The 62,027-nt window shown below is 39.5% G+C and overlaps 1 protein-coding gene across 8 annotated transcripts; it reads left to right on the top strand.

Moving 5' to 3' along the window:
* Positions 1 to 4,131: 4,131 nt before the first annotated feature.
* On the top strand, positions 4,132 to 45,245 carry ANKS6 (ankyrin repeat and sterile alpha motif domain containing 6). 8 transcript variants are annotated; one of them, XR_010367431.1, is made up of 18 exons: positions 4,144 to 4,742; positions 8,188 to 8,687; positions 10,957 to 11,001; positions 12,677 to 12,881; positions 16,326 to 16,432; positions 17,862 to 18,010; positions 23,656 to 23,866; positions 24,454 to 24,503; positions 25,519 to 25,722; positions 27,583 to 27,748; positions 28,388 to 28,557; positions 32,122 to 32,311; positions 33,678 to 33,794; positions 35,628 to 35,695; positions 36,965 to 37,081; positions 37,949 to 38,045; positions 39,523 to 39,895; positions 43,426 to 45,245. XR_010367431.1 is itself a non-coding variant. In XM_064430897.1 (17 exons), the coding sequence occupies exons 1-17, from the start codon at positions 4,381 to 4,383 to the stop codon at positions 39,534 to 39,536; spliced, it is 2,772 nt and encodes a 923-aa protein (XP_064286967.1). In that variant the 5' UTR covers positions 4,144 to 4,380; the 3' UTR covers positions 39,537 to 45,245. The 8 variants fall into 8 exon arrangements, 6 of the variants coding, with proteins under 6 accessions (XP_064286967.1, XP_064286980.1, XP_064286964.1 ...); XM_064430897.1 differs by having other exon boundaries at positions 39,523 to 45,245; XM_064430910.1 differs by having other exon boundaries at positions 39,455 to 45,245.
* The last annotated feature ends 16,782 nt before the right edge of the window (positions 45,246 to 62,027 follow it).

Genomic DNA, 62,027 nt, shown 5'->3' with positions numbered 1-62,027 from the left:
CCTTTATTAGCACAAATATTTTAAAAATATTATTATTCAGCCTATTCACTACCAGCGCCAAGGATTTTTTTTTTAATATATAAATGTGTTTGGATTGAAAGCCTCTTTATTTGAGACAGCTGCACAGCGCATGCAAAACACAAAATGAGCCGCACCCTGCTTCCCCAGTGCCAAAGGGTCCTGAGTGCTTCAGCAGGGTGGGCTTTGGGTCAAGAGGGAAGCTGGGTGTGTAGTGCAGAGGCAGAGAGATCGAGGAGTTGAGATGAGAGGAAGAACCCTAAAAATAAAACAGAATAAAAACACAAACTGGATGACTGACATAGAAACTGTCACCTATTTCAGGGATTTTCTATCAAGCTGATGAATGCTGTGAAATTCTTCTCGTGACAGGTCAATAAGATGAGGCAGCATTCAGTGGATTACGGGCAAGACCTCAGCTGCACCTGTCTGCAGATCTCTGTAGAACATGTACGTGCACATGTACATGTGTATGTGTACACATATATAATATGCACACACATACAAGGTCACATACAAGCCAGGACAGACAGAAAACAGAACATGCATGTCAAAGGCACCAATCAATATATTTGCTTGCTGTAGGTATGTATTGCTTGCATTTAATTTTTCTCTTAAGCCAAATAGCAAGCATGAACTGCAGGCAGTGGAAGAGATAACGTACATAAAGGAAACCCAGGCCAGGAAGCTTAGCTGTCAGAAAGTGTTGGAACAGAGCTGCAGTTGTGCTCACAAAGTATGGTATGATGTGACACGTTAATGAAGATATGCTGGAGACCTGACTGATTTTTCACAGCATTTTAATTAATCCCTGTCTGCATGAAACTCTGTGAAAAATTTGCAAATACTTTTTGAATGTTTGTCAAAACTATGGCATATTCTGAAACAAATAAATAAGTAAATTCCTCATAAATGTATAGCAGCTTGTCATAGTAGACAAAGAGAAGACCATGATTAAAATTCTGAACCAATAAGTCAAGCAGATATTACATTGTGAAATTAATCTATGTCACCCTACACTGTAGCTAATTACTACCATTTGGGTTTTAGTAATTTTTTCAAGGTTGTTTCTGTTTCTATGCCTGAAAGGGCCACAGTTAACATACATAAGTCCAGTGATATTGGGGAAGCATTTCCTTTTCTGTGATGATATTTCTAATACATGTGTCTTCTTTTTCATTAAGGCAGAGATAAGTGTCTTCACACAAAAAGACACACTAAATGTTTCAGTTTTCTTTTTCTCAGAAGTATGACTTTCTTGTGATTCATATCAGTAAGATTTTACAGTTAAAAATAAGTATTTTACCTCTTAAATTGACATGAATAAACGCTATCATACTTGGGGATTTGAGATGCCACCATCCTCAGCCTTTGAAAATGCATGAGTCAGCTTTTGCTAGTTTTATGGATTTCTTTGGAACAGATTGCTTGACTACTTGCATTTTTATATTTCTGAGAGGCTTTTGATTATGATGGCAATTTTACAGTTTCCCATATCACATGATCCTGAATTACGTATGAGGTAAAGATTTGCTCATGTGTCATGGTATGTATTCAAGTATATTACATCCTATTACTACTGTACGAGCAATGGAATTTTTTGTCACATTACCTGGCCTATTTGTAGTTCTACATCATTGCACATTTGCCATATTATACTATATTATATAGTATACTATACTATATTATACATATTATATTATGCACTTTACTAGTTCCACAGGTACATTACATGCTCTAATGGTTTCCTAGGCTTTGTTTGGCAAATGCTTAGTTCTGAGTCTGGAAGAACAATGACCCTAAGTAACTTATCTCTTTTATTTCACATTATATGATGAGTAGCATCAATAAAGCTTGTATCTCCTTGCTGGTGTTTTGAGATCATCAGCAGTGGAGACTTAGGAAAGCTTCACAGATGTTGATTCCTGACATGTGTACTCCTGCCTTATCTGTTCTGCACTTTTTGGTGGGCCTAGTCTGTTCCTTGCACCTTTCTCATCTTTATTTGACAGTAATTTCTTCATTCATTAGGGTTTTTTCTGTAATTTAAAATTTTTTTAATCTTGAAGCAATATAACATTGACCTATAGAAATTAGCACAGAACTGATGTAAATGAATTTCTTGTCAAAAGCAATGCATTTTTCACTGACTGAACAAAGATGCAGTTTGGACAAATCTTCTGAACAACTAACACCCAGTCTGCACTTGAGAGTCTTGGTTTTCTTTTGTCCATCTTATTTTACAACCTAAGTTTTCTCCACTATCTTATCCTAATGAATTTTGTGAAAGGCTTAGGTTGTTCTTTAATTGGTGAAGAAATCAAGTCCTGTACTTTCCAAAGAGCTTGGTACTGCATCATCCAGGAGAATATTCCATAGCAATTTATTAATTTCAGAAGAAATTTGATTATTTTTCCTTGCCTTGATCACTCAGGGATTTCTATCAGTGATAGAAATCCCTGAGTGATCATACCAGTATAAATGCCTAGAATGCCAACTGAAGATGATAATGATTATCAGATGACAGCAGCAGAATTCAGGACAAATAATTTTCCCTCTCATTTTTTAAACCTCATCAAATATTTCCTACGTCTTATAAACTTCTTAAAATCTTTTGTTGATAGGTTTCTAATTCCATTCATGATATCTTTGTTTGGAGTTTCAAACCAGAAATTGATAGCATAACCGTCAGCTACATAACATAAATTTGTAGGATCAACATGTTGAGTAGCTTATCTCAAAGATAAACTGGAGCGATCCTGTCACTAATTTGACTATATCCGAGCATGCACTTTGATATGGTATGTACGACCCAATTTTCTTCAATCATGAATAATGACTCTTGGCATTCCCTTCTTCCAGGCTCTGAAATCTTACAAAGAGTGAATTGCACCATCCAGCTTTATTGACAATAGCAAGCTTCTTACACTGTTATAATGTAAGGATGGCTGTAGGCTGTTTTGGCTGGACCAAAATTCTCCCTAGCTATCCATTTTTACTCTGCTGATGGCCACTGTAAGCTTCTTTATGCTTAAGAAAATTATTTTTAACATAAATGTAGGCGACACATACTTAAATATTCTACATGAGTTAACACATGCTATCTATAATGAGAAAAGTATCCCTGGATACATGCCCTGTCTAGGAAATTGTTGTGTTATTTGTTGTTTGTATTATTTGTTGTATAAGTGTCCATAACTACAGCCAAGACTCTTGTTTGCTGTAGACTTTCTCCAAGTGTAATTTGTTTGGCCCTTTGCCACGATGATCTGGTAATCTGGATTTGCCAGTGTATCAGAGCCAAAAAGCTGTATAACTTGGAAGATAAGGATACCACTGACTAAAACCAGGGGATTGCTACATTTTAGTGGCATTTGGTAGTTTTATTATACTCCTTTCAAGTTTTCCTTGTCTTCTCATCCCCAAACCCTCCACCCTGTAACAAGTGCTTTGTCCTGCCATTGAAGTTACTGATTTTCATAGAAAATTACCTATCTGAATTTACAGATAGGGACGCAACATGATATCCTTGAGTGACGAAGTTCAGGACTTTTGTTTTCTTTTTTGCCTTGCTTTAGATATTGTAAAATCAGTTTAACCTAGCAAAGGTTTCAGATTTCCTGGGGGGCTGATACTGAAGAGAAGACACACAAGAAATTCACATTTTATGCACAAACATTTTAAACTGAGAGTAACCAGCACTGCCAGGAGATAGGAAATGGGTGTTTGTAGGGGAAAAGACCGAACTTCGAATCCTGTATTTCACTGAAGAGAGAGACCGCTTTGGAGATAAGGAGACACCAAGTAGGACGGTGCAAGTGAAGGCTGAAGTATCAGGTACACGGAGCGGGGCTGACAGAGGTACCGAGCCCGGCTGTAGGAAGTCGCGTTGTGAAGCAAGAAAAAGGGCTTGGTGTGTCAGGTGAGAAGGAATAAGCCCCACAGCGAATGCCTGCCGCCGTGACCCCGGGCACAAAGACACCTAACTCGATTGTGTGGCAGCCGGTAACGGCGCGGAACGGCCGCAGCCCAGAGCGCAGAAATCCCCTGGCGAAGGGGACAGGAGCCGTGAGGACACAGGGGCTGGCTGGACGAGGCGGGAGGACACCACTGGGGCTGCCGGCGGGGCAGGAGAGGCGCCGAGACCCCCGGCCCAGGCTGGGATAACCCTCGCCGGCTCCGAGGAGCGCGGCCCAGCCCGGCTCCCCCTTCTCGCCGTGCGAGAGCGGCCGGGGCGCTGCGGCCGCCCTGGGCCGGCCTCCTCCTGCCGGCCGAGTCCCCTCCTCCCCGCTGCCTTCCCGGCGGCGGCGGGGGCGGTGGCGAGCGGGCGGCCGAGCCGCTCGGGGCCCGGCAGCGCTGCCCATGGGGGAGTGCGGGGTGCCCCCCCAGGTCCAGCTCTTCCTCCGCGCCTGCGAGCAGGGCGACTGCGAGACCGCCCGACGCCTCTTGGGGCTGCCCGGCAGCAGCGGCGGCCCCGCCGACACGGCGGCCCCCTCCTCGTCGTCGTGCGGCCCCGAGGAGACGGCGGCGGAGCCCCGCGGCGAAGCGGCGTCCCCGCCGAGCCCCGCCGTGCCCGTGGACTGCACGGACGAGGCCGGCAACACAGGGCTGCAGTTCGCCGCGGCGGGGGGCCACGAGCAGCTGGTGCGGTTCCTGCTGCGGAAGGGCGCCTCGGTGCAGAGCAGGAACCACTACGGATGGAGCCCCCTCATGCAAGCGGCCAGGTACGGGGGAGAGGGATGGAGGGATGAGGACCGAGGTGCCGAGGTGGGGGTCTCCGACCGCCATCGGAGCATCGGCCTAGTCGGCGGCAGCCCGGGGCGGGGAAGGGAGGGAGGGCCGCCGGGGCTCTGCCTTCCCCGCCCCCGGGCTGCCGCGGGCGCTCGGCTCCCTCGCTCTCAGGACCGCGGTCCCCGCGCCGAGGGAGGGCGCCGGGGAGCTCCGGCGGGTCAGCGTGGGAGAGAGAGAGAGAGAGAGAGAGAGGGCGGGCGCCATGTTGAAGGCCGCAGTGGGTTGTCCCTGCTGGAGCCCGGAGTTGTCCCGGGGGATCGGGGTGGTCACTTGCTCCCGTCCCTGGGCGGGGGTAAGGAGGGGCTGTCCAGTGTAGAACTGGCCGGTGTTATCTTGGTGCATTAGAAACTTTTCATGTTAAGAATGTGGTGTTTGACGCAATGCATGCTGTTCCTTGGTTAAGCCAGTGCAAAACTGGAGCTACACGAAACGCTGCTCTGCTGTGTGACCATAGGTATATGCACACGTAGCCTTACTTAATTTTGCATGGGTTGTTTGTTTTTTTTTTGTCTGTATGTGTCTTTCTTGCTTGTTGAAAGCTACGTCTGATGCAAAATGTACTGAAGCGAGCTGAAACAATTTCCCTTGGCTTGCCCATGTTTGCCTTGCTGGAGGACAGGGAAAATCATTGCTGAGGGTTTTTAATGACAAATCGGTTGTTTTCTGCATCGGTGATGCTGTCCTCTGCCTAGCCCACTGCTGGGCCGTGGGAGGTTCCTGTGTTGCTAATGCTGGTGCTGGTGCTTGTCTTTATTCCTACAAGCACACCTTGGGCTCACAGGCCTGTTTTGCAGGGTTGGAGGGCATTGCTGTGCTATAATAGCTGAATGCTTAATCAAGAGAATAAATGGGTTTTGTTATTCTGGTGGTGTTATGCTTTGTTTTGTTTTTCTGGTGTTTTTTGGGGGGAGTTTTCGTTTGCTTGGTAGTTTTTTTTTGTTGGTTGGTTGTTTTGGTTTTTTTTTTAAATTTCATAACTTTGAAATACTTGGAAAAAAATAATCTGTTTCCAAGTTAACATTTCTCTTTTCAATTAATGGCCATAGAAAGTTCCCAAAGAATGAGTCACACAACTGGTTTCTCGGTAAGAACAAGGAAGACAAGGTTCAACAATTTGGTTATTTTATGAAGGTTTAAAAAAAAGGAAAAAAGTTGCAGAAACAGATTTTTTTCCCCTTAATGAAAACCATATGCTCATTCCCTAAAAACAATGAAGTTAGATGACTAAAACCCTCTCACTGATTTCAAGAAATTACTGGCTGGCATTTGAAAAGTACTGCATATATTGTTGAAAAGTGTAAAGTAGAGGAGCATTTTTCTCTTTTCTTTTTAATGGATAACCAGAAAGGAAGCCCAGTGTTTGTCCAAAGGTAGGCTTCAGACTTGGGTAGCTGTTTAATTTTCTGGCTGTGATTAGCTCTGTTGCAGTTGGACAGGAGGTAGCATATATGCATAAAATTAACTATGTGCAGGGGTTGCAGGCTCCACTGAGGAGATGCAGTGAAGGGTACAGGGTAGACCTAGGGAGTGTACAAGCTCCAGAGGCTTCCTCCTGCAACTGTATACTTTCTGGAAGGAAACAAAGGACTTTGGGGCTCGTGGTTGCTTTAAGTGGTTAGTGGCATTCTCTGGGGTTTCCTAGACTAAGGTTTGCTTTGTTGTAATGTACAAAAGTTGCCTTCAGAGTCAGAGTTGGGTTGTGCTAAGCACAACGTGCATGAGCATGCAGCAGTGCATGATGCCTGCAACAAGAGCATGACACACACATCTTGTCAAAGTACTATATTTATTAAAATATGGGGTTTCCATTTTCTCACTGATAACTGGCTGTTTGGATGTGTGGCTTGCCTGATTGCCTTTTGCTTACTGACAAACTAGCAGAGCTTCTGGTAGTCAAGTGATATCAAAAGTAGGTTGCAGGTAAAACTGGTGTCAAGAGTTCAGTACTCTGACCAAGTTCTTGTAGATATCCCACACAAGGAGGGTTTGGTGCCATATTTCTTTATTGGAAGCTACTTAATATTACACAGGGTTTTAATTTAGCCTTGTAATACAGAAGTCTCTTGAAATCATAGCAGAAGCCTGACATAGCAACTGCAACAGACAGTCGAATCACAAGACACCATGGCACACCCATTAGCAGTCCCTGTATGCTCATCATCACAGTGCTGGGTGTTGGAAGGAATGGGTTAAAAACATCAGGACTATTGAGGAGGATTGTAAATCACTCAAGTGACCTTGCAGCCAGGAATAAATCTTGATAAGTCTTGCATGAACTGCAGGCCATTGGTCCTTTAGCATGAACTGGTAATGGTACCTGCTTCTCCCCTTCTGTATCTCTGCCTGTGTGTTGCTTTGGGGATCCCCAGGTTCACGAGGTAACAAATAAATTTACTCTATGCGTTCTAACTGAGTGAGTTTGTGGTTGTTCAGTCTGCCTCCTTTTGTCAACTTATGCACTGGGTATCTCCAATTTTCAGGAAGGAATACCTGGCTGGGAGCCAACTCAAGCACCTTACTTTTTTAAAATTTATTTTCATTCCATTTTGGTGCTTGGTGTTGGACTGAACCGTGTTGATGCTTCCCCCATGCTGGTCTCTCTGACTGAGAAGCAGAATAATTTCCATTGATTGTTTTAGGGAAGGCCATTCACATGGCCAGTTGTCCCACTCTTCTGGCAAGCCATTTCTCTTAAAGATCCTTTCTGGTCCCCTTGGTGTTCAGGGAAGTTCAGCTAGCTTTTACAGCAGTGATGGCCACTCACCGTGTTCTTCTCTGAGCTTCATGGACACATCTGTATTCACTAAGTCTTCTTCCATTGTGGGAGTTCATTGATGGCTCACAACTGGAAAACAAGGGATAATGCAAATATAAAAGACTGACTCTCCAGTTGATAAAATGGTCTTTTTCTTCCTTAGTTAGCACTGGCTGCAGTTTTTACTCCAGTTGTTCAATAGTAATGACGGTACTTAATAAAGATCTCTAGAAACAAACTGGCTTTGATCTGTTAATGTGATACATCTGTGGAAAAAGAGGATGAAAGGGACACTCTGGTTTATGGAAGTTATGAGTTGGTGCCGTGCAGCAGAAAAGGAAGCTGGCACTTTGCTGCTTTGAGCAGACCATCCTCTTCAATGGATGCCTGCTTTATGAACGTGGTCACTGGTGCATGTGGAATGGTTTGGTTTACAGTCCTCAGCTGATGACTGGTGTCCTCCAGCAAGGTGCCCATTGTCACATTCAGAGATGTTTATATGATCCCTCACAGAGTACGTATTAGTCAATTGGCAAATTTGGTAATGAAGTTTTCTAGGTTCAGAGCATGTTGTTTTTTGCAATCCAAGGTGTTAATTCTCCCTTGTGTCTCTTTCTTCCAAGGTTTGGACATCTAAGCGTGGCCCACATCTTGCTGGAAAATGGTGCTGATCTCAATGCACAGAACAAGTTAGGAGCCAATGTTCTCACAATGGCCTCCAGAGGTGGTCATGTGAGCATGGTGAAATTTTTGCTGGAATCTGGAGCTTTTGTGGACAATTATGACCATTTTAGCACAAATGTACTTAACAGCAGCAGAGATGACCTTCCTGATATCACTCCACTGATGGCAGCTGCTCAGCATGGACATGAGGCAGTGGTACGTCTGTTGCTAGACTGGGGAGCTGATTGCAACTACAGTCTAAAGACAGTGGGCTGGAGTCCTTTAATGCTGGCAGCCATTAGTGGAAAGGTGAGCTTGGCACAGCAGCTCATGGAGAAAGGTGCCAATCCTGATCACTTGAATGTACTACATAAAACACCTTTTGAAATCTCTGTTGGCTTCAAACACAAAGACATGAAGGACTATTTGGAATCTCTCACAACAATTAGGCCTCAGGCAGGTATGGAATGTTATTTTTTTGTTTCACTTTAGAAATTGAGGAGCTTATTTTGTATGGGCATGATGTTCTTTGTAATTTGCAGCTGGATTTTGAAAATGTTGGAGTAGGCACACCTACTTCAGCTGAGGTATGAGTGCCCAACTTCAGCAAATTTTTTCCGTGTTAGCAGGATGATAAGATTCCTGTCTCTATTTGGCTGTTTTGGGGACACTTTTCAAGATATTTATGCAAGCCAGCACTGGGAGGTGCTTAACAAAAGGGTTTGAAAGAGCTGGATTTTCCAGCTTTATACTGTTTGCTATAAAACAGAAGGGAATGGCTAGCTCTAGAAAGATCATTTTCCACTGCCATATGGACCTGTCCAAAACTGTTGTCTGCATTTGGTGTCATTCCTGCAGGTCAAGCTTCCCTTGTACTTGAAGAAGTAAGAACAAAAATCAGACATCTGTTTCTGCTGTAGAGAAGGTGTGAACTCAGATTTTGACTTACAGGTTAAGTTGGAACTCTAGAGCTTTCATACAGCCATGCTGCCACGCAGGACTGATTCATTGTAGATGTTTGCTCATGACCTCGAGGAACAGACATCAGTTGCTTACAGTGCACAGAATCAGAGATCCATGGAATTCACTAGTGTCTATGTGTTTGCATGTATAGGATGCAGAGTTCAGGCAGAGTTGGCCTCAACTTGAAGTATTGAAGGATTCTGTTTAAGTGAGAAGACTGGGCTTGCTTTAAAGCGGATAAATGTTTGTCACCTCTGCTGAGGGGAAATTTCCATCATCAGGAGGGTAGTAACCCATTCGGGCAGAGAGGGAAGTAAAAACATTATTCTTGCACGCAAATTTCTGCATTGGTTTTTGACCATACTTCAAGTCTCCTGCTAGTGCTGAAGTCTTGAATATCCTGTGAAGAGAAGAAAGATCATTTCTGTGGTATGGAAGACGGGGAAAAGGAACTTTTCTTCTGATCCATTGCCATAGATAGGGTGAATTGCCTCCTAGGAGAAAGCAGCTCTCTTCCCACAGCTGTTCTCAGTAGCAAATTCACTGCCTGGAATGGCTTGAGTGTTACCTGCCTTCTGTCCCTGTCCTTACTTAGACTTACCCAGATCGCAGTCTTTCCTTCTGGCATCTTCTCATGGTCTCCTGCTCCCTGAAGCTGCCTCTCCTCCAGGGTTTGCACATGACAAATGGAGCCTGGTACTTTCCTAAACTAATCTTTTGAAATCTGTTTTACAGTAGTTAGCTCATACACACAGTTCCTTCTATAAGAGCAGTTTCTGAATCAGGAGAAAATGTAGAACCCATCACTCTCTTTCCTGGTCTTAAAATAAGAGTTTATTGGAGTATTTTGGGCTTTACAACAATAGCTTTTGTTCAGCATGTTAAGCTGACTTCCTTTGGAGTAAAGCTGTAAACGTAAACCTTTTCTGTATGTCATAAAAATGACAGAATTGGGCTGACGAAATCGCTTAGTGTCTCCTTGTTTTCCATAAAATTTTGTTACCCCATTGATTCTGTATGAATAATTTGTCCGTAATAATTGGAAGATAGAGGACAGTATTTTCTGGCATGAGTGGAAGGTGAAAGATTTGTCACTATTTTTTCCTCATCTTATATAGTGTCAGAATTTTCAAAGCACTGTTAAGCCATGTAAAAAGAATTATTCAGTCAAAATATTACAATTTGTAATAATTGCAGTTCTTGTTATGGGGATGATTATCTGGGAGCTGAAGAATATTAATTCACAAGTAACAAGCTGCGTAGTGAAATTGACACGATTATTTTTGTGACCTTTACAAACTAACCTGAAAATACTCAAGAGGAAATAAAACTGGAGCAGCTTGTAAAACTCCTTTTGAGTCACTTTTCAAAATAATCCCATACAATTAGAGTGTTCACTGTTGTATAGGGGATTTCACCAGACCACAGAACCATACTGTAATTCTTTAGTGGATATTTTAGACTTCCAGGCAGGAAAAAAAGAGTTTCCAAATACAATTTCCTGATGGAGAATGGAAATTGAAAAGCCTGTTCTCGTGCCTTATTATAGTTTCTAGCTTTAGCTCTGCTCAGAGAACTAAACAGGTGATTCATTCTTCCCAAAGGTAATACAGAAGTTGTCAATACTTTCTTTGTTCTTATTAAATGTATGCCTAAACATATGTATTACAGTACTTAAAATTTTTAATAGTTTTTGTATAAAAATTTTACTAGAGATTTTGGCTTTTTTTTTTGATTGCTAATAGAAATGTTTATATTTCTTTCAGATGCAGAAAAGAGGCAACCTGATGTCTTCCATGCTTTGAAACTGGGTAAGTACTGCCATGATTCTTTCACCCTGTCTAGTTTTTCTAACTTCAGAGCATGTCTGTTTGCTCGCATGGGAAACATGATTTTTCTGTTCCTGCTCTTCACGTGTGAGCTATCAAAACATCTTCCTGGAAAAGCCTCAAGTCTCTTGAATTTTTAGAATGATTTTGTGCCCTTCTTCTACCCCTGTGTTTTTTGAGATTTACAGATGTTAGTGCTGGGTCAGAAGAAGTATCATAGGAGGGGTCAAATGAATACTGGTCAGCACATTGGGTTTTGGCTTTTTTATTTGGCTATGGATGGCAGCACTGTTGAAAAACCAACTCATTAGGTAAAGGAGTGTCCAGGGTTCAAAGTAAATTCTGGTGTCTCTGTAGGTTCCATGGTTTCTGTTTAACAAAGTCTGTGGTCTGGGTCTATGTTAAAAAAGCCAACTGTGGTCTTTTACTGAATTGGAACATATAAAAAGTAGTTATGTGCTTTTCTATCATTCCTCTTCCAAGAAATTAGCTGAGTGGCATTGGTGGGTGTGAGTTTCAGTGAATGCGTTCAAGTGGCTGCAGGGTTTTTCTGGGATTCTGAATGACTTTCCAAGGAAAATGTTCATGCCTGTGATTGAGTTGAAAGCAGCCTATGCTATGAAGCAGTTTACCATCTGAAGGGTTTTTTAAAGGTGAAAATTTTTCCATTTGCGTGGCAGTTTGCTTGTTCTTGCCCCTGTTCCTGTGGTGGTACACACAGTCACAGAGATTTTTTTTTTTTGCTTTTTCTTCTTCCCTGCTTTTGCTTGCCATAGGACATCAAAAAAATACAGGACATAGGTGAGCTTAAGCTCTCTGTTTAAGGCAATCTTGACTACCTCATACAGTTTTTAAAAGCGGTCCTACTTCAAGATTTAGAAAAAAACCTACAACCTTGTTCAAATATGTTCAGTAACGTATTTCATGCTGCTTTTTGCAATCTAGACAAGAACTCAAGTGACTACCAGCTCCTTTATGTGGAAACCTGAAAATTAGATTAATTTTTAAAGAACTGTAAAAATGACTAATGACAACAAATTACTTTACTCTTGAGCAAGGAGTAGGGAAGTTTTGTATTGGAGGCGTAGTTTGAATACTGGAGGCAGAAAAAAAATCATTCTAAGAAAGTTGAGTGCTGGAATAAACTCCTTTGAGGTTATGGAATTCTATCAGTAAGCATTTTTAGAATCAGTAAACTATCTTTGTAAGAGGAACTTACTGGTCAGTGTGAGACAGGGCATTATCCTTCCTGTTTTAGGGAAGGAATGACCTCCACTACCTTTAAGAGTGCCTTTGTACCCACCTACTTTGATTCAAAAATCGTTGATTCTGTGATTGCATCCTGTGGAAATGGAACAGGAATCTTTGAAGGAGAAATCATGGTGCCTGAGCATCATCAATTTTCCTTGCAGGACATCATCTTAGGGCAATTTAATAGAAATATTGCCTATCTGTGTCTTCACATGCAGGATGCACTGCAGTTTATACAGCCTTCCTTAGTCGTTCATTTCAGAAGATAATTCTTGTAATGGGATTGCACCATAAGTGTACAGGTAGAGAAAATGAGGAAAATACAGTGCCTCATGCAATTTTATGTCAGCTGGAAAGGTGTACTAATTAACTAACATTTAGTTTATATTTTATCACTGTTTTGCAGGAAACTTTCAGCTGGTTAAAGAGATCATTGACGAAGATCTGAGTCAGGTTAATATTACCAATGTTGACGGTGCCTCTCCTTTAATGATTGCGGCTGTAACTGGACAGCTGCCCCTCGTTCAGCTCCTTGTTGAGAAAAAGGCTGATATTGATAAGCAGGATAATGTTCATGGCTGGACAGCATTAATGCAGGCCACGTACCATGGGTAAGATGTATACTCTCTTTGTGTCTAGCAGTAAAGAAGTTTAATTTATCTTACATCCCAATAGAAAAAATCCTTTTTGATAATGACTCTAGAAGCAGAGAGGTCTTAAAAGAAATTAAGGGACCTGTGACCTCAGTTTCTCATGACTCTTGCACTACCCTCAGCTTTTTGGAGCAGATCTGAATCATGTTTTGATCACCACAGTATGACAAAGACATGAAACTGTTAGAGAATGTCCAAAGGAGGGCCTTGAGGGGAAGCTCTATGAGGAGTGGCTGAGGTCACTTGGCGTGTTCAGCCTGGAGGAGAGGAGTCTGAGAGGAGAACTCATTGCAGTCTACAACTTCCTCATGAGGGGAAGAGGAGGGGCAGGCACTGACATCTCCTCTGATCAGTGACAGGACCCGAGGGAATGGCCAGAAGTGTCAAGGCAAGGTTTAGGTTGAATATTAGAAAAAGGTTCTTCGTTGAGAGAATGGTTGGGCACTGGAAAGAGCTCCCTAGGGAAGTGGTCACAGCACCAGGCCTGACAGAGTTCAAGAAGTGTTGGAACAATGCACTCAGAGACAGGGTGTGACTCTTGGGGGTGGCGCTGTGCAGGGATTCAACAGTCCCTTCTAACTCAGGTTATTCTGTGATTCTGTGATGTTTGGATTTTAGAATGAGTCAAACATTTGGGAACCTGAAGCAAGCTCAGTTAAGTACTGGGAACATAGTCCTCCAGGCGGTCCTCAGGAGCCTTGGTGCAGACTTCAGCTTCCACCCTTTGATATTTTTCAGTATTATGAAAGATTCTATCACCCCTCCTGCCAGGGCTGTCAGTGTACAGGAAGCTGTGAAACTTCAAGGCAATCAGCCTTCCATGTAGCACATTTTCCAGCTGTAAAACCATTTCTACGTTCTCCTGTTCAGCCTTTAGTTTTTATCAAGTTTTTGGAAATGCAACTAAAATAATTGTCATTTTCTATAAAGCTCCTTTGTAAATCTAAGTGGCTGCTTAGGAGTCAGACCTCAGAAATTGCCCTGGCTGGTACTTCACATGTGGTATCTATCATACACTTAACATTGTTTGAATACAGGATATTCAGTTCAGGGAGTTGAGCTTTTCTTGCTTGTAGATAAGGCCCTCAGCAAGGTGAAGGTTCTCTTCAGTGGTAGCGCATTAATTGTATAAATTAATGCGCTACCACTGATTTTGTTTTTAGTCAGCAGATCTCCTTGGACTATATAAGTGCAACAAAGAGGAAAATAGGAGGTCAAGTTGTCATTGCCTTGTGAAACTTTTCTGAAGTATTCTTGGGACCTTTATTGATTGTAGTGACAGAAGTGCACTAAGAACAGATTTTCTGGTGCAGCTGTTTAACTTAGCATCAGTCACACAGTACACAGCTGGAACAGGAGCAGCCAGCACAAAGTGATGGATAGGCCTGCTGGCATGTCCCCTTGCTGGTACTCGGGTGCTTGTTTGTGGAAGCACATAGACAAGTGAATCCTGCACATGTTCAAATTCTGACTGTTCAGTTTATTAGAGGACGGGACTATGAAAAGTCTTCTCCATAGTGTGTCAGTCAGTCTTCATAGTGTGAAACTTTGGAAGTTAATTTTGCTAATATGCTTAACATTTGAGGCAGTGGAATTTTGGGAGTGTTTGGTATTGTTCATGCTTAAGTAAAGTTGTCTAAAGGACATTGACTCAGTGAAAAGACCAGAAGGACATCCCAGTCCTGGAAACAAGGGTGTGGCTTCTTAGGAATTTAAAGTTATCCATGAAAAATAAAATATGTCCCTAGTCACCCAAGATAATCCCAGCATCACAGCCATCTATGAAACCCTCTCAGTGTTGTATGGTGTCATAGGTAAGTAATGACAGCAAGAGTGAATCCGGGGACATCTGGATCAATAGAAGAGCAGCATGAATGCTGCAGAAGTACAGTGGCTGTGCTAAGTTTTACTATGATGAGCAATCATAGTACAAGTGGAGGTTGTACACTTGAAATATACAAGAGCCTTGTGTGTAAAGCCACATTCACAGTGCCCCAGTGTGGGTGGAATACCTCATGTGCATAAATAAATACTTATCCTTGTAATTCTATACTTAGCATCTGAGCCTTTTTCTTAGCATGGAGAGTTGCAAATTTTCATAACATCTGGAAATCTTTGGGCTCCACAGAACCTCAGCTAACTCTTCCTCAGGACCACCAATAGTGTGAAGGGTCTTGGGCTTGAAGGAGGGAGCAGGCAAGGTCTCTCTGAGCCAGAGGCACTAAAAAGTTGTGTCTCTGTGTGCTCGCAAGTTGCAGGAGTGTAAAGCAGGATGGAGGGATGATAATTTTAAAAAAGAGTAAGAAAGTAATAGGAAATACGCAGAGGAGCTGTGGTGAGGATAAGCAGAATTTTTGTTAGAAGAGAGGAGTAACAATCATCCTCCATTTCAGGTTGATTTTGTGTGGAGTGAGTTCATGAGTGGAAATGTCACCTGAATAAGAAATGATGCTGTGAAGTGGAGATGTTGAGATCCATTTTTCAGCTTCATTGTTAGAATTTGCAGTTACCTGTTGGTGCTTGAGAATGTTTTTTCTCTGTGTTGCTGATGCATATCAGAGTTTGATTTTATACAAGGTCAGTCACTGTTAAGGAGTTTTGATATTAAGTGTATTTTCCCTAGCTTTGTTGTCTGTTCAGTTGTTTCATAGGCTGAATTGAAATATTGTTTTTAACTCACAAGGCTAGTCCTGCTTATTTACTCAGGTGTATCAGAGGGGAGAGGGGCTAACTGGAACAGGATGGTGAGTGTCTTTTATGCAGCTAGCTTTGAGGAGCTTTTGTGGATGGTGTTTGTGTCGGTTGACATTTAATGCTGATTATTTTTGCATTTTAAACACCTCAGGGAAGTGATAATGTGCCTTCTCAATTAAAAAATTTGTAGCTGTAATTAGGTGAAGTACTGTTTGAAGTTTATAAGTTATCTTCAGTCAATTTGGCTTTTCTGTGTGCAATTTCTTAATGTGCAAGTTGTGAAAATGAGGTTGCATTGAAGTATTAGAGATGGCAAATGATGACTACTGAAATGTCCTTTGTCGTTCCATCTGCTTTTCTGCCCTAGGCATTAATAGCTTTCATTGGAAGGTTGTTTAGCAACATATTGCAGTCACTTCCAAAGGATCAGGTTAGGAAGCTGACTATTCAAAGGGGGCTTTTAAGGCAAACTTTGTGCATATTGATTAATGTAAGTCGTACTGATTAAATGTAACTGACAGAGGACTTGTGGGAGCCCTTGAAGAGCTTGTGAACAAATTTTACAGTAGAATGTGTAAAACTGATCTCTGATTCAGGAACATTTGTTCAGGAACAATGTTATAAATGGTTGCAAATGGAGTATTGGGAGCTTCTTTCTTCATTTACTTGTTCTTTAATATGATCAATGCCTTTTTTTTTCCCTTAAAGAAACAAAAATGTTGTAAAGTATTTGTTAAATCAAGGAGCTGATGTTAACCTTCGTGCGAGAAATGGATACACAGCTTTTGACCTGATAATGCTGCTGAATGATCCAGGTATGCTATTTCAAAATGCTGTGGAGAAATGTACAATATAAACAAATATACTTTCCTTCCAATCTAGAAAATACATTGCCGTTGCTAGGAAGTATCTTCTCATGTCTAGGCTGGAGTGGACCAAAAAAGGACCCTGTCTGAAAGTGGTGAGGTTTGAGTTAATTTTTTGGATGAATGTATAAGTTTACAGGGATAACAGATTTTGTGTATTCCTCTTGCCTTTGGTTCTGAAGATGCTTGAAAACTGTGCTTGTGTGTCACCAGAGCCAGCTGAGTGGCATTTGATTGTGGGGGCACTGGTATTCTGTAGTGTCATTAGCACAGAGCTATGAGCTGGAGCTAGAAATTGCCCCTTGACAAAGAGCAGCAAAGGGACAGGACAAAGAGAGCCCAATAGGAACAGAACTAGGGAACTCCTGGCTGAACCTCCAGCTAGTTCTCTAAAGGCTGAGAATAAATCACACCTCAGGGTTCAAGTTGCTTGTGTGGGAGTGCTGTAGGACAAGACAGCATGCTTTGGGGAGGCTTGAATGAAACACATTTAGTTTTTGTTACAATTTGTGTTATATCTACAATTTGTTATTGTCAACCTTCCTTGGTACCTGAATTGATTTATCTGAAGCCAAACGCATTACTGCTAATGAAGTCTCTGAATTTACTTACACCACGTTATGGTGGTCTTGGTTACTAGCAGATTGTTTTCTATGTCAAAAGTAGATCATTAATAGTACAACATTTTAGACAATAAATACAGAGAATTATTTTAGAACTAACTTCTGTGACAGAATAGTTTGCTACTTCTTTCTCTCTCGTTCAGTTCTCTCTGCCTTTCTGAAAGTCCTACCTGACTTCTGTACAAAAAGCAGATTTACAGAATTTTTTTTTTGCTTTTCTGTCGTGCTTGTTCTTTTTTCATCCTCTTACTTTATTTCTTACTTCTTTTTTGTCCATCTTTTTTTCTTACCATTTCTTTTCAGTCCCTTCATTGTCCAGGCTGAACATCTTCTTTCTCTTTGGATTTACTTTCGAACTTCTTTTCTGCAACTTACACTTGAAGAAAGAATATTCATTTTTCTCTACTCTCTTCTGTGCCAGGTGAGAAAAGGGAACATGTCAATATTGTTCTTAACTTGTAAAAAGTGTGAGGGAGGGCAGTTCACTTGGTCACATATGACTGTTTCCAGCTGAGTAGTATGCTTATTTATAGTGATAAATAGCTTTAGAGAGATGATAAGACTGCAGCCCAAATTGTGGGGAGAAGACATGGGAAATAGATCAAGAAAGAAAAGTTTGGGGGTTTATCTGCTTTGTGTTTGAGAGGTAGATCAATTGCTACTTGTATGTGATTTACAGGGAAAATGTCAGTGGATCAGTTTTAATTTGGGAAAGCAAAACAGGCCAAATATTATCTTAATTTGTTTCCTTTTAGATACAGAGCTTGTAAGGCTACTGGCATCAGCATGCATGCAAGTAGATAAAGACAAGAATAAACTGAACAACAGATCATCTCTACCTTGTTCCAGAAGTAGGCAATCCTTAAATGTCCCAATGTTGCCAGATGACAAAGGAGGCCTAAAGGTAAATATATTCATTCTTGATAAAAACTCATTAATTCCTGTAATGTATAAACAGAAAAAACAATTGCTAAGAAGGGTTTTGGATCTAATATGTAACTGGGTTTGTTGGGGAGTTGTGTGTGTTTCTAAATTCCTTGTTGACAGTGTGTTCTGGTTTTGTGGAGCGTAGCACACATTCAACTTCCATTTCATCAGGTAGCAAGGCAATGGGAAGAGTTTGCATTCAAGCATTTTAGTGCCTAGAAATAGATCTCATGATTAAGTGGAGGGTATCATGTTCATAAGTTTGGAACTCAACTTCCATTATGATCTTGCTTTTAAATCTAGACAGAGGGTAGACTCCTTCATAACCATAAATGGGAACAGGCTATTGACATTGAAAATTAAAAAGATCATAGCAGAGATTTTAATATGAAGAGTTGTCGAGGAATGTGCACTTCAGGCTTACATGCCATCTGGCATGCTGTATCCTTTACTCAAAAATGGTGGTGTTCCAATAGGAAACAACATGGAGTTGGAATAAGTGTATCCCAGGTAAACAAAGGTACTTCAACTTTCATTGACTGCAAAAGAGAAGGAAGAAGAGTTACTTTTGTTGTCCTTGCCATTGTTGTTGCCTGTTTCTGGGCATCAGTTTATTTAGTGAATAATCTTTCATTATGGTATATGTGTGGTGTACCTCAGAATTTCCTGGAGTCTGTGATGTCGTCCCTTAAGTATAAATATTACCAGGATCTTGAAAAAAGTCATGTTAATTTCCAGACTATTTTTGACATGAATTTTAAAGACCATTTAAAGTTCTGCTTCAGCTCAAATCTGTTTTGCAGTTTTAACTATGAAGGAACAAGTGGTTGTTTTCATATGATTATGCTATCATTCAATATGACACAACTTCATTATCAAGTTAGACTCAGCTATTTCACTTAGATGGGAAATTGTCAGAATAGCTTTTGGCTTTATGGAATACCGATCAGCAATGGATTGGATTGGAACCCTTGCAGTGTTATGACACAAAGGCTTGAATTAGGGTCATAAAAGATTGTGAGGTGACAAAAACCCCAACTATTTGCCAGTGATAAGGATATAGGCACAATTATTGACACGAATGTAATATTCTGGAATATTTAAATATTTGGCCTCAAAACTACAGAATATTACAGTGCTTCCGAGTCATAATCAAACTTTTTTTCAGCAGAAATTGTATTCTGTATAGTTCTATAAAAAATATAACCCGTAAGCCTATGTAATCCATTCTCCCATCACTTCCTAATGGTTTACTAATCAGACTGTCTGACCATGAGTATCTTACATATCTTACTCTTCTTACAAATACTCAAAAAGAGTAAAAATTATATTTTCAGATTTTCTGGCTGGAGGGCAATGTCATAACAGTCATGTCTCTTTGGGCCAGTATGTGAAGAGAGGGCTGCGGTGAGGGATTTGTAGCAGCAGTATTTCCATGTGGACAGCTGCTCAGTGATGAGCTGGAACTGTAAACAAAAGATACTTATGGCAACAGCCAGTACAGCATTTTTTGTCTAGATCAGTGCAAATGACTGAGTGTGGGGTCTGCAGGATGATGGAAATGTGAGAATGAGAGGGAATTCGTGAGGCTCACTTGCCTTAGCATCAGGAGACAGAATAAACATGCCAAGAACATCTTTGACAGATGTTCAGTTCGCTCTTCTTTCACTGTGGTGAACAACATTCCCGTATCTCATGGTTTCTCCATCAGCACCCAATTCCACTGCTTGATGCCTTTTTGGGTCAGAATTTTTTTCATCCTGAATTTTTTCTTTTGTTGCCCATTAAATTGATTGAGTCTCTTCCAGTGGTCACTTCATTTTTATAAGAACTGTATAAATACTTAGAGAACTATAATATTCAGTCTTTTTTTTCTAGTCTAAACAAAAATTGATTAATGCAAATTTCCTTGTTTGTATGTTTTGATTCCTAAACTTTAGACTATTTCTAGTTTGTGTGTTATCTGTCAAGATGAGGATTCTAAAATGAGTGATGAGATTCTGACCAAGGTCACATTATCCCTTAGTGGCCTACAAAAACTACATCACAGATGTGTTTCCTGTTACCAGTGAAACTCACTTTTTTTTGGCAGCAGTAACACTGTGCGTCTATACTTAGTTTCTGCTATGTTGTAACTGATTTTTTTTTCTTTAGTACACCTGCTTTGTTCCTTGCTTTTTTTCCCTTCATTAATACACTTGATTTCGTCTTGCATGCCAGCTTGACCTTTACTGAAAAATGTCAATTTGGCAGTATTTAAATTTAGAGTATTAAAGGTGCTTACAAAACTGTCTAGATGGATGTCTTCCATGGACTGCAGAAAAATACTTTGTGTTTCATTGTTGCAGTTTTTAGTAAACAGTCCCAAACCTATTTCACAAATTATGTTCTCCCAATTTGAGAGCAAATAATTCTCAATTTGTCTCATTTTTTGGCTGTGGTCTTTTCCCTTTATTAATTTTACTTGAACCATATTTTTCTCAAGTGTTTGATGAATGCTACATGAAATAGCAATAAAAGCTTTAATAAAGTCAAGCTGCATTCCAGCTTTTCCTCCCTCTGCTCACTTGACTGGTTACTCTGTCAAAAAGAGATTCATTTGATAGAGTTTATTTCAACAAACCTATGCTGGCTGTGACTTAGGAGCTGTGATGACATGTGAAGTTTTTTCAGTTATGCCTTTTCATGGTAAGCATTTTAATCAGTCAGTTTTTCCTTTTCAGTAATTGTATGTTTGCCTTTTGCCTGATTTCTCTAACTTCTTCCATACTTTTTAGTGAAGATAATCAATATTTATTCAGAGGTCATGTTGCCTATAATTAGCCTGGGGTAATTTTAATCAATATTGTCTGGTTCTGATTTGTGTAAGCTCATTTAAGTACTCTGTTAAGCAAATGCACATATATTCCCGCCTTCCTCCTGTTAATGGTACTCATATTAAAACACCTGTTTACAGGTAAGCTGCTTATAAAGTTTAAAGAAAATAAATGCTTTTCAGTCTCACCTCTTCTTGATCACTTTTGTCTTTAACTAGTAGACTTTTTATTTTGTGATGTGTTTCTTTTATTTATAATTAGTGCGCAGTATCGGCCCCTGTGCCTTTACCTGCTGATAACATAGTGGATATTCATGATCTCATTCTTCATGTGCAAGGGCTGTTAACTGCTTTCTTACTCTTCTTTCTTTCTTTCTCATGGCCTCTGTGTGACTCAACATAGGTGGGTAACCAAGGCAACCACCAAGCCACAGCTGAAATGTAAGGAGAAGATTTATTTTGTTACCTCAACAACAAGGCTGGGTGCCAGAGACACAGAGGGACCCAGGCTCCAGTGGGTTTAGCTCATCCTGTAGCTAAAGGATTCGGGTGTGGCTTTGAGTGTGTTACCTCTACATGGGAATTCTTCTTCTCCAATCAGGCAGAGGATGAACATATTAGGCACAATAAATGGAGTTTTCCACACCTACATTTTTAGCATTCCCAGCTGAAAGGTCACTGAGCAGGAACCCTTCTCTCCTCCTATTTATTTTAATGCTTTCCTCCCAACAGCCTCAAAACCAAACTTGTCTCTTTTCCATATGCAAAAAAATTATTTCCTTTTTTTTTTTTTTCTTCCTGCCTGTTCTTCTTCAGGAAGTTACACTCTCAATGTCAGTATTAGAGCAGTGTGAATTACCAAATTCAGTTTCTGCTTTAGATTTAAATTTTTTGAGAGCAGAGATTTCCAGTTCTCCCCTTACTCTTTTATTCCTAGCATTGTTACAAATGCCTAAGGTATTTCTGAAATGGCACCACCATTTTTCTAGTTCTTTGATACTGTTGCCTTTTTCCACTACTGCTAGATTTCAGCCTTTTTTTTAGACACTATTTTTAACCAGAAACAATTTTTTTTACTTGAATGCCTCAGTCTATTTAAAGCCCTTTATTACAGCTTCTGTACATGTCTGACGTATTAGGGGTATATGGAGAGGCTGCAAACTCCTACAACAGCAAACTAAAAACTCCAGCGATCAGACCATCGTGCTGTGAACACCAGCAGACAAGATGAACCTCTCCAGTGTCATTACTTTCTTGCCAGAGAGCAGTGGTTTTTGTCTGGTAACACTGTGGCTGTATTTACTGCATTTTGGTAGTTTGTGGTGTGAGTGTATATTCAGGGAGCAGAGCGCTGTGAGCAGGAGTGACAGAGATGATGGGCAGTTGGAAGTGATCTTTCTTACAGAAAGCAAGGTAGCTTCAGTGACCAAAACCAAGAAGTGCAAGCACTCTCTTTTGTAAGCTCATTATGTTAAAACTAGATGAACTCCCAGTTCCTTTTGGAAGGTGAATAAATGCTGAACTGTGGGTTTTATTGCTTTCTCAGAGCTATTTGTCTCTCTTGGCCTTTTTTCATCAGATCTTTGTTGCTGAAAATAATGGAAATCTTTATTAGTTGTGATAGTAAAGGGATACAGAGGTCTGAGAACTCTGTACATTACTAATGCTCTGTTCAGATCTAAAATGTTTTTAATTGTCTTCTGCTACAAGAATTAATATGTAGAGGATAAGTATAAAAAAGTTGCAAAGACATATATCAGTGAGTAGTTGAAAATTATTAAGTGCCAAGAGGAGAGAAGAATATGTATTGTGAGAAGGGGTTGTTGCCTGAATTTGCTATCACCTAAAGCTACCCTGATCAAGTGTTGTTGCTTTAACATTAGTTTTTTAAAAAAGTCTTCCAGAAAGAGAAGAAGAAACTTTACTAAAAAACATTCAGAAGGTACTTAAAATCTGATTTACCTCGAAGCTACTTAATTTTTGGTGCAAATGGCATAGGTTTTGTACAGTATAGAGAAATATCTTGCTGAAGACATGAAGCAACTTGCACTGTCTGCCTGTAAAAATGTGCAAGTCTGTGAATATTTGAATAAACTTCATTTTGAGCAAAGTCCTTTTGCATAACAGTTCCCACATATGTGATATCTGTATGGATGGAGGTTATAGGTACATAGTCCTAAGGTTTATATTGTTTTCACAGCTGCTATTTCCTTGCCTTGCTCTTTTTCAGTTTATAGTCTTGCCAGTCTGGTTAAATTATCTGTATAGCAGCACTGTATGGATTGTGGGTCTTTAGTTTGACAGAAATGCTATCAGAATTCTTCTGGTTTGCGACTGGTTTTGAAAATCTTGGCGAGAAGCTTTGATGCATATTGCATAAGATCATATGCACGCCTCTAAAAAGCAGAGAATAGTGATGCCACTTTTACTCTCCAGAGAGAGTAAAAATCAATGGTGAAATTGGAAGTGAGTGGGAAAATTAAATATTTTCTATGGAGCTGCAAAAATTCCCTATTCAAATTGCCCTAATACTTCTATCTACTTTGCCCTTCCAGATATTGTAGAAAAACATTTTTAAATATTTTCCAGGTAAAAAATAACGGCAGAGATAATTTATACACATGCAAATTACACTGAAGGATTCTGTTGGTAACTGCAAACCACTTTAATATTGCTTTTTAGCTTATTTCAAAAAGTCCTTGGTAAAATTATCACTTCTGTAAGGATTGCTTAATTAAGCATCTCTTTTTCTCTCTTTTTTTTTCTTTTAGTTGGAATTAAATGGTTGTGTCTTCTTTTCAATCTAGTCCTGGTGGAGCAGAATGTCCAATCGATTCCGCAAGCTGAAGTTGACTCAGACATTGCGCCATGGATTTCCTTCTAATCAGTTTGTGCCTTTTCCGGATGAGACTGAACCATCGTTAAGTTCCACTATAAAAGTAGCCTCACAGAGTGATACAGACATCTCTGGGAACCTTGATGCTGCTACAGCTTGGAACACAAATAACAAAGCTAGTGGTAAAGGCAGAGTTGTCTTGTGGGGAATGAGCTCTTTTGGGGTGGTCAGGATGATATTATGTCTGATTTATTGGTTTAATTCTGCTTTAGCTTAATATAAGTGGAAAAATGTAACATAATTGTAGTCTGTAGAAAGAGAGGTGTTTGTACTCGTTGATCATGCTGAGTACAGTAACATTTAAGCAGGAAAATACTAATATAACCATGTTACTCTTCTTTAGTAAATGCCATTAAATTAAGACAGGTCACTGAAAAGCGTTAGTATCTTCCATGAACTAATTTTTGTAATGAAGACCAATTTATTGAAGCAAATAAATAAATAATTCTGCAAAGAAAAAATTGGAAAAGCCCAGTTTGTAAAGCGCATACACTGAAATTGTACAGCTCTCCATGAAAATCCCCCACTGTCTGCAATGCAGAGTAAGACATGACTTAACTTTAGTTGAGGTGCATGAGAGTGTCACTGGAAATCCTCATACTGTGTGGGTACTGAGGGTAAAGCTGTTGGTTTTTTAAAACAATGAGCTAGCCTTAGAAACATAAGTAGAAACATGTAAACAATAAATCATAATTTATGTATTTTTCAGGTGCAAACACTGTGAAAGGAGGAAAGGACGATGAATTATTGACAACTATGGTATGTTGCAGTGTTCTTGGTGTTTCAGCCTAATTCAGAGGGTCATGTGGCTCCCATAATTTTCAGTTTTTTGCCTCCTGTCCAAGTCACTTCTAGAAAAACAGCTTGTTTGTAGTCACTAGACATGGACTGATAGGCTTTGATATACCAGTAGTTCTTAGACTAGAAAGTACTAAAAGTAATGTGATGTGGAAGCTGTACTGACCTCTTTCAAAAGTTACCTATACCTTTGTTTGATCAGTAATGAAATAGTAAAACAGATGGAACAGCTGCTTAGTTTCTGACAAGTTGCTGACACTTCATAAGTGAGGAAAACATGGATGGAGCATGGTACAAAGTAGGTGTGAAATCAGTAGAGGCAACCGTGAAATATTTATTTTGGGAGGTGTATTTGTGTTATTCTATTTCTTTTTTTGTTATGTTGTAGCTTTATATTCCTCTGCAGCTTACTCCCTGGTGATGGCATTAAATTTGGCTGGTTATTATCTTTATATTCTTTTGTAAGAAGATTCAGTTGTTTTGTAAGAACTTTTGATATGACTGACTGACAGAACTCCAGGGAGCAAAATCAGTTGTGGTGGTTTTATCTCTTTCTGCAGTACACATACAGCAGGAACATGCAGTTGCTGTTTCCAGTCATCCTGTCTGGGAGTACAGAGAGGACTGCATTGTTATTTCTTTGGAAATTGGTTGTTATTCTTGTGAAAATCAGCTTGAGCAATATTTAGCTCAGTAAAGGAAGAGACAGTCTCTGCCACTTAATGAGCTATATTCATTGCATCAAATGAATAAGCATAATACTGAGGGGTACCACAATGTTCACTGTTTTTTCTCTCTTGGTATTATGTGTTGTACTTCTCCTCAAATAGTACTTTTGTGTCTCATTTCTGTTGCGTTTAAATGTGTTTTCATCTTTTTGCTTAACTTAATATTTTGAAACACATCACCAGGTCCCAGTAAACTTTGTTAAGGAATGACTCTTTGCCCCCACCTTTTCTTTGTTCCCCTCTCTCAGCTGAGGAGTAGTGCTCCATTTACCAGGCTGCCCAGTGATAAGCTAAAAGCAGTGATACCACCTTTCTTACCACCCTCAAGCTTTGAGCTTTGGAATTCTGACCGAACCAGACTCAGCAAAGATGGCAAAGCTGAACAGATGAGAACTGCCTGGCCACAGAGAGCAGTCAAGCACGATTTTAACAGCAGTGGGAACTCTGATATAGTAAGCAAACTAATTTTGTATGAAAATACTGTGTTACGCCCTGACCCTGTTGGCTGGTGAGCCGCTCTGTTTCTGATTAGAAATACTTTCAAACCACTGTTTCAGCAATAGCTTTTCCATTTAAGCAGTGCTGCTTAGGAAGAATGCACATCTGTATGGAAGGAACATAATGAAACAAAAGTTCTGTATGAAGTGAAACAACTTAGTTTTTTTTTTTTTAATTTGGTTTGGTTTTGGGAGGGTTATTGATTTTGTATGGTTATTTTGGTTATTTGTATTGTTGGGGATTGCTTTGTTTGTTTTTGTGGGGTTTTTTTTGTGGTCTTTTTTTTTTGTTTGTTTGTTTTTGGTTGTTTGTTTTTTTTTTTTTTTGTTAAGCAGAACTACCAACAGTGTGGTAGAAACTACTCTGATTTGAAAAAAGACAAGGGACAGTAAAAAACAATGAAAATTGCTCAATTTTTAGGAACCAAGCAGGAGGGAAGAAATATCAGTAAGACCAATATACAGACATAATATTCTGAAAGATTAGCAATAGATAAAATTGTAGCAAGTAGTGATCAAGTGGGTTTGAAGGCACTCAGCTTTAAATTGGAAGTACTGTAAAACTGGAAAAAAATCTTGATTATTTCTAGTTTTTTCATAGAAGGAGCTTGCCTGATTCTGCAGTGTTTTCAGTGAAAATGCAAACCAAGAGAAAAATAGGTGGTTTGTCTTGAGATAGGAAATTAAACAACCTTGACAGCCTTCTCTTTCATAGTTGGAGAAAAAGGAGAAGTGCTTACTCCCCTAACTGTAGACTGTAATAACTAGATGTAGAGAAGACCAGTCCAGAACTGTGTTTCAATGTCAGTTTTAGACATGGGACAATGAAGACATTTAGGAGGAATTTTTTTCCTCTTTCCTTTTTTTATGTGGACACTAGCTTAATACCAGTAGAGGTGATTTAGGTGGAATAAGGCATTATAAGGAAAGTGACATAACAGGAAGGCATGTGTTTATCATCCCAAAAAAGATAGTTGTAATAACATAACTGGATAATTGGCATGTGTATAAAGTGAGGAGCAGGGAAAGTAGGGGAGGACTAGCCGTCAGTCCTTCCGTGAGGAAAGAAGGATCTTGCTGAAGGTTTGGGAAGGAGGGAAACAGTAAGTCAGAGATGGAAGAAGTGGTTTGAGAAACAGAATAAGAAACATGAAAAAGCTGAGCTGCAAAAGCTCATATATGAAGTGTCTGGCAGTGGCCAATGGTGTAAAAGCAAAAGAAATGAAGGGGAATGTGGCTGAGGATTTGGATAGTGTATAGCTAGGTCAGTAGTGCCTCACTTAATAAAACTTAATAAAGTAGTGCAGCTGGCTGTTTAGATTGCAGGGAATATAGAAATGAAACCGGTAGAGAGAAAATTTATATCACTTCTTGCAGCTTAGTTTGTAAGAAACAAAGATATGATGGATGGGAAGATGGTACCTGTTTTATAAGATGGTAGAGACAAAGCCAGAATTCTGCAGGAAAGAAATTTAATATGTGTTAATTTTTTTTCTTCCCCACTACTCATAATACTATTTATATCATATTTCAGGTGCATTATATATGATCATTTTTATTGGCCAAAGGTTAAGAATAATTAATGGCTTAATGTGGTGTCATTTATTTCATTGAATAAATGTATTCAGTATATATATATTTATATAAGTATATATTCAGTATATATGTGTATATATAGAATAAGATTCTTTCTGATATCCCCTTTGTTCTTCAGTGCAAGTTTCAGAGCTTAGGATAAATAAAATAGCAGTTGAAGTTTGCTCTTTAGTTTTCTCAGTCAAGAAAGAACAAATTATTTTTCATTTTGTTTTCCAGACATCTGTTAGCAAAGGTACTAGACCAGTCAAATTACCAACATTTGCAAGAAGACCAGCATCTCCTTCAAATTCCAATAACTTCAACCATTCTCCCCATTCTTCTGGTGGATCTAATAACATTGCAGGAATTAACAGGCATGGAGGAGAACTGCATAACAGATCAGGTACCATTTTTAATAAGAAAGTAATTTGTATCTGATTCAGTTAAAAAATTAGTGTTTGTGATGATGGTAGAAGATAGTAAACCTTTTCTGAGTGCTCCTACCACTGTAGAAGCAAAGCTTCTGTAAATTTAGCAGACAGAGGATTTGACTTCAAACACTTACATAAGGAAAGAAGAGCCTCACATCTGTTACAGAAGTGGTCAGCCCATCTCATGCAGATTTTACTGGATCCTCCTGTGTGGATCAGGTGGATGCTGGCTCATTGCACCATGCATGTCATAGAGCTGACTCCTATGCCTGTTGCTTACTTTTTGTTTGAAATAAAAACCAGTTTTCAATTAAAACCAAACCTGCAGGCATTGCACCTGGTATTTGCTGAAGACAATATGGTCAAGTGGCTTATGAAAACTATGTCCAAGGGTATGAAAGTCAGCTCTGTGTGTGTATAGACAGGGCTGGCTTCCCTCTTCTGCTACTGATCTATGTTTTTTATTCTGGAAGCTGCTGGAGAGATCTGAACCTTGCAATTGTCTCATGCTTCATCCAGTCAGTTTTTAAATGAAAGTGAATGTTTGAGAGTTAACAAACATTTCAAAATTATGGTTTCCTTTACTGGGTTAATTTTATTTTTTGTTCTAGGTGGCAGTGCAGATAATGTTTTGTCTCAGATTGCAGCCCAAAGAAGAAAAGCAGCAGGCTTACCTGAACAGAAACCCAGCCAGCAGCATAGTCCAGTCCAGTCAACTCCTTCATCTACTGTATCAGATTTGCAGTGTGCTCAAAATGTTGGCAATGGACATGTTGTAAAGGTAATGGGAAATGTAAAATTTTGCACTCCAAAATTGGCTAATAGGTTATATCTCAGTCATGGGTGGCTGGTGCACAACATTGCACAGCCAAAAAAGAATGAACACTTGCTATGTTAGTGGAAGCTTTTCAGCTCTACAAACTTTACTTTTAAGTGCAAGTCCACAGAAGATGAAACCTAATAATAAAACATGATTTTACTTTATTATTAATTTCACTTTATTAAAAAAAAAAACAAAAAAACAAGTAAATGTAATGCTTGATTTTAGGGTAGATCTGCACTATTATGGTTTCTCATTATTTCTTTCTATGGACTAGATACAGTGTTTTAAGTTAGTTATTCCTGGATTTTGCCCTGAAGTGGTATAGTTAGTTTCTCTAGCTAGTTTCTCTTCAAAGGCTCAACCTGAATGCAGAGTATGACATAATTTGTACCAGGATATGGTGACTACAACAATATGCACATAACCAGTCTGCTCCACTGGTGTTATTTTTAAACAGTAGATCATCACCAAAGTCAGGTTTTGCTCCTGAGGCCATACTATCTGTGCTGACTTACTTATCAATTCCCTAGAATAGCTTTGCTCTCACGACCTGCACATTTTTGTTCACATACTTTGAAGTTCTTAACTGCTTTGTACAACATTTCTGATAGTTAAGATTTTAAATCTTCAAGATCTGCAGAGACACAAACTAGAAAGCAGGATCATAACAGAAGATGTGACAGGCTGTTGAGAAATTGATGGGTTTATTTACTTAGAGAAACATTGCATTTCAGAGAGCAAGAGAAGGAAAACACAAAATTTGGGGTTTATGTTATAATGCCTGATATTCTGGAAATGTTAGAATACATGAGCAAGAGCAACATTTCTCCAACTTCTGCTTATGTAATCTCCAAGCAGTTTGTTTTGTTTTGCTTTTTTTGCATCTTTCAGTAGATTCTTCAAATTTTACCTGAGGAAACAAAAATGATCAGAGTATAAAATTAATACTTTTGCAATCTCATTCTGTAATGTCTTATATGGCAACAGTACACAATATTTATATTTAATCAGTACATAAAAATGATAAATGAAATTGCATAGTTGTTCAGAAATTACATGGAAATTTCTGGAGAGCAAAAATCTGAAAAAGAAAAGGTGCAGCTACCAATGCTGAAACAGTTTCCATGAATAGTCATCTTGTCTCTGATATGTCAGTCCTGATTCTGTAGGGTCTACTGGTTGCTTTTCAAATATGAGATTTGGAGCTAAAATTTCTAACTCAGCCTGGACCACCAGAGTCTGAGGATTTATACCAATTCTTTGGCACGTGGTAATCTTTGCTCCCTTTCTATCCTGTGTAACTGCTCCCTGAGTTATAAATGATCCATCTCTTTTTCCTGTAGACAAAGCCCCTTTATCATCCTCTTCCCTCATTAAAGTCTTGTCTGCAGTGCAGCTACTTTCAGAGGTGGTCTGGCCAGTATGTTTTAATTAAACTCTCAGCATGTCCTCTCAGCTTGTTTTTAACTTGGAAATAATTTCAGAAGAGCTCCTTGTGTGCCCCCCGAAAGTCTCATTTTTCTCCAGTTATGTTAATCATCCCACCAAGAGATAATACCTGTGCCTGTGAGCTTTGGGCTGCAGATCCCTTGGCCTTTCATTGCTACAATGTTGCCACTAAGAAGTTTAACTGCTGTTTCCACTCACAGTGGGATACATTAGGGGATAAAAGAGTAGAGAAGTGCAATGTGCTGCAGATCATCTTCTGGAAAGGCTGTTCTTTGTACTGTTGTAAAGATTTTTAAACAACATTTATGCCACTGTTTTGGAAAGCCAAAAGCTTTTTCAGTGCTCTTGGCTTAGATGTCTAGACAAGTTTCCTTCTATCCACCAATAACAAACATGTCATAGTGTGGATCTCACTATAGATATTCATGTATCACACAACTGAGGTGATTTTTGGAGATTCCTGGTGGACGAACACAATCAAATATGGATCTACACTGGCTGCAAAGGCTAGCAGTGTGCTATTGCAATCAGCAGTGTAAATGGTGGAAATTTAATGTCGATATCCATTGAGGAATGGCTTGTGTCCTCCCTTTAGAATCATGCTGTCTGAATCTGGAAATAGCTGATCTAAAAATGCAGTGATATTACACTGATCAATTTTGCAAAATTTACCCATGAGGGGTGAGATGGTGCGAATTTTAAAGAAAGGAAGAAAAAAAAAAACATTTTCCAGGATGATATAATTTAAATAAATGTAGACAGTGTGCTAGGGAGAGAAGACCATTCTGCAGCACAAACGACTGATAACCATTTAGATGGAAATTTGGGAGAGAAAGTTGAAATGAGTTCATTATGCTCCTCAAGGAGCTCTCAAGTTTGTGTCATACTACATTACTTCTAGTCAATGCAGTACAGGGCTAAGGAACGGTTACATTCTGACATAGGGTAGAGTAGTGGAAGAATGTTACCACTCCAAGTGAGTTTTATCTTTCAAATCTGCACTTTTTTCATTAACTAGAAATGTTCTATTTATGCCACAGCACAGAAGCAAAATTGTAAAGACAGGAACCACTGTCATTCTCATTTCTTGCATTGTTAACTAGGCCAATTTTTTAATCAGTTTGTTGTAGTAGCCTGAGTGACAAAAGGTATTTAAACTCTGAATTCAGGAATCCAGTAAAAAATCACCTTCCTTTTGGGTCATACAGTGCAGACATCAAAATGTATATGTAGATCAAAGAATTTAGGAGATGAGGTGCATTGATGGTTTTTGTAAAAGACTGTTGATAGGTGTACATATATATATGTTCTTATTACCCATTTTAACTCATGTATTTTCCTGTTTTCCAAAGCAAAATTTCCATAGCAAATATTAAATATTTGCTAAATTATTAATAAACCACTTGAATCCTGTTAGTAATAATAAATTTGAGGGTTGGCTAGAAACTTCCATTGCAGTTCAGCAAGGGGTTTAATGTGCCCAAAACTTACTTTGTGCTTGCTACATGTTTCTGCTTAATCCAGTATGAAATGCTACTTTAAATTAGCATCTTATATGTTTTCAAAATCTTTAATTGAGACTTAAATCTATGAATGAAAATCCCTATTTTCAAGTCAAAATAGCTTATTTTGTTTCTGTTATTAAACTGTTTTTATTTTATTTATTTTATAAATGCAAGTTTTACTTCTGCTTCTGCACATTCCAAGGGAGGTGGGGAGGTGAGTGAGAGACTGTGTGGTGCATAGGTGCCACCTGTACTTAAACCAAGATAGTCCTTTTAGAAAAAGAAGAATTGTAGTGCTTGTGGGCAGTATTTTTTCACAAGAAATAACTTTCCTATTACAAAATTACAGCCTTAATAAATGTGTTTTTCTTGATAATTATGAGGAGAGAGACTTTAATCTGGGATAAAATCACTATTGCTTCTATTATTTTAATATAGGTCAAGCAGTAACTTCTGATTGTGACTACATGCTCTCAGAAATGATACACAAATAATTTTGAAGCATCATGTCTAGGTGAACATTTTTGTGAATATTTTTTAACTCAAATGATTATATCATTAACTGCAGCAAAAGCTGGAGATGAACAAAAGACCTCCATCTGGGACTTCATCTACATCTAAAAGCACATCACCAACACTCACACCTTCTCCATCACCTTCCCCATCTCCTAAGGTTCAAAATGCAGAGTCTTCTGTCTCTTCTTCCCACAGACATGCCAAAAGCAATGGCTCCAGCAGTGGTACTATTACAGAGGATGGTGAGTAGCTCACTGCAATTACAGATTAATTCATCAACAATACTACGTGTTTAAAGCTACAGCTATACTGGACTAGTGTGCATCTGCATGAGAGTGAGGTCTCCCTTCTTTCTAGAATATATTTTGGTGTTTCTTACAGTGAGATTGGCATTCCTGCACAAACTGCCTTTTTCTCTCCCAAAACCTGTGTTTCTTTCCATTTACAAAGAGACTGGTATCACCTCAAAGCTAGCATAGAATATGTAGGGTGGCCATATTTTCCCCCCTTCATGGCTTAAGTCCTCTTTTTCACCCTTTGCTGAGGGTACAAAATGCCTTTCTTCACACTAGATTTTTTTTTATTAGTAAATGCAGGGAAGCCCATCACTACAGATAACATTTTTCATCCATAGCAAGTCATAACTATATGAAGTTAAGAGCTGTAGTGCATTAATCTTTCTGAATCGTAAAAATAACCTTATTACAACCTCTTTTTAACTTAAAGTCCTAAGAAAGAATGATGATGTTATTATTTTTCTTTCCAGTAAGATTAGTATCTTTTAAATTAGGCTTTTACGTCTAGATTACAACTTTTTAAAAGTAATTTTACTGCATTGGAAGCAGGGTATCAATAACTTTGTTTTGTCTTCTAAATATTGCAAAAAAAGTGAAGAAAATAACATGAGTTAGAACCTTTTACATGAGGAATGGAGGCACTTTGCACTATTTTTGTTTTTTCTGAAATTGGCTCTATTGATTTTGGTTTATTTTTACTTATGCCAGCTTTGTCCATTAACACTAATTCCATTTGACGCCGAAGACAGGCGATACTTGACCTTCTTTCTGTCCTCTTCTTATGGCTTAGCTGTAACATGTTCTAGTGACTGCTGGAGCAAATCCTTTCATGTTTAGTGCCATTTTATAATGAGATCTTGATAATACAAGTTTTGCTGATTTAGAGATGCATACAATTAAGAGAGCTCACTGTTGGATAATGAAGCGAATTCCCCAAGCCATCAGCTGCTCTCATCTCACTCAGTGAAGCTCGGTTTTGTGGCCATGCACTAATGCCAGGATACTGTGAGTTCCCTTGTAGCAGAGGTTGTTTGTCAGAAACCTGAGTAGCTCTGGGTTCATTATGTTTGTAAGCTTCTGTAGTTAAGTGCTCCTTTAATTCCAGGGCTTCTCATATTGATGTTTGATTCAGCAGCAGCAGCACAAGTGCTGATATGCCAAGCAGTAATCAGAAGAATAAGTACAGAAGGTCTGCAGTGTTAACTTTTCTTTCAAGTGAACTTAAACGAGTAAGAAAATTGATTTACATTGACTGTTACTGTGAAGGAACAGTAGGCAGTAGCATTTAGAGGTGTTTTTTGTTTCTTTTTAGGCAACCATTTGATGGATCATCAACAACTTGGCCCTATTCTGAGAGCCAGTGATGTAGAGAATTATGAAAGACGAAACCATGTGAGAGTAAAAGAAGGCTCTGAAAACTTGGAAAAAGGTAATCTTACCTTACTACTATAGAATAGTATGAAAGGAGGTGCTAAATAAGAGTAATATGGCAAAAGCAGTAAGAGCTCCAAGAACCTTTGCTTGCTCCTGGCATGGAGGTAAGGAGACAAGTGTAGAGCAAATAGAGTGGTAAAGCACAGGACAAACATGTTAATAAGAGTTGGAAAACTGAGAGGTTTCAGGTTTTGTTCAGTCTTAGAGTAATAGTACAGGAGCTGGAAGAGGGGTAGAGGAAGAAGAAGCATGAAGGGCCTACACCTGAAAGCATCCTCTATGTGTGAAAGGTGTTTGATGTTATAGTTGTTTATGGCAACAAGACTGAGCTCAGATACCCTGAAAGTTTCTTTCCATATCATGGCCTACAGTTCTAATCATACCAGCATGATGAAAAATGAGTTGGGATAACTAACAACCTATAAGAAAAAAATTTTAAGAATATACTTAAGGGTCATCTAATGAGAATTCTGTTTTCTTTCTCTAAGATGATATTTTTCATCAAGCAATAAGGATATACATTTTTAAAACTGATTGTGTTTTCCCATGGTTTAATGTCAGGGTACTAAAGCTTTAGTCTGAGACCATGTCGATTACTGCAAATCATGTTAGGCATAGCAAGTTAGTTGAATTTTAAGTAAAAAAAAAACCACAAAACAAAACCCTAGCAGAATTTTTCTCTTCAGTTGTCTGTGGACTCTCCTATGTAAAGAAGTCTTCCAAAATAGTACACAGAAGTGTGTTTATGTCAAGGTACTTGATGTCTTTTGAGAAGCTTAGAATATGAGATTTGCTTTCATGTTTCCAGTGATGATGAAAGAAAAAGGAAAGTCAAAAGACAAAGAAGTGAAATAGATGAAAACAAAGTATATTTGGTAAGGGATTAGTGGTGTCTTTAAAATGCAAGTGAGTTTATATGCAGAATATTAAATATAGTCTTGTTTTATAATGTAATTAATGTTCTTCATTTTGACTCTGACTGCTTAAGTTTAACTGACCCCTTAGGTACTTAAGAGGGAGAAACAGTTAGTTACTCATGACAGCAAAGTAATAAAAAGAAAACTTTAGCTGAGAGATGTAATGTGTAATTAAGAGAGGTAATGTCAGGTTATTCTGAAAGCACTTACACTTTTTAGCTAATCACGTTTTAAATGTGTGGGAAGAGTCACTGTCAGGTCCTGCAACATTTAATTTCCTTAGGCTTTTAGAGCAAAGACAGCCTTGGAAGATGAGCTTGTAAAACTTAAATTCTGTCCAGTTTTCATCTTAGCTGGACTTCAGCTGTCTGTGTTCAGGATACCTGGATGTTGGGCACGTAAGGAGAAGAGGGTTCAAAAGACTTGTGCTGTATCAGTGTTTTGAATGAGCAGGTGTGTGGTTGCTTGCTCTACACTTTGCCTTCCTGGATGATGACATAGAAATATGCCTTTCAGTTCCTTGCCTGCTTGAGGAGTTCTGCTGTGTAACCTGCACAATCTGGATCAGCCATCTGGGGCCAAGCACCCACATTTTAGGCATTGAAGTGCCTTAGTTGCCCTTACTGGTTTGGTTTTGTAAGATCCTTTTAATGAGGTAGAAAGGGCAATACAATGATGTTTGTCCTAGCAAGGTAAGACTAGATGGAATTACAGTATATGTAAGTAGGTGAGAACAGAATAAGCCAATGTTTCAATTTCTGATGGAGAATAAATGGGGTTGGTTATTTCCTTACCATAAATGACTATGGGAAATATAGGCTTTAATATATATTTTCAGTTTATAATGCTGAATCATTACAATATTTTCTAATCTATAGGGTTGACTTTTTTTTTTTGTTCTGTTGTTACAGATGAGCTGACTGGCATCCTTAAAAAATTGTCACTTGAGAAATATCAGCCTATATTTGAGGAACAGGAGGTAGGTCTTTTCTAGAAGATTTTTTTACTGTTTTAATGAGAGTAGGGTATAAGACATGGCATCAGATTTTTGATCCAGAATCAAGTTCTACAACCATTCCTGGTTACAGACAGAACCTTGAAACATGGACCAAGTCATGTTTGTGGCATTCTCCAGACTAATGCAGTTAGCAGAGCTTTTTACACTTAACCTACAGCCTTTCTATACCTAGGGGTTTTTCTCTCTCTTGTTACACTCTGCTTTTTCTATATATGTCTCTATCCAATGTGGCTAAACAGCTCATAGGACATACTGTATCATCCCTGGAATCACAGCTGGAACTTCATTTTCAGAAGAACAGCAGGGTGTGAGTCACTGAGATGGCTGCTTTATCTTCTTTATCCTCTATGCATAAGCAATAGGAGAATTAAATTGGGGAGCGTAGGCATCGTGATAGATGAGAGCTGTGACATTGACTTGCTGAAAGATGCAATGACAGGAAATGTTGCTGAAAATAAGTGAAATTAATTAATTACAATGTCAAAGCAGGATCAGATGTGAGCGAATACTGTGTGTTTATTTGGTCAAAGAAAAGGATAGTGAATGGACATGCACTAAGTTGACATTGCTACAAAGTTCAAAATTCAGCACAAGCCCAGACAACTTAGCTGCATCACAATAGATTGGGTTATTATTGTTCCTCTGCATGGTAGGCAAGGGAGCATTGTGTAGAAATTAATATACTTAGTGTTGGAAGGTTCAGTCAATATGAAAAGTTTCAGATGTTTGTTCTTATCACAACCTTAGGGATGTGTTGTTATAATAAAAACTGTTACATGAACAAAACTTAGGTTTTTCTCAGGAAAAGTAAAGACAATATTCTGAAGTTCCAGAAATACTTAGGGGGAAAGGATGAAGAAAAGAGAGAAGCCTTAGGTTTATTCAAGTAGCTGCTACTGTAAGCAGAGGAATTTCTGTGGAGACTATATATTCTGTATTAATAGAACTTGATGGGAAAAAGCCTAAAAATCCATTAATATTTTAGATGTATTATTATTATTATTAGTTGAATGATTAACAGCAGATTAGAAGCCTTACAACAGAGTGGTAAAGTGTGTACCATTTGGTGCTGGTAATTAATTAAAAATTATTTTTGCACAATATTTACATTAAATCTATGCAATTAAAAAAACCCAACAAACCACTTTTAACCACTAATAGTGAATCTTCACATAGGTATATTTGTCTTACCTTTTTTCTTTTATTTCTTTTTTTTTTTTTAATATGCAGGTGGATATGGAAGCTTTCCTCACACTTACTGATGGTGATCTGAAAGAGTTGGGTATTAAAACAGATGGATCAAGGCAGCAAATTTTGGCAGCTATTTCTGAATTGAATGCAGGAAAGGTACATTTTAAAGTACTGTACTTAGTAAATTATTCAAAGTTTTTTTATAAAATTAATACAACATACATTTTGAAATTCAGTTACAGATGTTAGTTAGAAAAGCTAAAATAATTTTTTCCAAACATAGTATTTCATGCATTTGACTAGTAAAAAGTCTTCCTTTGTGGCACTTCCCATTCTCTTTCAATAACTCTTTCCTAGTCCAGTGAACAAGCTACTTGTAAACATGAGCAGTTTTGCAGTTTCTGAATATTAATTTCAGCAGTGCTAAAAAGAATCATCTGGCTGCAATAGTGCAGCTAGAGAATGCAGTATAAGAGGAAGGGTGTCCTTTGGTTAACATAAAAGGTTTTGATTCCTCTGTGATTGCCTTTGAATTTTATGTCAACATAAACTAATTTGCTAAGAATGGTGTACAGTAAACAGTGCTCTTGCCAGAGGGATTTTATACTGGAACATGTCTTTGATTAGGCTTGCTGATGCTTCTTGGCAGCTTTCTTAGATTTGAGGTCCATTCCTTCTCTGATAGTGGAAGTTCAGACAAACAAAACACGAAGACAATTTCCCTAAGTCAGTATCAACAATAGTGATGAGACTAAAAATTAGGGGAGATAGATGATGTTCCGTACTAAGATATGCCATAAAGATAGGAGGAAAATAATGGAAATGTTTCTGTTGTTGTCTGATAGTTTCAGGAAAAGATTACTACAAGGTTTTCTATATATGTCTGTAAGGTAAGGATCTGTTACTATTTTTGATAGTATACTGAACACAGACACACATATTTACACATTTGTTGTATACTTTAATAAGTTCATTTTTTTAAACGGAAATTTAAGAATATTTTATTTTATTGTTCTTTTATAGGGTCGAGAGAGACAGATTTTACAAGAAACTATACACAACTTCCACTCTTCCTTTGAGAGTAGTGTTAGTAACACACGGCCGCCAGGTCACTCCCAATGTAAGTAGCACCTGAAATTAATTTAAAAATGTATTGCAGGTTGAATCACAGAATCACTGTATCAGTTAGGTTGGAAAACACCTCTGAGATCATACAGTCCAACCTATGACCAAACACCACCATGCCAACCAGACCATGGTGCTGAATGCCACGTCCAGTCTTTTCTTAAACACCTCCAGGGATGGTGACTCCATCATCTCCCTGGGCAGCTCTTTCCAATGTCTAATCACTCATTCAGTGAAAGAAATCTTCCTAATGTCCAAATGTGTGGATATTTTATTAAGTACTGGCTGGAAGACAGAATGTGACAGACAAGCCAGTTAGCTGCTTTCCTGGCTAATGATGTGTGTCTCTTGCTGAGACTGTAGAGAAGGTTTCAATATAAAAAGTAGAGGCATTTGTAAGATGTTTATACACCCTTCATTACTATCTGAAACAAGGATAAGATTTTTATTGTGCGTTACTAAACACAGAAAATGGATGTAAGTATAGCAAACCAGAGTATACAGTATACTGTCTATAGTGTCTGTATGTGTATATTTAGCATCAGTGGGAGGTGTTCCTGTATGATAAATAATTAACTTTTGCATACTCTTTATAGGAGATACTTTAGTATGATTAGGTAGAAGAAATATATTCAAGATTTACAATTTAGCATAATGGTTTAGGCAGCTATGTTAATTATATATTTATGTATGTATGTAGTTAGTTATTTTGCATAGGTGCTATTTTTATATGATTATCTATAGTTGGTTTCTTTGGAACGCATGTATTCCAAGCACTAGTGTTATCTAACCAGCTATCCAAGCTGGAGAAACTGCCTTTTAAAATGTATTGTCTGTAACCAAAACATACAGGAAGGTGTTGCTGACCTGTAATAATTGAATACATTTCCTACTCTCAGATATAAAAACTGCAAATCTCTGTCTGCCAGCCACCTGAAACAAAGGCAGATGCTCATCTATTACTCCAGATTAAAGCATAGGGCATAACCTATTCCCACATGTACTTCTGTATCCATGTTTCAGTAGAAACAACGAAAGTCATTGAATAGCCTTGAGAAGTTCACCACGTTAAAAGCGCTTCTTCTTGCATTGTTTGTTTTGCTGCTTTCATCTACGCACAATATAATTTCATTTGTTATGGGGCCATGCTAAAGAATTCGGGTATTGTATGCTTTAGGAAACCTTAATAGTGAGCTAGTCTCAGTTGTTCCAATCTCAGTCAGCTGCATTTCACTAGATATGTGAAAGCAGGTGCTAACTGTTGACCTACTAATGTCTTGGGGCAAACTGGGAATTGCTGGGGTAGTTAGTGAATGTGGGCTACTTCCAGTATTCTGTGTAGTCTGCTTGCCTGAAAGCCACTATCAGGTGTCCCTGTATGTATTGTGCAACTTTCATTCTCAGCATAGTCAGCATGTGTGGGAACTTCTGGATGTTGGTAACATCCCAGAGCTGAAGAGCCTCTTCTGTAGGTATTACTAGGTGAGCAGAAGCTGTTTGGGATTTGATTACATGGTGCAAAGAACTGGAATTACTCAAGAACCAAAGAGGCATAGAGGTGTAATGTATCTCCAAGCAACTTGCTGACCTTAAGTGTCTTGAAGACATCAAAGGACAAGAATGGTGGCTCCGAGCTGGAGAGAACATCCTTTTGTAAGAATGGAGGCAACAGTTGCTCCTGTTGAGCTTTTGACAAGAGGCTGCAAGAAGGCTGCCATCAGAGATCTGGCTTTTGGGTTTTTGTATATGAGAGCTCCATGATGCAGATTTGGCTGTGAAACAGAAACAGAAGCACTAACAGAGAAGAGGAAGAGAACATGTAGCTAAAAGAAGTTTCTGCACCAGGTAAGCTGCTTTTTATTGTAAAAAGTAGCAGTGGAATCCTTATGCAGTCTCTGGAACTTGAAGTTCTTTCCAGGAATGTGTAATATTTTAGAGCATAAGAGCAGCTGTACCAAGGCAGATCCAAGGTCTGAACACAATACAGTTGTGTTCAACTTTTTCATCCAGTCTCATCTGATACTGATTTGAAGAGCCGCTTGCTTTCATTTGCTGTGAACTTCCCATGTCCTGACTTCTTTTGCTTCATCGTACTGGATCAGAAGATACAGCGAGCAGTTGTTTCCTCTTCACTGCCTCCATGCCACTGATGACTTTACAGATCACTGTGACATCCTTCTTCATTCATGGTTTCTTTGAGGGGAAGGCTTATAGACTGCTTTGTCATTCCCTATACCATAGGTTTTTTAACCTCTTTTCCTTTTCTGCTATTGTCTTTTCAGACTTGGGAGATATCAGCCTAGCATACAGTATTCAATATGTAGGCATATTATGGATTTACATGACAGACTGATGTTTGTTTTTCAGTTGTGTTCTCTGCTTTCCATGCTCTTGCCCTTTTCTAGTTATTTCTGGTACTTTGCTGTGTTGGCTATAATTGAAGACTGAATTGGTATTAATTCAAATTACCTCTTAAAACCCAGCTGATCTACTGAGTTTGAACTCACAGCCTATAATTTTATATAAACACACATGTATCATCTTTTCCATTTGCCTTACTTCATATTACTTCCTTTTTATCTTCACAAAATCTTGTTGCTATCTTATTGTTTAGGCACAAATGTCATATGAAGTCTTTTTGCCAGTCTTCTGTTAACCTTTCTTTTTATTTACGTGCATAAGTAAGGAAGGTTTTCCTCTTCACTCTATGTGCCCTATCAAAATCATATATTGAATATACTGTTCATATCCTGAATATCCTTATACAGATGCCTATGAAATACTAGTGGTGAATCTCTCTACTGTGGAAAAAATCACTATTTACTGCAAACTTCCGTCTTCTGCCTCTCTAACAGATTATTTATCCACAGAAGAAATTTTTACCCTGTGGGTTCCTTGTTATCTTAAGGGTTAACCTTGGACCTTGTGAAATGCCTTGTCAAAATCCAAGCATCAAATGGACCTCTTTTATCTACAAGACTGTTGGCACCTTCCAGGAGTTCTAGTAGGTTGGTGAGGCAGGAGTTCAAAAATCCCTTCTTGATTGTTTCCAACAAAATTTCAGATTGTTACAGTTTTTACTAATTTGGTTGGTATTACTGTCCAACTCACTGGCCTCTGTTTCTCTACATTTCCTGTTGAACCATTAAAAAGATTTACATCACTGTTATCACATTTCAGTTATGTGACAATTTGAACAACAACCTCTGTTCTGTTCACAGCAGTTCAGCTGCTTAATCCTTCTGCTTCTCTAGGACATCTGCCTTAGAAATTTGCTATTACTTAATTTGTGTATTTGTTTCATATTCTTTTTTTCCTAGTACTTTAGGTTAAGCTGTCTTGGACTCCCACATAAATGTTTGTGAAATGGAATCCTTCCATCCCATACCAGGGACACTAGGTTAGGCTGTGTGAATTCCTTGCTCCAGTCCTTGCCTGACCTGTGTAAGGCAGAGGAGTGTACATGATTCAGAGGTTACTGGACCCTCAAGCCATTCAATTTGGAAGCACCATGAATTCTGAATAGGCAAACAGTACTTGCATGGAGAATGTTGCCTCCATCTCTTTTTTATGGAAATTAGTTGGTCATTTTTAGAAAATTCTGATAAAATTATTTATTCCAAGAGTGAACATTTTAGCAGGTTTTGACACTGGTGGTTTGACTACTATTATATCCTGGGAAATTGACAATGCACCCTGTCCATGTAAGAGAAACTACTAGGAAGATAACTGCTTCTTTATAGCCCAGTGAATGTGTCCAGCAAACACTGAATTACTGTGCTGCTTTGCCATTTAGAGCAGATAACCAGCCCATGGAGGCCTGAGGCTCTGAGGAACAAAATGTCTGGATCCTTTGTCTGGATTCCAGCTTCAGTGAAACAGCAACTGGCAACATGAAGTCCAGCTTTCTGAGAGAATGGAATTTAAAAAAGAATATTATCGCAGGAAAAGTTTGTATGTGGTTTCAGGTGACCTTACAGGATTCTGGTAAAAAAGAAAATTGGACTGTCTGAATGCCTAGTTGCCAGGACTAATTGTTTAGTTTATTTTGGGGGGCTGTGTTAAGATTCATGCTCCCATTAACTGAGTGCAATCAAGAGGTTCAACAGATCTGGCAGTGGTCGGCAGGTTAATTGAAACAAATGACACCAAAGAAGACAAAGTTGCATTTCAACACAAACTTGCCAAATCAGAAATGAAAAGCTGAATAAAGGTCTTGTGAATTCTTATGAAAAAAAAAAAAGTGGGGGGGGGTGGGGGGAAGCAACTGAAATAATTTCCTCCAGAAGAGTAGATGTAAAATCCTGTGTGCTAGTTATTGTAGTTGTAATAAATGTGTAAGGAAGTGTTACATGTTAAATCCTCTGATAAAAAATGGAAACACTTCATGGAAGTTCCCTTGCCCATTTATGGCTTGCAACAGAATTTGCCATTTCTACAAAAATTACATGAAAAATGCAAGAGAGCATTCAAGGTTTGTACTCGGAAGGACACAATCTTTTTCTGCTAGGATATTTCTTAAACTCATTATGAAAAATCCCATTAAGATTGTTTGGAGGTAAAGCTAACTACCAGTTAACTTAGTTTGCTTTCTAATGCCAAGTTTATTGAAATGTTTGAAAGAAAAAGATCAGCCTTGTCACTTGGTACAGGCATCTAGCTGCTCTCCCCAATCTAAACAACACTTCTGATGGGTGGGAAGAAAAGAGAAAATCTCAACATCTGGTAGCAGCAATGAACAAAAGCTGGAGATAGATTTCAAAACAAGAAACTGAATATTCTCCAGGCAAAAGTTTAAATGAAGAGTAGCTATACCTATGATGAAAAAAGACTATGACGCCATGCAGTCTATAGTTAGTAGAAATTCTGGTCGGTCCTGCAGTTTCTTTTTACATATTATAGTATGTTATATATATTGATACATATGTATCTGCAGATACAGAATTGTTTATGTATTTACTTCTAATTTTTGGATTCAGACTCAAAAATATCACATGGAAATTATCCAGAGGAGGGAGTTAGAAATTAAAGAGAGTGAAGTAAAAATAGGAGCAAAATCAATACAGACTTGCATATACAAATCATACAGGATTCAGATAATTGCTTACTGGAAAGGTGCACATTGAGAAAAGAGAGATACTCAAAACTTTGGCAGTAGATAATCTTTTCACACGAGTTTCACTTTTTATACCTTCTCCTTAAAGGAGATAGCTTAAGATGAGTGAAACAAGTTAGAGGATCAAACTGTTAGATACTGGTATAACATGTACGTTGGGAAATGTGGGCCTATTTCCAGCAGTTCTGCAATTACTCTCTTGTTTACAATTGTGAGTCTTGATGATTACAGTTTTTCAGACTTTTTTTCTTTCTTACAGCTCCTGGCTGCTCTTTAAAACCACAAGAAGCTGTTTCTTCTAAAAGGTAGCTACTGGAACAGAAGTGGTTTTTATTTTTTATGGTGAAGTTTGGCATCTGACTAAGCAAATCCATACAAATGAAAATTTGAACAGTTAGTCCTGACTACACTGACGAAGGATTTTCTGCAGTAGCATGCTTAAAATACAAGACCCACAGAAAGGCAAAGAAAGTAATGAGATTGCCTCTGTAGTTCAGCCTAAGTGTTGAATTGTTCAAGGCATCAGTGGTCTGAATTTAAGAAGAGCAAAGTCAGAAGAGCAGGAAGAATGGGTGAACAGGAAGATGGAGGTTTCATTCCACTCTTGCCCACAGATGAAGAACCCACAGGAGACCAACATGGGCACAGTCAAGAGCAGCAAAAGCATGGAAGAAGGCAAGAAGGAAAGCACAAACTGTGACCCCTTCTACATGGGGAAATGCATAAGCTGAATATGCTTCTCTTGATTGGATACAGATAAAGTAGTCTAGGTTAAAAATGTAATGATTTCATGAGAAGAAATATAAAGGAGAAGTAATGCTGCATTCTTCAATAACCAAAATATACTTTATCTATTCAATATTAAGAGGTTAGAACAAGAGTAAAAGTAAAAACAAAATACCTATTTGTAAAAACAGCACTTTATTTGAGCGAATGCATAATCTGTCACCAATATTTAAACAGAAAGAATGTTAAAATATTTTATATTGCTGACTTTTTTTTTTTAATAAAACCATTTACATTATATTGGCTGGGTTTTTTTTAATAGTAAACACTAGCATATCCTTAAAAATGCATTTTTATAACTTGATTTTGTAGCAATTTTGAAGTGAAATTTACAGTAATTACAGTAATTACATTTTCTGCTTAGTAAATATCATTTTTGTTAAGCATTTAAAATGCAAATCATCAGGAATTAAAATACAATTCATCAGAAGCCTCTGACACTATATTTATCTTTCTGAAGACTCAAGTACTGCAGGTAAGGAGAAGAAGATCTTGGAGCTCCAATTACCTGAGTGCTCTCAGTATATAACTGTACATTTTACCTTTCTCCATGCTCCTCACTGTACTGACAGCTCATGGCTGCCTTTTCTACATTTGAGAGGAAGAGAGTTTGAGACAGAGTCCTGTGCAGTGTGTCTGTGTGTCAGGGCTGGCACAGGCAGCTCTTTAAACATCGCTGCAGGCAGTGGAGGTCTGGTGGGTACCATCACCAGGGCCTCAAAACCCAGCATCTCACTGGGCTAGACCAGAAGTTTGATTCAATTGTTCAGACCTCCACTGGCATTTGCCAGGCCCTAAGGCATCCAAAGCACCCAGAAGGGATGCCAGACATGACACTACATGAGGGTTATGATCACGTTATTCATTGCAGCCTCTTGGACAAAGAGACCATTCAGATATGGGGACTGTAATTTCATTGACTTGGCCTGATTTGTCACAGACTTTCAAAGGTGAAAGCTGTTTTTTTTGTTCCTGTTTACTGTTCGTTTTCTGTGTCCTCCTTTTCAGTTTAAATGAAATTTTTTTTTTTTTGCAAACTTTGCTTACCTCATAATGAAAAGTGATACCTTCTGGGTTTTACCAAAGAAGGAAATCCTACAAAAACCAGTTCTTGTTATGGTTCAGTCTAGCGTTATAGGCTTGACTAATCTGGAGTTACTAACCTAAGATTTTGCTGAGGAGTACTGTTACTTTACAAGAAGCTTTTATAAGTTTCTTTGAATTAAATTTTCTTTTTCTGTACTTTGAGCATTAATGAATATCTGATTTTAAATAAAGATACTTTGCAAATTATTCAAGCAGTCATCTATAGTATTTCTCATGCTTCAGCAAATGCCTTAGAAGCCAGGTACCTTCTCAAGGGAATAACTTTGGTTTCCAGAGTAAAGGGGAACATAAGAGTTCATGCAAAGAGATTTCTTTAATACTGAGATCAGCTTAATTTACAATTGCTTGGCTTGTCTGACTCTGACACTAATAGCCTCAAACTTGCCACTTTATTTTATTTCAAAGCCCTCTTGGCAGTACAAGGGTACATTTAGTGGGAACAGGCTTTGTCCATTAAAACTGAAACTTCTTGTGCTATATTTAAAGCTCATTTGGAACACTTAATTTCCAGTCTCTTGAAAGTTTGTATTATTGAAACAAACTGTTAATGCAATGTCCTTCTTAAAGTGTCACAGCAAGGAATTGTTCCAAAGCAATTTTTGCCACTTGTCATTCACAGCATTCCAGTGTGCATTAAAACTTAATGGAGTTAACACGCAGTCATAAAAGCAAACAGATATTTGAAGTATGATTGATAAATTCCCAGCATTGCACCTGTAGCATTTGAATTGGCCTCTTACTTGTCCTGAGTTTTTATTTGTAAGTATGTTCAAAATAGGTCTGTCTGGTCTTAAGAGGAGTGTTAGCAGAACGGTAGTGCTGTACTGAAGCAGGGTTCTAAGGTGATAAACAGGATAATGTGAGTGTTGGAAAGCAGGCCCATTCAAGACACTTCCTTATAAATAACCTAAAAATATTCTATGTTCATATACATTGATGCATGGCTGTGAGTTCTTGTTTTTAATAAGCCTATGTGACTTGTTACTCCACAGAATCAGTAGCCTCCAATTAGTTGGTGCAGAGATTTCCTGTTTTTCTGAGTTGTGGAACAAAACCATTGCACAGACAGCAGCCAACAGTGTGCTAGGTTTGATCACAACAGGCTTGATTTCAACTGTTCTCTACAGATTTCTCCATATATTTTTTCCAATTCACTCTGCTGCCACTAAGAATGGCATTCTCCCTAAGAATGGGAAGAATGAATAAATGGAAAACAAATTTAATAAAAGCTAGAGATAGAAGCACAACTACTAGATTGGGATTTCTGGATTTCTTTCCAGGATCTGCCTCTCTTTTTCTTTTTTTTTTTTTTTTTTTTTTTTTTTAATACTCAGAATTAATATTGAATGCCCTAGGATTCACTTACTGCAGCAGCTCAGGACTCCAAAGCACTTACTGTTTATCACAGGCTTAGTTCAAAATCTGTTGTTCATATACCTTTACTTAAGGCAAACAGAAAGTGTCATTCTCTGTGCTAGTAATTAAATGGTATAAGCAGAGATTCACTTTTCCAGCTGCTTGGGCCACAGAATACAAAACAGGGCTCCAGTTTATAGATGCTCCTAAAGCATTGTATTATCTTCTATCATGCATTTGAATTGCTTCTTTGGTGTATGTGTCAAGCATACACACAAAATGTAGTCCTTAGCAATGCCAGATATATTTTACATAATGACTGAGGCTGGAATGAGCCTTTGGAGTACATCTTATCCATTGCCCTCCTGGTGAAGCAGACCACCTAGATCTGCCCATTGGTGCCCCATCATCCAGCGAGATGCTCTTCGTAGAAAGCTATCAGATTTGTCAGACATGATTTCCTCTGTTGTGAATTTGTGCTCACTACTCCCAAACACCATCTTAAAATAGCTGGAAGTTATTTTTAGGGTTATTTTCTCAATCACATTCCCCAAAGTCAAGGTGAGACTGATAAAGTCCAGTTTCCCGAATCCTCTTCCTTTGTTATTTATAATAGGGATGAAATGTTTTCTTACATTGTGCAGAAACCTTGGCCAATCACCGCCTTTTAAAGATAATAGAAGCAGGTTTGCAATGACACCAGACAGCTCCCTCAGTACTTGTAGAGTGCACGGCATCAGGTCCCACGGACTTGTCTGTGTCATACAACATCTCTTGGAATGCCATGGAAGGATATTTTGTCATCTACATGAGCCCCTCAAACAATGGATGTCATGCATACTACACCTCAGCTAGTCCTTTGGTGGTTTATAGACATCCTCTTACAGTGAATTTCCTAGTGGTTTGTCAGCTATTCCAAGCATCCCATCATTTTCATTGCACAGCAACAGCATTCATGGTTACCATTCTCTGGGCATGCCGTGTTGCTTCTCAGTTTACACAGTGATATACATAAACTTTGGGGTATTCCTTCTAATTCCTTGGACAAAGAAAGTGTACAGGTTGCAGGAAAAAATTGCCAACTCTTTTTTGTGTTATCAGTATTCAAGCAAATCCAGCATAATGATGAAGTGGGCAATGGCCTTTTTAAATGCTGAGAGTTTGTTAGGCTCTGAATATTCTGAGGAAAAGGACCTAGTACATAACAGAAGACTGCAATAGACCCTATATTTCCTAGCCCCACATAACTTCACTCTTGCCACTCATCACACTGCCAAGTACAATAAAACTAATTCAAATCAGTGCACATTTAGGAAACAGGCTATTAGATTCAGAAACAGCAAATCCTGCAATAGCAGAATACCTCTCCTTAGTGTAGGCACAGGTGGTTTCCTGTGTTTTATCCAGATGACAGACTGTGAAGTCATGCTGACTAGTCCTATGATTCAGCCAGCCAGCCAGCAGACATGGCTCCAACTCCCAGGGAAGCCAATTGCTCCAAGAGCCATTTTCTGCACAGCAAAATTACTTGCAAACAAGCTCCTCCTTATTTCCTCTCTGTGAGGAGAGATGTACCTGCTCAAGTATCCTGAGATGTAAACTTTGATGATTAGACAAAGATACTGACTTCTAACATTAGTGGTGTCAATTCTTTGCTCAATTTAGAGAACAGTGGTGGTCTCAGATTAGGCAGTCCCCACGACAGCTCCTAAATGTGCTGGGTTTTGTGATAACACTGGTTAAACAATAATGGTTTTCTACTTGTGGCAAGATGCTTGCTGAGAAATTGTAATAAAAAGAGAAATGTCCCTTTTTACCTTCCAGTAAATAAGTACTGAACTAAAGAGCCAAATACTGGTCTGATTTGTACCTGTGTAACTTTACCACATCCAAGCCACAGTGTATTGAAGTGCAGGGAACTGCAAAAGAATCTGGGCTAAAATAATCTGGAAATTAAGTATCCCACCTACCATATCTGGTTGCATAATTTGTGTGCAAACATGGTGTGCATGCAAGGAAACCACAAGTATGTTCTTAGACAAGGAGCTGCAGAATGTGTTTGTTGTGTTGCTTTAAATATCTTTTTAATTTTGTTGCTGGCTCGCCTCCCTTTTGGCATTAATTATGCCACTGTTTTAACACCTTGGAAGGCCTTGCCACTCTCTAATCTGATGAGTAGTTATTTGGTAAATATTACAAATGTTATTAATGGACTTGTTTTATTATACCTTCCTTTTCTGCTGCATCAAAGCAACACAAAGAACTGTTCATTTATAGAGATGAGGAGACAAAGAGGACAAAAGAAAACTACAAAAAAAAAACCAAAAAACCAAACACCCAAACCAGTAGAAAACCCTGACTTGGTTGGCTATATCAACAAAACTAAGCCGATGACTTTGCCTGTTTATTATGTGGAAATTAGCAATAGCCTTCTCATATGTTAGCTATTATGTACATGTGAATACTTTAATTTAATTTGGGAGAACTGTGCATAAGCACAGCATGAGAAACTCCTCATTTCTCTCCTGGAGACAACAAACAACATTAGAAGCATTGCACAGCCATTTCACAGGCAGAGCATGCCAAACAACTAGCAAATACCCAAGGCAGAGCTGGTGATAGGATGGAAATCCGTACTATGCTGTTTTCACCTTCTGTGTCTGGCTCCCCATGTTGCACTAAATTCCTTTTAGTTTACTTAACACACAGAAAGAAATTCTAGATTCTTTGTTTTTTACCTTTAATATGTGTAACAAAGACACACCAGTGATTTTCTAGGTGAAACAAGGATGACTCAGGAAGGGAAGAAGAGGGGAAAGACACTATCCTATGCTTTTTTGCATTTTAAAGTTAAAAATTGTACAGAGTTTTAAAACATAAATAAGGGCTGTATAGCTATATTTATGTTAAAATGTAGTATTTTAAAAATCAAAACAAAACCACACACCTCTAGAAATTTCCCATAAAAACATAAAATAAATGTTTACTTTCCATTTGCAACAACAATATTTTTGCCAGCTTTGCTGTCTCTGTTCATGTACCTGCTTTTTCCAGTCTGTCATCCTAGGGTTTTTAACATTCCCCAATGAGCTCATGTTCTCTGTAAGTGCTTATTATCAAAGCCAAGTGCATGTTGCAATCCAGATAATTCACTTCACCATTGTGTTGCTTTTTTGTTATACATGTTAGACATGTATATTTATAATGCAATGAAACCTCAAGCTGAGGTCACTGGATGGAAGAAGTATTTATTTGTCTCAAAAGCCTGGATGGAAGACTATGTTCTTGGCATTAGTTATGTGGTGAATTTGGGGATGTGACCAGAAGGGAATACATCCTGAGTTCTGCTCCTGCTTGACAACAACACATGTGATGTTGAGTAAATCACTTTTCTGCCAGAATTTCCCTTCACCAGCTGGTAATATTCCATCCGTAGTTGGTTATGCAGCCACCAACACTGTCAACAGAAAGCTCCAAGAACAACTAACATTGGCATCAGTAGCAGACTGCTCTTTGACATTATCGATATTTTCTAGGTGTTGAAATAAGAGATTAAAAACACTACAGAAACATTCACAATTGTATTGGTGCCCAGATAGGAGCACCACCATCCCCAGGCTTTGGATCATGCTCCTTCCCAAGACTCATGGTGAAAGCTGCAAGAGTCAGCATAAGGTTGACAACTGCTTGACCAATCTGATTGCCTTCATGATAAAATGCCTGAATTTATGGATGCATATTGTATTTTTGGAGGTGCCCTGACGAAGGAATTATGAATCTGACTCCATGTTCTCAGAAGGCTAATTTATAATTTTATGATACTATATTATATTAAAGGATACTATACTAAACCATACTAAAGAATACAGAAAGGATACTTAAAGAATGCTAAAAAAGATAATAATGAAAACTTGTGACTCTCTCCAGAGTTCCGACACAGCTTGACCCTGATTGGCCAATGAGTCAAAACAATTCACATCAGAAACCAATGAAACAAGCACCTGTTGGTAAATAATATCCAACCACATTCCAAAGCAGCAAAACACAGGAGAAGCAAATGAGATCAAATTGCTTTCCTTTTTCTCTGAGGCTTCTCAGCTTCCCAGGAGAAAAATCCTGGGTGAAGGGATTTCTCAGAAAATATGAATGTGACAGATGCAAGGGCAGCACCTTGACTTTTGCAAAGCTTTTAACACCCTGTCTCACAGTATTCTTACATCCAAGGTGAGATATCACAGTTTGGATGAGTGGATAACTAGACAGATAAAAAACTGGTTGGATGGTCAAGCTTAGATAATAGTAGTAATAGTACCTCAGTGGTTTATCCAGCAGACATTTTACAAAATTTAGCAGGGACAAATGTCAAGTCCCTCACCTGGGAAGGAAGAGCCCTGAGCAACAATACAGGCAGAGTGATGGGAAGCAGCTCTGTGGAAACGGATTTAGGGGCCTTGGTGGACATAAGACAGGAGCACAGACTGTCTGCAGAGAAGGCCAGCTGCCACAGAATGAGAGGAGACAATCCCTCTCTGATTACCATTTATTAGATCCCACTCTATCAAATCTGGGGATCCACAGTGTAGGAAAGCTATGGATGAACAAGACTGAATCCAGCAAGGGCATTAAAATACTTGGGCACTGGAGCCCTTGCCCTGTTAGGAGAGGCTGAGGGAATTGGGTTTATTCAGCATGGGTGGAAGAGGGCTCTGCTAGCTATGCAGCCAGTGAAGACAGCAGCTTTCTGGTTCTGTAAGGAGGTTGTCAAGAAGATGGAGTCAGGCTCCTCTCAGTGCTGCAGGGTGGGAGGACGGGAGTCAATTGTCACACTCGTGAAATAAGGCTGCCGGTCAGTGATGCTTTTCTCCCCAAAGACAGCCCAGCAGGTTGTCCGTGGGGCTGTGCAGCTCCCAGTCTGGCAGGATGTCGAGACCTGAGGGGATGGAGCCCTGGACAGACAGCTCGCACCTGCCGGCTGTCCCCGCCTTGAGCAGGGAGCGGGACCAGAGCACGGAGCCCTGAGGCCAGCTGCTGGACCCGGCACCCTCCGCATCCCACCGGGACCGGAGGGGTGCACAGAGCATTCCAGGATGCGAACTGCTGTGCGAGGACCGCTGATCCGGCGAGTTTAATACTCTCCCCTTCACTTTCAAAAGTTGGAGCCTCCGCTGATCTCTCGGTACCCTTATCTCGGGCTCCTCAGCCTCCGCGGCAGCGCCTTGAATTATTCATTGCTATCGACAATCCCAGAAATTACCGTGCCCTCAGCCGAGGCGCGCTGCAGCACGCTGATAATAATGATCACGGACGGAGGAGGAGCGGTGACATTGCCGGGCCGCCCCTCGGCGCCGGGGCCCGGCCCGGCCGCGCTGCCAGGGCGCCATGGCGGCGGCCGCCCGCCAGGGGGCGCTACCGGCCCGGCGTTGGCTGCGGGACCTCGGCCGTGAGGGGCGGCAGCCCGGGCCGGGCAGGAGCTGCTGTGGCCGGGGGGAGGCTGGCCGTGCTGTGGCGCTTTCCTCAGCGAGCTGCTGAGGGGTAATGGGCTCTCCCGCTCGCTTTGTCTTGCCTCGTCCCCGCGTTTCCCAGCAGGGGCGAAGGCGCCGTTCCCAGCGCCACGGGCGGTTTGAGCGCTCTGGGTGTCCGAAATGGAGGGGCAGCGGTGCGAGCTCCGGCCCCGAGCTGTGCCCCAGGGACCGGGAAGGGAGCTGGGAACACGTCACTGTGGCTGCCCCGGCAGCACCAGCGTGGCTCGGGTGGTGGGAGATGCTCCTGAAGCGACTGCAGGGCCTCGGTTTTGCTGTGCCCGGAGCAGAGCCCCCAGGTTTACTGGGAGAGGGCGGCTGAGGAACCCACCCGCGCTGGCAGAAGTGAGGCCGCCCTCGGAGCGTTTTCTGGCAGCCTCTCCCCTGCCTAGCGCCATTGCTCAGTGTAGGCTGATGCTCTGACAGCTCCACGGAATAGGGGGTGAACTCTCCGAACAGGCACAGGGATCCAAGCCCTCTCCAGTTTACATACAGGAAAGAACTCAAAAAATGATACCACTTGAGTGAATGCCAAATCAAGTTCTAAGTATTATCTGAAACTGCCCTAGTGCATTCTCTGCTCCAGTCATTATGCTGTGTATTTGCTGTAGAAATAAGGTACAGAAAGATGAAGAAATGGAACTGTGACAGGAACAGCATATTCGCAGGTCCGCTTCAAAACACACCGGTGTTGTTCTCCATTGCAGTCGGCATTCCCCAGAAGTATAACTGTTCTGAACCCTCCAGTCTGAGTATCTGTTAGTTTAAACCATCTGAATCAAAAATATTTATGGCAGTGAAAAATCTCTGATCTGCTTAAACTCTTCCAAATTTAGGTTTGGCGTTGAGTCATCATTATTCCCTGTCAAATGGTTTTGTGAACTCACCCAAATAATGAGATGTCACTTGCCTAGATACATTAATAATTAGAAGGATTTATTGTAGTAGGCATCATGGGAAAGTGTAACTTTCCCATTAGATGTCCTTAATTAGAAAAGAATGTGTCAGATTTCAGATCAACGTAGGGGAACTACAACTATCCATTAAAGGGAGAAGGACAAATAATGCAAGTGACAGCTCTTGCAGAAGTACAAAGATTTAAATACTTTATAAATTAAGGGGATTGAAGGTGCTCATTTTTATCTCTAAAGCTCTGTGACCCGTCTTCATCATCAGAAGGGTGCAGTCTGCAAACTGAATTAAACACGCAAAGAGCAAGTGCTCTATATAATTCTGACAATAGAATATTTGTGTATTCAGCAGTTATTCCTTTTCCTGTCTTTCAGCAATGGCTTCTTAAGGTGGGCCAAACTGCTCTGGAAACTGCTCTGGATTATGCTAATATGAAAATTTTATAGTGACAATGGCATCTCTTGAACCACAGGAGCTGTAGCTAATACACTTGTTCACTTGGTGGCAGGATGTGGGATACAGAAGTGGTCTGACTGGCTTTAAGATAAAACTTGGAGAGCTGTTAGGAAATTCTAACATGTGGGAGGCATTACTGTAAATCCAGACAGAATGAGGTGCCTAACTACTTGGGCATGTGCAAGGAGTTAATTTAAGTACCCATCTTCTGTGTCTTCTATTTGGCTCTGGGTAATTCTTCACAGACCCAGGCCAAGGGTTTACTGGGTGTTACACAGAAGCTAGAAACTAAGTCTTACAATGCTTACATTTACTTAGAGTCATGAGCAGAACCAGTTCATACTCATATTTCTGCTCAGTGCTTGGTTAACATTCAGGCATGTATTTTAGTTATGCAGTCTTTAAATTATGCCATGGATGGCATCACAGCAACGGTAATTTAAGAAATGGGAGCTTGTGTCTACAGTTTGTTTCAGCTTGCAAAGAGATGATGTTCTGAGATGGGGAGACTTAAAATTTTGCACCATAAGTAAACTGCTCCATCTGGGAAATTGGATCTCTTAATCCTATGTCAGTTACACCTGAAAGTTACTACAAGCAGATTTCTGTGGCCTACAGCTTCTGCTACAGCTTTTTCTGCAGCCTCTGTGAAATCAGTAACATTAGACCTGTGCCCAGCTGACAGGTGGCCACCAAGTTTGTTTCCTGCTCTTACAAGTATTTCATTTGGGATGGTTTTGGGAAGAAAGGTGAATTTGTTTCTTACCAGGAAAGGAAATCCTCTAACATGGAGGCTGAGCCCCACAAACAGGGCCTTGTGAAATAAGCCTTTCAGTTTTACCATTTTGTGTATTATTTTGCTTGAAGAATATGTTTCTGTTCTTTTATGAGCTTTTATCTGAAGAATAATCACAATCGTTATGTTTGGATTTAGAAAAGGATATATCTAGTTTACCTGGAGGAGATAGTTCTATGGGATTGAAAATGTGCATGTTTAAAAGAAAGTTCAGGTAGAACATTTAGGACGTGACTTAAATACTCTTTTGAAGCACTGTGTGGAAGCCTTCTTTTTTCTAAATTCAACCCTTATCTCATATTAAATGCAAAGAGTGCTAGGGAACACAGGGCATGTTCCAAAGGGATACATAAAAAGCACTCTCTGTAAGTTATTAGCATCCAGTATTTGTGTTTTTAATGAGCTGAAATGAGAAATCTTGTAAACTAATTTCAACAAATACACACAGTGCTCAAACAGTGTCTTAGAGCAAGGTGTCTCAAACATCAATCAACTCTTGAAAGTTTGTTTGCGAGATACTTCTCTGAAAATCTTTCATCCTAAATCTGACACTTGAAAACTCAGACATAGATCTTGATAAGATTCACATATGAATGCCCAAGAGATAAGTGGTGCACTGTTTCACTGAGGAAGGTGGTATAAATATTCCACTTTTGAAGGCAGGACTAAACAAAGCTCACCTGCTCGTTAAAAGGTACTGAAACTTGACTATTTTACATACTGTTTTGTAAATGAGAGTTCCTGAAACACCTTTATTTTCAAACCTTCTTTGAAAAACCTCTGGAGATAAACAAGGTTTGGTATGACAAAGAAAACATTTTATTCAGCTTCTGCCTCAGGAGAGTGTTACCTGTGATGCCCTCACATCACACCATCAGTAAAGTTGGCTATTCTTTAGTAGTAGTAGTAGTTGTAGTAGTAGTAGTAGTAGTAGTATTTTTAGTTTTAAATTAAAATCTGCCTGAAGCCACAGATGAGTCCTCAGCGCATTGCTCTCTGACTAAGGATGCAAATCTAAATTGAAACTTTCCTTAAAAAGCCTCTTAAAGGTTAGCTGTCCACTTGGAATGAGTGAATCACCTTTGACTTGAGGAAGACTAAAGTGCAGCAGATGTTCATACTCTAAAATGTTGGGCAAGTTATGCCAGAGAAAGAGACAAAGAAAGAGATTGAAGCCAGATCACAGCTCATTTATTTCTTTGACAGACAAGGGTCTTCATGTATCTGAAAACAATAATATTAGGGCTTTTGCCTCTTAAGAATCTTTGTCACATGAATTCAGGTTGGTGAATCAGCATAGCTGTTCACTTTCCGTGTGTTAAAATACGTGCCTGACTTAATTTGACTGACTTAAGCAATGTATTGAGCAGATTATACAATGAAGAAGTTACCGACACTAAATACATGATTGGAAATTTGGTTGTTCAGACACCTTACCAAATATGCAGATAGATATTTCAGGAGGCATGAAATTTACCTGGTGCCCCTTGAAGTAAAACCAGGTATGCAGAGTAAACCATGCCTATTTTTGGTGGTATGCACCATATAACAATCGTGAATAATTATATATGTCATTACTTACGGGAATGTAGGCTCATGGTTGAAATAAGTGCTTAGACACCGAACATTTTCCTTTTTACTGGGCTTTCAGGACCTTGTTTATGAATAGCTGGAGTGTATAGAGCTCTGCCTAGGGAATGGACTGTGAGCCAGCTGAGTGCGCTTGGATATCAGTTACTGAGTACTGGGTGGTGTTGTAGTAGGTGTAAACTACAGGTGTTATTAAGCAGGAGGAACAAATGGAAAAGATCCTCTGTAGACTGAAGACACCTCATGTTGCAGGCTGTGGTTCTCCTGGGGAAACTTCACCCACTTGATATCTTCCAAAGGAACAACATAGATATATGCAGGTTCCTGGAGGTTCCTGGATAGTATTTCCTGATGCAAATGATAGAGGAATGAGTGGGGACAGGTGTTCTGCTGGACCTCATAATTACAAATGAGGAAGGTTGAGGATGTGAAAATTGAAATCAGTCTTGGTTGCAGTGGCTGTGGGATAGTGGAGTTCAGAATCCTGAGAAGAGTAAGTAGGGCAGAAAGCAAAATTGTGACCCCAGATATCAAGAGAGTAAGGATATGACCCTGGATATCAGGACACTTTGGCCTTGCAGGGAGACTGTTCACACAGACTCCCATGGAATAAGGCCTTGAATGGAAAAGGGGCCCAAGAAAGCTGTTTGATATTCAAGGATTATTTGCTCCAAGGTCAAGAACAGTCTATCGCAACAAGCAGGAAGTCAGGCAAAAATATCAGGACGAATATATGAGTTAACAAGAAATTCCTGGCAAAACTGAAGCATAAAAAAGAGGGACATTGTCTGAACATGCAGAAATTATGTTAGGAAAGACAAAATCTGTCTAAAATTGAATTTAGTGGGGGATGTTAAAGGTAGCAAGAAGAATTCTCACAGTACTTAATTAGCAAAAGAAGACTAGGGAAAATACATGCCTGCTGCTGAATGGGACAAGAGCCCTGGTGACACATGATGTGGGACAGGCTGAGTCACTGAATGCCATCTTCACCTCAGTCTTTTCCAGAAAGACCTACCTTCAGAAATCTGGGGACTGAGAGACAAGGGGGAAGACTGGATCAAAGAAGTCTTACCCTTGATGGAAGAGGTTCAGGTTAGAAAATAAAAAATCAAAGTGGACATATGTAAGTCCATGGGCTCTTGTGGGATCAGATCTGAGGGAACTGGCATCATTGAGAGGCTACTCTTGATAATCTTTGAGTGACATGGTCACCAGCAGTGTCTGAGGACTGGAGAAAAGCAAGTGTCATTTTGTCTCCAGAAAGGGCAAGAAGGAACTACTGGCCAATTACAGCCTCACCTCAATTCCTTTGCATGTGATGGAGCAGCTAATCCTGGAAACAATTCCAGGCATATAAAGGACAAGTCATCACCCCAGGGAGTCATGCTTGACCACTTGATAGCCTTCTATAATGAAATGACTGCTGTGGTAGATGAGGTAATGGATATTGTCTTCCTCAATTTCTGTAAGGCTTTTGACCCTGGCTCTCACAAGGTTGTCATGCAGAAGGTGATGAAGTATAGGTTGGCTGAACAGAAAGTGAGCTGGGATGAAAACGGGAGAGTCCAGTAGAGGACCACTAAGGGAATTTTGTCAGCACATAAAAGTATTTTCAGAAGTATTGAAAGGAAGGTGAAAAAAAGACAGAGCCAAGTGGCTGGGGAGTCTCTATCCTAGCAGATATTCAACAGTCATCTTAACATGGTAATGGGCAGCTACTTTTAGGTGGCCCTCTTTGAGTAGGGGGGTTGAACCAGATGACCTCTAAAGATGCCTTCCAACCTCAGCCAAGCTGTCATTCAGTGAATTTACCATGCTTTCATTTTGGGGATGAAGACAGATCAAATAAATAAATCAATCCGTATTTGCAACACAATGACTGAATCACAAAGTATGAAATGAAAGTGAGGAAAAGAGCTGCAGAAGGTCAAGACACTGCAACAAGTAGGGTTGTACTCTCTGACAACTAACAAGTAGTTTAATTTTTCACTTTGGACTCACTTTGAGTAAGTAAAATGGCTGAACAGTATCCAAAATGATGGGGAATTTAACAGCCACATGAAAGATGTATTAATTTCTCTGTTATGGAAGGAGAATATGTCCAATGTGTAAGAGAGGCCAGAGAGAAGAGACAATACTTCCTGGGAGGTCGTGGTGCTGCTTCAGTTCTTACCGCTCTAGAGAGTTTGCAGAGCCACTGCTGTAGGCACAGAGTTTGGGACAATTGGGAGTGGGGCTGGAGCCTCATCCGCAGTGGGTACAGCTGTGCAGGACGGGTGAGCAGCATTGAAGGCAATGGGACATGGAGCGCTGAGGTGTGCTGACCAATTCCAAAGGGCACAGAGGGCACACAGGTGTAAGGCATGTGAGAAGAAGGGTTGGACTGAAGAACTATAAAGAGCAGCTGCTTGAAGCCTTCTGAAATTGTATGGTGATGCTCTGTGTATTGTGGCCATCTCAACTGTGACATGTGCTGTGACACACTGCTGATCTTTTTCTGCTACACCAACAGAGCCACTCTCACTGCTTACTGACTCAGGAGCTCCACACCAGGATTCTGGAGAAATCTAGAGGTGGGGCAGAAATCCAACAAGTTCACTTTTTCCATTTAAGATACTTCTAGATATTGTTGCCAAAGTATTTTACTCAATGTTTTCATTAAGGAAGAGGTCCACGGACTGTTGGCAGAGGAAAATTTGTGCGGCCATCTTGACATAGGAGAACTGGAGCTTCATAAGTTTCCAGTCATCTGCAAAGAAGGCCTCAGATCTAGGGCTAGGTGAAGTGGTTAGGTGCAGATTGGGATCTGTCTGAATCCTGTGAGAAGTGAGTTTAAACCTCAATCCTCCAGAGCACTGAATGTAGAAATGAACTTCCCAAAACATAGCGGAACAAAAGAGGGGCACTTGAAAAGGATTTTCCAGGGAGTCTGTCTTCCTTTGCATTGATTTATGAAGTCAATAGCTTCTCGATGTGCTCGCCAAAAATGGTCTCTATTTAGAGGTGGGGGAAGTTGATAGAAACAGTTAACATGTGCCCAGGCTCTTTTTGTCTGCATGACTGTAAACATCTGTAGATATTAGCACTGTTTGTGTATATTTTTCCAATTATCATGGAAGTGAGCATTGCTGCAGTGTAAGCATTTTCATCCATTTGTCTTTTGAGTAAACCCAAGACAAATAACCAATACCAAAACATTGAAAACATTGCAAAATCACTGTTACAGCTCATACAGATGTCCACTTTGACCTACTGTAATACCATAAGTAAAATTCTCAGTATTTTTGCAGGCTTCATTTACCTAGTTTCATTATCTTTTTAGTCAAATTATACATCATGTATGTTTTTTTTTCTTTTTTACGTGTGCTATATGACTGTGATTGAAAGGGTGTCCAGTGAATGTGACTTTATACATAGAACAGTTCAAATATAATTACAAGTATGGACAAAGTCACCATTTTCTATCCATGTGACCAACAGGGCTGAATTGGCTATCACTGCGCTTGATGAGCGGAGCTTTTGCTTTGCATGCCACATTTTTTCAAAGCACAATGCAGTTTCTATTTCCCTGTTGTTTTGATTGTATGAGACAATCCCTAGCTTTCGAAAAGGCAGCAGCAAGTTAGGGCATTAAAATTAAAGGGGAAAAAAATCTACACAAACCACTTAAGCACACTCATTATTATGGCCCTTGCTACCTCAGGCCACTGGAGAACTTATAATTTAGTCAGCATTATGCAGTTTGAAGTGTTTTATGTTCTGCATGGGAGCAGGCTGCAATTCAAATATCAGTGGCCATGAAAAATATGCACATACGTTTAGCATGAAAATCTCCAAGGGCATAACAGAAGAGACGGGCACATGTAGCTGCAGTGTGATGGAGAATTTCTGTGAATTAATCATTTGGACATAGTTTATCACCATTTTATATTTTGCCAGAGATGCTTCCTCGCCATTTGTTAGGAAAACTTATTATACATGCACATCTTAGAAAGATAATAAGGCCAAAGCCTTTGATGCTTAAAGGCAACAGCCTTTGTTAGATTCTGTTATGACACAGACAACTTCTCCACTGACAGAGCCATTCAGATAACAAGAGTAATTGCTTATTTTATCGAGTTTAGGGAATTGTGCTCCATTCTCCCTTCTTGCCTACTACATTAGCTATTATGACCCATCTTCTACCATAATTTAGGGGGAGTGGAGTGTGTGAATTTTTAAAGCTTTTCTTGAAAGAATAGAGTTCTGTATTTACATACTTCCTTCATTATTCCACAGGGCCAATACTTTAATGTATTCCTTCCAAAGAAGCAGGGTGGCGTTTGTGTGCATGTGTGCATCTCTTTCTGTGCCTCGGTGTTTGTGTTCAGTTTAGTGTCTGAGTGGGTAGGGGAATGAGAAGGGCTTATTTAGTTGTTTCTTTATACCTTCTTCTGACTGGAGACAATACCATTGTAATTGGTATTAGCAGAACTACAAACAGAGCAATCACTTCTGACACTTTAAAAGAACTTTATTGACATCTCCAAACACGAGAGGAATTTTAAAGTAAAACTTTTCCATCTGTAAGGCTTGGTCTGATCAAAAGCCTGATAGTAGCTCCAGATGTAACAAATGAGGCTCCAGAACAGATTCCAGCTCCTTCTGGGTAAAAAGGAAAAAAAAAGGCTTAAGTTTGATCCAGCCTAATCCTGACAAAACTAGCAAAAAGTAGCATTGAGCATTGTGAGGAGGGAATAAAAAAAAAAAAGCTTTCAAAATTTATGTGTCATCCAAAGATTTTAAAAGGCTCAAACCCGATATTTAAGTGTAAGGTTTAATATCATAAAATGCTGCTGTGCTTTACAGTTCTATTACTTCGAAACCTTGGTTTTCTCCAGTATGAGCATGTTCTGGTTCTGGCCAGGACAGGGTTAATTTTGCAGTAGACACGAAGGAGCATGGCTAGGACCTAGAGGTTGTTCTGTACCTCATTTCAGAGGGCAAAGGGAATGGACTCCCCTTCTGAAAGGAAGGGCTCTCTTGCCATCGTGGTGGCATGACTGGAATTGTGGGTCCACAGTGAGCATTTTGGCATGAATCACTCTTTTGCACACTTTTGTTATTAATATTGTTGCTGTTACTGTTAGTTTACATTTCTCATTGTTGTTTCCAGGAAATTGTTCTTAGCACATTATTCTCTGTGTCTCCAACTTCCCTCTCAAGTGCAGCATAGGGGAGGAGCAGTGGCGTAGGTTTTGGTGGGAGTACTAAATTGGAGAATACCATTCCTAAACCACAACAGACTGCCATAGCAAAGCCATGAAATGGTCAGAATCTGACTTCTGAAACAACAAAAACCAATACTGATGTTAACAGAAGGACAACTTTCAAATGGAAACCAAAGTGAGTTATACCCCTTCCACTGTATATAAATAGAATAATTTTCCAGAAGTGTAACCAAATATGAAGGATGGTTCTGAGCAAATCCCAGCAGCTGTTTCATGCAGGAGGAGTTTGTGATTTTTTCCCCCCAACAGGACAGGTGCACTTTCACAGTCCAGACGCACTTGTTAAGAGGCTGTTACATGTAAGAAAGAACTTTGTGTTCCCTAGCTCTTTTTTTTTTCCCTGATTCATGTGAATGCCCTGTTAAAGTATATGAACTGACTCATGCAGCATCCCTGCTATCAGCTGGGCAGACTGGATGCCAGCTTTATTTCCCTGATGCTTGTTCTGCTTTTGTCTCCATGAAAAGGTCTGGTTATAACATCCACCTTTGTGTTTGTCATATTTAAATGTGCAGCCAGATTCTCTGTTTTGCAAGGACATTTTCTTCATCTTTTGAAGTCACTCCATGAGACTGGTAACAAATGATAGCTTGCCAGCTACAGAGTAGGTATTAAAAATGAATTTTTCATAGCAGACATTCATGCAATTGTCTTGTGGCTGACTGAGGGGACACAAGTGTGTTCTGCATCTCAGTGGAGCAGCTGGCAAGATAAGGAGAGTGTCTGGATTAATGTTCTCTGCTCTGATTAGATTCCTAAAGAGGCAATTGGTCTATGTAGAAGGCTATGCTGGATTGATGAAAGTGCACCTTTTCCAAAACAGTCCCTCTGCATAGCACTGCTTCCTGTAGATGGACTGACTCATTTAGGACAGCCTGTTTATGACTAAACTATCTCCATTGTGCTTGTTGCCTTGTCATTTTCGACTGTGAGGTTGAGAGTGACATAACATTTCTGCAGATTTTATATTCTTGGCAAAACTAAGGAGATCTACTCACCATGTACTCAAGCAGTTTCATGAAACTGAGGGAAAGAAGGTAGAAATGTGACGCTTCCTTTCACAAAT

Source organism: Passer domesticus, chromosome 1, assembly GCF_036417665.1.
Source record: "Passer domesticus isolate bPasDom1 chromosome 1, bPasDom1.hap1, whole genome shotgun sequence".
In the NCBI taxonomy this organism is placed as follows: Eukaryota; Metazoa; Chordata; class Aves; order Passeriformes; family Passeridae; genus Passer; species Passer domesticus.
This window is presented reverse-complemented; position numbering and strand designations above follow the sequence as displayed.

What these genes read in the sequence shown, in the direction of transcription:
- ANKS6 (XM_064430894.1), top strand. Translation starts at nt 4,381, where the DNA reads ATGGGGGAGTGCGGGGTGCCCCCCCAGGTCCAGCTCTTCCTCCGCGCC. An exon ending in CCCCTCATGCAAGCGGCCAG is followed by an intron (nt 4,743 to 8,187) that starts GTACGGGGGAGA and finishes CTTTCTTCCAAG; the next exon opens with GTTTGGACATCTAAGCGTGG. An exon ending in AGAACTGCATAACAGATCAG is followed by an intron (nt 27,749 to 28,387) that starts GTACCATTTTTA and finishes TTTTTGTTCTAG; the next exon opens with GTGGCAGTGCAGATAATGTT.